The sequence below is a fragment of the Argentina anserina genome, chromosome 6 (genome assembly GCF_933775445.1).
Source record: "Argentina anserina chromosome 6, drPotAnse1.1, whole genome shotgun sequence".
Lineage (NCBI taxonomy): Eukaryota > Viridiplantae > Streptophyta > Magnoliopsida > Rosales > Rosaceae > Argentina > Argentina anserina.
The window spans coordinates 23827563-23899651 of record NC_065877.1 but is presented as its reverse complement, the minus strand read 5'-3'; the positions used below and the strand labels follow the sequence as shown (position 1 = coordinate 23899651).

The 72089-nt window shown below is 37.7% G+C and overlaps 4 protein-coding genes across 6 annotated transcripts; 2 read left to right on the top strand and 2 right to left on the bottom strand.

Annotated features, from left to right (window-relative positions):
- Window positions 1-15268: 15268 nt before the first annotated feature.
- On the top strand, window positions 15269-16552 carry LOC126801274 (auxin-responsive protein IAA17-like). The gene is made up of 4 exons (XM_050528783.1): window positions 15269-15520; window positions 15643-15824; window positions 15919-16030; window positions 16236-16552. The coding sequence occupies exons 1-4, from the start codon at window positions 15327-15329 to the stop codon at window positions 16333-16335; spliced, it is 588 nt and encodes a 195-aa protein (XP_050384740.1). The 5' UTR covers window positions 15269-15326; the 3' UTR covers window positions 16336-16552.
- A 1471-nt stretch (window positions 16553-18023) lies between these two features.
- Window positions 18024-22076, bottom strand: LOC126801263 (D-glycerate 3-kinase, chloroplastic). Of its 3 annotated transcripts, none has more exons than XM_050528768.1 (12): window positions 21779-22076; window positions 20025-20410; window positions 19815-19894; window positions 19674-19725; window positions 19549-19590; window positions 19362-19440; window positions 19254-19285; window positions 19047-19115; window positions 18795-18869; window positions 18560-18676; window positions 18406-18456; window positions 18024-18322 (listed from the first exon to the last, which is right to left on the bottom strand). In XM_050528768.1, exons 1-12 carry the CDS (start codon window positions 22005-22007, stop codon window positions 18179-18181), a joined length of 1356 nt encoding a protein of 451 aa, XP_050384725.1. In that variant the 5' UTR covers window positions 22008-22076; the 3' UTR covers window positions 18024-18178. The 3 variants fall into 3 exon arrangements, with proteins under 3 accessions (XP_050384725.1, XP_050384723.1, XP_050384724.1); XM_050528766.1 differs by having other exon boundaries at window positions 20025-20461; window positions 21779-22075; XM_050528767.1 differs by having other exon boundaries at window positions 20025-20425; window positions 21779-22075.
- Window positions 22077-32049: 9973 nt separating this feature from the next.
- LOC126801261 (cyclin-A2-4-like) lies at window positions 32050-38844 on the bottom strand. Its single transcript, XM_050528765.1, is given in 13 exon segments — window positions 32050-32430; window positions 32432-32469; window positions 32571-32705; window positions 32794-32943; window positions 33049-33082; window positions 33167-33243; window positions 33618-33693; window positions 34423-34556; window positions 35125-35217; window positions 35738-35874; window positions 36618-36879; window positions 37174-37540; window positions 38728-38844. Coding segments are annotated over 12 exon segments (1494 nt in total). The 5' UTR covers window positions 37483-37540; window positions 38728-38844; the 3' UTR covers window positions 32050-32381.
- Window positions 38845-58937: 20093 nt separating this feature from the next.
- On the top strand, window positions 58938-63753 carry LOC126801265 (aromatic aminotransferase ISS1). The gene is made up of 9 exons (XM_050528772.1): window positions 58938-59328; window positions 59468-59515; window positions 59963-60091; window positions 60690-60749; window positions 61148-61304; window positions 61761-61867; window positions 62133-62191; window positions 62703-62811; window positions 63068-63753. Exons 1-9 carry the CDS (start codon window positions 59266-59268, stop codon window positions 63518-63520), a joined length of 1185 nt encoding a protein of 394 aa, XP_050384729.1. The 5' UTR covers window positions 58938-59265; the 3' UTR covers window positions 63521-63753.
- Window positions 63754-72089: the final 8336 nt, after the last annotated feature.

The window sequence follows — 72089 nt, the reverse complement described above, 5'->3', positions numbered from 1 at the left end:
ATGGGTGAGATTATTATCCCATTGTGAAGGTATCCTTCCATACTAAAAACCCTCCAAAAGATTTAACCAAAATCGTTGTGTGCTAAGAGAATCGAAGAAAAGAATTCATATGTTTTAAATTAGAGCTTTTTGGTTTTTGTTAAATTGAAGTGTTTAGGTTCAGAATTAGACTTTGTGGTAAACTAGAAAGTTGTTCGGAATGTTATTTATATTGTGGTGGTGAAATTTGGTGGTTATTGGTGATGGTTGGGAAACAGTGGCGCCGCATAAACAGTTTTGTGAACAGTGTTCATGAATAGTGTTTAGTAAACAGCAACACATGAACAATGTTATGTGAACAGTGTTTTATGAACATCATTTAGCTGTACTGAAATCGTCACTTGATATTTTACGTATCGTTTTCTAAGCTTTTTATCATGCTATTAGGTGACCGACGAAACGAGTGAGGGAATCGCTTTCGGTGTCGTGGAAGTTGCTTGCAAAAAATAAGGTGAGTAAATCTCAAAATGATTATCATGATCGAAGTAGTGTTATAATTATTGAATTTAGTTTGAGTTCTTACCATAGTCGTTGCATCACTAGTTATAAATATTATTTAAAAAAAATATATATGTTTTGGTTTAAATTCGTGAACTTGATCGTTTACGGTTCATGGGTAAGTGAAACGCTATTTTAATAAATGATTTTGAAAAAGTTTTTGTAATTATGGACTATGATGAATGTGAGTAAATCTCACCATGAAGAGTCTACCATTAGTGGTGACTCATAGTTACGTTTTTTGTTAAAATATCGAATTAGGACATGTATATGATATAGTGAGTTGTGTATGTGTATAAAATGGTAAATACGATACATATATATAGGTTGCTATATTATATACTATCACATTCTTATTTCCAAATGAATTATATTGTGGCAACTATATTTATTTTATTTGAGCAAGAGTCGCTTTGTTATAATACAATAACATGGGTGGATTGTTATTGTACGTAGTTTTAACATTGAGTCTTGTTAAAATATTTTATGTATTCGGATGTGTTTTTTCTGTCTTCGGACGTGTTGGCAGTATCGGAACCAAGCCTTAGCCGGGTGACAGTTACGATTCAGTTAGAGCTCTAGTTTGTCTGCCGGTGTACTGCATGAGGGGAAACATATGGGTTACCTAGGTCTCATGAGTACCCATATTTTTTAGTGACATTGGATACAGATGGGCTGCCAGTGTCTGTCAGTGTACTGCCTGAGGGATAACAGATGAGTACTTGGGTCTCATGAGTACTCATATTTTACATGATTTTTGGTAACCAGATGGGTTGCCCAGTGACTGTCGGTGTACTGCATGAGGGGTAACAGATGGGTTGCCTGAGTTTTATGAGTACCCATGTTTTTAAATGATTTTGGGTAACAGATGGGTTGTCCAATGTCACATGAGCACGTTTGTCTTTAAATGTTATTTGACATATTTCCTTTGTATGCGATGTATGTTTACTGTTGGTTTACTCATACAAGCTGAAAAGCTTACCGGGTTTGTGTTTACAATCCCGGTGCACCAATTCGATGGTGTATGAGATAGTTATACAGGTGAGGATTAGCAGATTCAGATGGTTTACTCTGAAGATTTGTTTCTTCTGTTTGTGGTGAGGATTGAGTGAATTTTACATTTCCATTAGTTATAATACTGATGCATAAACTGGTTATGTATTATTCAGGTCGACTGAGTCATGTTGTGGACTCAATTTCGATACACTGTTATGATAAGATGATTTCAATATATTTGAGATTGTTTTAGAGTTTTCATGGCTTCGAATTTGAATTTTTATCATTCGAATTTCGGGGCTGTGACAGAAGCGAACCGCATACTGAATGCCGCGGCAAAGCTTGCGATGACGAGGTTGAGCTCTTCGGATTGGGTTGGCAGACCCCCTACCCCACTTGTTCATGTTCTCAAAAGTGATGGTGTCACAAGGCGTCCATTATTCTCGACTTTTATTCTTGTTATCTTCTTTTCCTTAGTCTCATTATTTATTTGTTGTTTTTTTTATTGGCTTGTCCAGGTTTTAATAAAATTTATCCATTGACAAAAAAAAAGAGGTTTATAGGTACGTCATCGCTTAGATCATTATGTTAGAACTCATGAGTAACTGTACGTCATCGCCAATGCTTTTCTCTAATGAACTGAATGATCGAGAGACCGAAGATGTCGCTAGGAAAAAAAAACGTTAATAGTGATTTAGAACAAAGAATCCAATTTTTCAAAGATATCAATAAAGGATTTGTACGACATTTGGTTACCCAAATCAGGAGACTTGTTATCTAATTCCCAGACACATGACAAATATCAAAATTTCTTGAAGTTCATTATAAAATAGTTTGAAGTTCTGGAAAGAAATCCCATGTTCCCATATTCTTTGTGCCTATATACATTAATTGTATGTTCCTATGCACATGATTAGTGCATGCATATATAGCATTTAGCTCGAGCTTATTTTCCAGAGCAGAATCATATCTTTAATTTGGTACGGTTTAATCTGCATCACATACATAGCTATATACATATTGTAGATTTTTATTAAATAAGAGAGTGATGAGGAATGATTCATTTTATCATTTTTACCCTGCTCTCTTGCGGCTTTTGGAGGTGGGCCTGGCTCCTATGGGCCTGGGTAGGGTTAGATTAAGTGAGCTTGGGCCTCATAGGCCATCTCCAACCCATATAGTTATTTGTAGCTCATGTGCTACATTGTGGCACACTGAATCAATATTATTCATTGATTTGACATTAATTGTCTCCAACTCAAGTTTATTACAATGTAACCCTTTATTTTTTTTAATGTGTTTTAATTTATATATTATCATTTAATTAGAACTTTACTTTTATAAATGATCAATTTAATAAATGTATCATGAAAAATATTAAAACTTAATTTTATTTCATAAAATTAAAATTACATGAAATTTAACTAATTTAAGTTACATAAATAATAGTTACAAAATATTAGTAATCATCATCATTTGGTGTATCGATCGGCATTTCCGAATAATAGACATCATCAGATGGTGGGAATAACTCTCGTTGCTTCTATTTTTGCATAGTCGGAAACTATTCGTTCTATTTTAAATGATTGGTATATTTTTCGCTTTTATTTGTAATTTAGTTAAAAATTATTAGTTTTAATAAGTGATTATTGTTTTTTTCATTCATTACTAATAATTAGTATTATATCAGTAGTGTTATTGTATATTTAAAGAGTTATTACACTATAGATAATACAAATTTAATTCAAGTTTAATGTGTTAGTATATTATTTCAACAAAGAAAAATATAATTTTCTTTTTCAAAATGAAATATATATATTCACTAAACAATATAGTTATAAAATTATTCACCAAAACAACATTCAAAATAAGTTTTGAGGTGGGACCAACGTTTGTTAGTGTGACAGAAGTAGCCTGAAATGGTTATTTTTGACCATTTCAGACTACTTCTGGCATACTTTTTGGGACACTAATACACTAGCCCATTGGTTGAAAACAAAGGAATTGTGGCACAATAGCCCATAGGTTGGAGATGTCCTTAATGTAATATCCCGAAAATTTATAATTATTTTCTAATTATTATTCTGAGATATTTTGAATTAGTGGTGATCCGATTATATAGTACGAGGGAGAAAACGAAAGCATTCGAGCATTTCATACTCAGAAACGTTACCGTGAGAGATCAAGAGTTGACTTTGTATCCGTTAGGAATCTGAGAAAAACTTCATTCATGAAAGTTGTAGAGTTTGTCAATACGAATTCGTAGACACGTGGGCACGCCTAAATCGGAGTTCGTATGAAGAAGTTACAAATGAAAAGATATTCGTACATTTTTGGATAATAGTATAAATAGGGGAATTAAAGAGGAAAAAGCAGGAGAAAAATCAGAAATTCGGATCGAGTACTGTTCACCAGGAAACCCAGATTTTTCATCCCGAGCGGCGACTTTGGGCCGCCGGATCTCCGCTGTTCGGCTACAATAGACCGGCGCACCAGTCCCGTTTGAAAGGTTGCTGCGTCCTCTGTCGATTAGTGGCAGTGCCATCCGCCATCTCACCGCTGTTTGGGAGCGGTGAAGCCCGGAAGTTCCCCCAAAAGTGCACAGTTCGCCGAACTTCACCTCGCCGGATCTCCCTTCTCCGACCACCAATCGGTGAGATTCTTGTCCCATTTTGAAGGTCTCATTCCATATTACAAACCCTCCAAAATATTTAACCTAAATCGTTTTGTGCTAGGAGAATCGAAGAAAATAAATCCTAGGTTTTAAATTGGAGATTTTTGGTTTTTATTAAATTGAAGTGTTTATGTTCGGAATTGGACTTTGTAGTGAACTAGAAAGTTGTGAGGAATGTCATTTAGATTGTAGTGGTGAAATTTGGTGGTTATTGGCGGTGGTCGGAAAACGGGCGATGCATGATTTGGTGAATAGTAAATCATGAACATTGTTCTGTGAACATTGTTTTATGAACAGTGTTTAGCTGTAATGAATCGTCACCTGAGATTTTATGTATCATTTTCTAAACACTTTATCATGCTATTAGGTGACCGACGAAACGAGTGAGGGAATCGTTGTAGGTGTAGTGGAAGTTGCACGCAGGAAATAAGGTGAGTAAACTTCACAATGATCATCATGATCGAAGTAGTGTTATAATTATTGAATTTAGTTTGAGTTGTTAATATAGTCGTTGCATCACTAGCTTATAAATTTTTTTCTAAAAATATGTTTTGATTTAAATTACGTGAACTTGATCATCTACGGTTAATGGCTAAGTGAAACGCTATTTTAATAAATGATTTTAAAAAGGTTTTAGTGATAAGGAATTATGGTAATTGTGAGTACATCTCACTATGACAAGTCTACCATTGGTGGTGAGTGGTGACTTATATGTTTGAATTCTTAAAAAGACTGAACCGTGACGTTTATATATATCATAGTAGGCTGTGTATGTGTACGAAAATAGTAAATATGATACATATATATGGGTTGCTATATTATATAATATTTCAGTTTTATTTCAAATGTGAGATTATAATATTGTGACTATATTTATATTGTTGTGTAAGAGTCGCTTGGTTATAGTACAATAACATGTGTTTATTGTTATTGTACGTGGTTTTAACATTGAGTCTTGTTAAAACGTTTTCTGGTTTTCGGACGTTGTTGATAGTAATCGGAACCAAGCTTTGGCCGAGTGTCGGTTACGATTCAGTTAGAGCTCTAGTATGTCTGTCGGTGTACTACATGATAGGTAATAGATGGGTTGCCTGGGTCTCATGGGTACCCATGTTTTTGAGTGATATTAGGTAACATATGGACTGTCCAGTGTCTGTTGGTGTACTGCATGAGGGGTAACAGATGGGTACCTGGGTCTCATGAGTACCCATGTTTTAAATGATTTTGTGTAACTAGATGGGTTGCCTAGTGCCTTTCGGTGTACTGTATGAGGTGTAACAGATGGGTTGTCTCGGTCTCATGAGTACAGATGTTCTTTAGTGATATTAGATAACAAATGTGTTGCCCAGTGTCTGTCGATATACTGCATGATGGGTAACATATGGGTACCTGGGTCTCATGAGTACCTATGTTTTTAAATGATTTTGGGTAACAGATGGGTTGCCCAGTGTGACATGAGTACGTTTGTCTTTAAATGTTATCTGTCATATTTCCTTTGTATGCGATGTATGTTATACTGTTGGTTTACTAATACGGGCTGAAAAATTTACCGGGTTTGTGTTTACAATCCCGGTGCACCAATTCAATGGTGTAAGAGAGATTGTCTCTGCACATATGCTGGAGGTTTGGTATGTATTGCTATTGGAGCGGTTCTCTTCTTAAGATTGGCGGCGAGTAATTTATCGACTATTTTTAGAATCAGATTTGATTGGTTTATGATTGGGCCTTCTTGACTCATGTTTATTGCTTATTGCGATAATCCTGTGACTATCAATATTGATCGGGCATGTGGGAAACCTAGTTCTACCACCGAGTGTTCCTTTTTTGTAATATTATTTTTGTGATATATATATATATATATATAGTTTTTTCTCAAAATTTTTTTTTTGAATAGCCACCTAGATGTGGTTTTACTATGTTAACTAGAATTTTTTTTTTGTTTCACTTGTCTTAAAGGTGTTAGTATTAATGCTAGTGTCATATAGTTAGAGAGCTTGGTCAGACAGAAGGCGGGAGATTGTATCATAGCTTTCGGTTAACTTGCACCTCAATGTAAAATACTTTTCAATTGTTCATCATATATAAATACATGCGCGCATGCAAGACCTCCTACTAATTAATAATCATATAAGTATGTGTGACATATTAGAATTAGAAGTACGTAACGCAGTTTTGTTTTTGGTAATCTGTTGTCGGGACGAGATAATTAATTAATTTTTATTAAGATTAGCATGTTGATGAGATCCGTTACAATGGCCTGGGTCAAGAATTAGAGCCTCTAGATGCATGCACGCAGCTGATTAGCAGATTCTGTAGACGTGCATGAATGTTATTGATCGGGACTTCCCCCGCTTCACAAATATGCAGATCGATATGTACAGGAGGAGTTAAAAAAGGTGAAGCTAGAAGAAGACCTGAAAATGATAAAGCTGATAACTTCATTAAGAAGGAGTTAACAGAGTTTTTTAATACCAACAAATGAATAGAAGATCATTCTAACAAAAAACATCATCTCACCAGAGAACCCATCATTGAAAGGATTAACCCTTTCATAGAACTGCTGACTGAAGGAAGAGAGGAAGAACACGTCAAGCAAGTTCAGACTATCAAATTCAGCAACTACATCACTATAAGATTGAATTTTCAAAAATACAATAAATACCAGTTGCATGCGTTCGTAGACAGCGGCTCAGGATATACACTTGCCAAACGATATGTCATCCCATACGAATATTGGAAAAAGGCTCCAAAAGCAGTAACTGGAGTAGCTATGTGAGAACATGAGATCATCATGAACACTATGGCGCGAAATGTTAACATTTCCCTAGGTTGAGGAAACTTTATATGCAAGATTATCTGGCAATGTGAAAGCCAAGGAGCTGATGTGTTGATTGAAAATGATTTCCTTCTCTAGCAAACTGTGATTCAAAATCCACAAATGATCGGTTTTGAGAAGAACCGCAAGTTCTTATGGGAATCTCGCGCAGAAGCAGTAAGTGTCACCGGAAAATGATTTATGGATCAATATCAGAGGTCTTCAGCGAAGAGTGGTGATTGCAAACCCGTTTTGGAACCCGTTTTGTTGCTAAAGGATCATTTCAAATATCACAGTGAGATAGTGTCAAACATGGAATCAGAAGATTCTGAGTCTGGAGAAGAGTTCAATTTTACTTAAAATTGATCCGATTCGGATTCACAAGAACTAGAAATCTCAGATGGAGAAGAGGAATATATTAGAGAGCATAACATGAAAGTGTATGCTAATAGAGTTGAGCAGAAGAAGGTGCCAACTATTGTCGAAATAGAGAATTTGTTGAAACCTGTAATCAGGGAAGATCCTCAACTATACTGGGACAAGGATTCAGTATATTGCCAGCTTAAAATGCATGATGCCAACGCAATCTTCCATGTCAAAGCCATCCCTCATTATAGGGAAGAAAATAGGAAAAAGATAGAAAGTCAGATTCAAGAACTACTTGAGAAAAGGTTAATCAGACATTCAAATAGTCTGCATCATGCTCCAGCTTTCCTATTAAGAAATCATGCGGAACAGGTAAGAGAAAAAGCTAGGATGGTCATTGATTACATAGACGTTAACAAAAAGACCGTCAAATATGGTTATCAGATAGCTCAAGTAAGGATCCTCATAAATCGTCTCAAAGGAGGTAAAATATTTTTCAAGTTTGATGCTAAATCAGGATTTTGGCAAGTGAAAATGCACCCAGATTCCATAGTCTTAACGGCTTTTAGAACACCGCAAGGGCATTACGAATGGTTGGTTATGTCATTTGGTCTCAAGCAGGCTCCATCTATTTTCCAAAAGAAGATGGACAACATTTTTAAGCCTTATTCAGATTTCTACATAGTTTATATAGAAGATATCTTAGTCTTCTCAAGAACTATGATTGAACATCTGAAGCACATGGCCAGGTCTGTAAGCTTATTGTCCAGAAAAGAATCATTTTGGGACAAAAGAAGATACATTTGGTCAAAAGAGATATCGAGTTTTTGGGTATTCATGTTAAAGATGGAGAGTTTCGTCTCCAAGAACACATTGTTAAGAAGATCAACCAATTCCCAGATCAAAGTTGTGATGCAAAATCCTTGCAAAGATTTTTAGGAGTTGTCAACTTTGCTAGAGACTTTATCCCTCAAGTAAGTGGTCTTACTGCTTTACTCTCACCAAAAACCAGTTGCAAAAAGAAATGGTGTTTTACAGAATACGACAATAATACTGTCAAAAAAATCAAGAAGTTAACTCAAAGTCTACCCCCCCCCCTTACAGGCTACAGCTGCCTGAAGAATGAGATTTAATCATCTTGCAGATAGATGCAAATGATTATTACTCGACAGGAGTAGTTTTGGTCATGACCCCAGATCCCAATCAAGAAAAGATTTGCAAGTTCATATCAGGAAAGTTTAATGCGACAGAATTAAACTATTTCACTGGGGATAAAGAGGTGTTAGCTCTGATCAAGAGAATCAATGGTGCCGAAGTATTCCTAGGAAATAAATTTGTAGTTAGAACTGACAACAAAAGAGTTAAAAAATTTAAAAACTACAAATTAACTGATGCAGCAGATATAGAGAGAGTATTGAGGTGGCAAATGTTTTTATCCCAGTATGAATATGATGTGGAAATGATTGTAGGTAACAAGAACTTCTTACCAGACGCACTTACAAGAGAAATGACAACATTCATAAGAGAAGAAGGAGATGAAGATGACAAACGAAATCCCAAGAGCAGGAGATCGGAACCTCAGAGTCTTTGGAACATATATAAAAAATGAGACAAGACTGTTGGACCTCTACTTGACAGACCAGGTTAACAATTCATTGTGTCTTATGAAGCAGCCACATCCACTCCGGCTAAGACTGAAGACATGATTCAACCAGGGGGTTGGGATCAAAAGTCTGAGAAAGGTACTGAAGATTCTGATGAAGAAGAAAAACTCAGAAAATAATATTTGTTGTGTCTCAAGGATACAACCTTAACTGATCAGCCTCAGGGTAAAAGACCGGCTAGCTCGTCTCAAATGGCAAATGGTAAAGGCTTATCAAGTCTATTAAAGGCTGCTGCTTTGCCAAAAAGCAGAATAGCCCCTTTTAGGGGAAAATGGTTGAAGCTACTGGAAATAAAAATGTTCATGGCTATCCTTTGAAGATATTCAAAGAGCCGGTATTCAAAACGGAGAAGCTATTGGCTTTCAAGCATAAGATCGTTATGGATAATGTTCTACAAGTTTTCTATGAGAAAGACGAAGAAAATCTGTTGAAAAGTCTCAATGTCCTGACAGAAGAATTGTATGGAATCCATGCAAAAGAAAAAGAAAATTCGAAGGAAGGTGATGCAATGATCAAGTATGTGTAAGGTCATAAAAACGCGCGAGTTCCTATTTCAGCCCTAAAAGGATTAGCTTGGTGGGAATTTCACTATATAATCAGAGATGGTAAAATGCTTCCTTCAATCTTGACAATAGTTTCTGACCCATATTATGGGAGATATCTTGTAGATGTTCAAGTCGAACACCCTCAGAAGCAGAAGCTATGGCTCATTGAGAATGGATTTGTGCACAATCTTTGGACAAGTTAACTAAAGGCTTGGAGGATTTTCCAGAAATCATAACTCAGACTGAAATTACATTCGTCTATTTGGATGCATCTTGAGACTGAAATTCATTTCTACCCCTCCGAAATGGGAAGTGTTGAATGGACGCAGAATTACATTTCTCCATATCATTGAGAATTATTCAGGGACCGATCAAGAGTTCAAAAGATTCAGAAAAAAGGTAATCCCAATAATAGCATTCCGTGGATGAAAGCCATGACCATTATGTGCATCAAAAACATGGTTCGAAGGGATTATGAGTTCAGTCTTTTAGCTAGTGGAGAAAAAATCATAGTCACATGCTACAATCATCATCCACCAGATGCATGTGATTTCTTCTCTACCATCATGAGAAGTGAAATAGATGAAACTCTAGAAACCACTACATGGCTAAAGAGAGTAGAGAAGGAGAAATGATACAAGATTCCTTATCATTTTCCCTATGACTCAGATCTGGATAAAAATAAGACATAGAGCAAGAAGTGATTATGAAGGCCAAGATTCTTTGGCAGATTATGACTGTGCAGATGAAGAATATTACAATGTCACAAACATGATGGAAAAGTAAGAGATGCCGACGCATCCAAACAAGGAACGTGAGCTGCCGGCACATCCAAACAATAAAAATGTCTCTTTTTGCTTTTGTGAAATAGTTTGCCGACGCATAATGACAACGAGCTTTAGAAAAGGAGAAGATTCTTTATCATCCATTTTCGAAAGCGAGTTCGGTTTGATGCTTAGAGTCTGAGCTCTATATAAGGAGTAAGAGCTTCTTTGGGAAGGCAAAAGTTGGAAAGGAGAAAAATCAGAAGATTGTGGCATAGTCTCAGAAAGAAAGAGTGTCATTATACTAAGTGTTCGGAGAATTAAGAGTGTATAGATAGCTTGAGTGTGAGTGTGCTTAATGAGTGTGTGAAATATCCTTCTGCTGTATAAATTTGGTGTGGAGTGCATTTTTCAAGTAAGTTTGTATTTTAATTATGAGTAGCTAAACAACTGTAGCTGTTTACCTAAAAGGAAGGCTCTGAGTTTTTATATTTGTATTTATGTTGAATAAATAAACTCTATTTAGTGCCCTAAAATTCGTCGTAAAAATATTTAGTTTTACTTGAAATTTTCTATCTTTGCATATGAGCATTTGTATTTTTTATATGTGTTTATTTTGCTTTATTAGAACCTAGTTTTTTGTTTTCTAGGACAGTAGTGATTCCGCAAAAAAAGTAACCGTTTAGACAATGAGGTCGATTAGGTGAAAATTATTGACATGTTGAAAGCTAGTTCTTAGGAAAATAAAGATAAGTTCGTAATATAACAATATTAAATTTTTACTATCTAGATTTTACATTTTATCACTATTCACCGTTATTGTCGATGAGTACTTGGGCTGGATCGCCTCCTGAACACATGAAAAATTCGTATATTTGTGTAATTATGTGTGTCATATATATATATATACAGCCCTTCTTGGCTGCGGAGGCCCGCACCAAGATTTTGGTGCGGATTTCTATCTTTTTACCACTTTTTGAACAAATTTTCTCATCTCCACCGTCTAGTATCTAGATAATATTGTGTAGATTATCTTTGCACAATTTCAGCCAATTTGGTAATCGTTAAGACCCTCAAAATTGCGTTTTTCTGTTAAAAATATGAACGGTTCATGTTCGACAGAATTCGGTCCGTCCATTTGTTATTCGATTTTGAGGGCTTTAACGATTACCAAATTGGCTGAAATTTTGCAGAGATGATCTACACAATATTAGCTAGATACTAGACGGTGGAGATGAAAGAAATTCGATGAAAAAGTGGTAAAAAGATGGAAATCCGCACCAAAATCATTGGTGCGGACCTCCGCATTTGAGAAAATCCGTATATATATATATATATCCATCTGATTTATATGCCCTACTTGCCTCTTTGGCTAACCAAATACAGAACCTATCTAGCTGTTTCAAGATGCCTCCATGTGAAGTAGATGCCTTTGTTTTGATATCATGGAGACCTAAAAAGACATTTCTATTCATACAACACTAGAAATAAGGCTGGCACTAATTCATAAATATCTGACTGCATGTCTTTGCTGCCTTCTACTTTGGAATATAATTCCAACAATTTGATCAAGCTTTCAACTTTTGTTGTACATGATTTTGTTTTTGAAACGGTTGTACATGTTTTTCTTAAGTAAATTCAAATTAATTAGGAAGAAAAATATTATTATCACTTGAATAAGTGCTTTTGAGTGGGAAACCGAAAGTTCATCAATCAAGTCTCTACAATTTCTAAGCTCATTGCGTTATAAGAGCATCTTTAACAGTTTTAGCATTTTAAAGAAAAATAGAAATTTTGAAGAATATTAGGTTTTTCCCATTCTAACAGATTATGTATCTCATTCTCCAAAATAGAGAAATAGATAAAAGAGAATGAGAAATTCTCTAAATTTAAAACAATCTTCAAATTTTTGCAGAAACAAGAGCATTAAATGTTACACTTTCTCCAATAACGCAACTTCTAATAACAACCAATCAAACAATAAAAAAATTGAATCATTTATTTCAAACTAGCAAATTAAATAGATAACATAATTTATGGTTATAAAAATAGGATTATATAATATTTTATTCACTTGTAATAAATGTAAAAATATGCAAAATGGAGAAACTATTGGAGTTTGAGCATAACATTTTTAGAGATTTTGACATTTACTTCTCTATTTTAGAGAAATTTTGCTAAAACTGTTGAAGATGCTCTAACATATTCAGTTATTAGCATATACAAGCTAGGTATAATAATGAAGATTAACCTAGAACAAATAGTTGACCTCGACTATCATTGATCCAAACATACACCTACAATTAACCGCTGACAAGCTCAATTGCTAAAAGAATAAGATTTAGTGAACTGCTGGATCCGGAGAAGAATTATTAGATTCTGTCGATCAACAGATCGAGGTAGAAGCCAAGTGATCCTAAATATATGTTGGCCCTTAACTTATAGTAATTCGTTGATCAGTTTCCAGAGCTTAAAGAATGACGATTTATTAGAGGCATATTCGATTGCATTCTAAGACTTTATCAATTTTAGACTACGTTCTAAATTTCTTGAAGTAGATGCAAAGTATGTGAGATTCTAAAAATTATCTTTACTTCTCGTAAAATCACTTGCAAATTGGAGAAAAGAAATTGTAACAAGAAATTTACATGTTCGCTTTGAACTGATGAATCGACTATTCTAGCTACATCGATGTAACTAACAGGAAAATATGAAAATATATTCTAAATAACATTATTCACTACGTCTATAAGTTTAGTTTGAGCTCGTTCTTGTAGTGAACTTCAAAGAAATCAAGAACATCACGTTCAGTGTCTTCACAAAAATAACAGTCAGACTTAATTGGGTAAGAAAAACATGGTGAGCAAGTGCATGCATTTGATTGACAGAGTGAAATCTCACGGATGATCCTCTTTTGTTGTTAAAATAAAATAAGGAAATTTTTATATCTTTTTGGCTTACGCATTTGTTAATCATTTATAGTTAATCATGCATTTTAGAGAAAAAGAAATTTTTTAGAAAATATTGGGTTTTTCTAACTCTAATAATGTATGCATTACGTTCTCTAAAATAGATAATTTTGCAAAATTATAAAGATAATATATGTAATAAATTCTCATACATTCCAACACACAATAAACACAATTCTCAAAATCTATTTAACTATAAATGAAAAATTAATGCAAAAAATAATAATAAATGCATAAAATTATGAAATTAGATATGATTCTAGAAAATAGTAATAAATTTACTTTAATTATATAATACTTTAGTGTAACAGAAAATATATATATCTGAAAAATAAGAAAATTGTTAGAGTTAATGTTAAAAAATTATAAAGATTTTGAATTTGCTTATTTGTAAATGAGAAATTATGGAGATGCTCTCACAAAACGAATCGACACATTTTAATCTGTTGGTAAATAAATAAACAAAAATAAAAATTGTTCACGTATTATTCTGGATGAGCAGGCAGGAGGCCCGGAAGTCCCGGTGAATGGCGTCAGTGTAACTGCTTAATAACGGTAAACCGTGGGCGGAGACCGGCGGAACCCGACACGTGTGTGTCAAGTTTCCCTAACCGACAAACAAACACGTCACATGGAGTGGTCTGGGGCCCCACATAAGCTTTTAAGTAAAATTGCTGGTTGGTGGGCACATGAAGAGAAATTGGAAAAGGAGAAGTATTATTTGACTTTTTGTGGTTCAAGAAGACAGGAGCCATGACTTGTGGGACTCCACCCCCACACGGCGAGGACTTTGCTGCCTTCCTTCCCCTTTCCTTTCTTTCTCGGGTCCTTCATCCATGGGCATGATCGAGTAGGGAAGCAAATTTAAACTAGTTTCCATGTCACTCGGAAGTAAATCAGTGCACGATTTTATGTTCGGTATCATGAAAGAAAAAAAAAAGGGTAATGATTGCAAGGAAAGAAGACTAGAAGAACCCAATGTAATACAATAGAAATATATTAAGCTACAAGCGGCCGGACGTTGTAAATATACTTCTGGTAATAAAAGGTTTTTAATTCCAATCTCCATCTTTGGAAAACATCAAATATGGAGGGGCTATACCTTAAATTGCTTCCGGCCTCAGAATAGTAGCTCATATTGCCACCATTAAAAAAATGTTCCGTTTAAAATTCTTTTGTGCACCGGTAATGTGAGCGATGTGGCACGTTTTAAGTGACCACATTTGTATTGTGCTATAGAATTCTATTAGCACAATTGCATGCTCCTTCTCTTTTTGCATCCAACGTGATAAGCCAAATCAGTGAGGTACAATAGAGACGAAACACAACATGGTTTAAATTAGTATTCAGATGGATGGAGAGCCTATAATGATCTCAAGTTTTCGTACCACAATAACTTCTTCATGCTCTTTGTAGTTTTCAAATTTACTTTGCATAAGGGTTTCATCTTTTGAGTTTAGCCTTCGATATAACATCACACTAAATTTAAACATCTAGGTTATTACAAGTCTTATGCTGACGAGTATATATTTATACAATTATACATTGTGAACTTCTAGACACTCTATATTCTATACACTATAGCCTTTTAGGGATTTACCTTCAGTCATTTTTTAGAGACGTGTGGCTCGTTAATGTTCCCGATCAAAAAGAGAGAAAAATGAAACCAATACTCTACAAGTGAAAAAGGAAAGAAAAAGAATGATAATGAATCATGAAATAGACAGAGTCGGATCCGGACCGACCGCATGGGCCCAAGCCATCAGTCACAAGCGTTCAGAAATCACTAAACACACGCTTCAATCGTACACCTTCGACATGGACGAATCACAGCCGCTCTTCCGACAGCACGTGTCGACAGACACTGGCTATTTTCAATTTTCCCACTAAACACTTCAACATAAATAGGCGAAACGCACACGAAGCACATCCGCGGCTATACTAGTTGTTTGGTCGATCACATTCACTTTCCTACCCAAACACATCAAAAAAAAAAATGTCACCGGAAAACGAGCAGCACATGCTGGCCGGATTGAACTACGACGACACGAAGCTGACCCTTGGCTTGCCTGGCTCAGGCTCTAAACGTGTGTTCTCCGAGACCACCAGCGTCGATCTCAACCTTGGGAGCTCATGCTCGTCATCAACAACTGTTGATGATGAGGTTAAAACTCAGAAACCTCCTGCCAAGTAAGACTTTGATCCAACCCAGATGGTTCTTCTAGATTTACGATGTGAAGCTTTGAAATGAGATTAATTTGAGGTTGTGATTACATGATTTTAATTAAGGGAAGTTGTGAATGATATTTCAGGGCACAAGTAGTGGGGTGGCCGCCGGTGAGAGGGTCTAGGAGGAACTTGATGAAGAGCTGCAAGTATGTCAAGGTTGCTGTGGATGGAGCTCCATATTTGCGCAAAATGGATCTTGAGACGTGCAAAAGCTATCACCAGCTTTTGGGTGCTCTTGAGGATTTGTTCTCCTTCTTGACCATCCGTATGTATCTGAATACTATTATCTCTGTGTTCTTGTTAATTTTCACAACCTTTTCAATCTCAGAGGTTCATGATTGTATTTCTCTTTTTTGCAGGTAATGACATGAATGAGAGAAAGCTTATGGACCTGGCTAATGGAGTGGAATATATGCCTACTTATGAGGACAAGGATGGGGATTGGATGCTTGTTGGAGATGTTCCATGGAAGTAAGAATTCGAATATCTAATAACATTATCGTCCGATTTGTATATGTTGTCAGATTGCGAATATAAATTGCGCATTGAAAATATTGCTTCGCCTTAATTAGTGACAATTCTAATTCACATAGATAGGGACAATTCATGTTTTTAGTTTTTACTAGATCGTGCATTTATATGTGCTCAATACGAACCCTTTTTTGGTTTTGAACAGTATGTTTGTGGAATCATGCAAGCGCCTAAGGTTGATGAAAAGCTCAGAGGCGATTGGATTAGCTCCAAGAGCACCTCCAAAATGCACAAGCACCAGCTGAAAGACAATTAAGCCTTCTAGTTATGTGATGATAGAATGATAAATATATGCATGTATAGAGACTTTTCTTCTTAATTGAAGAGTTTTGGTTAGGAAGACTAGTTGAGATGAATAAGAGTTTGGTCTGTAATTATCTTCTAGTTGCTTTTTTATGCACTACTTGATGATGTAGGCTTCTCCTTTTCTTGGTTAATCACAGTTCATGTTTTACTTGGAGACACCATACTGCACTATATATACAAGTCTTCATAATTCTTCTCCATTTCTTGTTGTCTAAGTAATTTCAGATGCCATACTATTCGATCTCAAGTTCCTCTTCCATTTTTCTCTTCAGAGAAAATTAACAATCTAAATGCAATTAAAAAGGGCGATTATACAATGGGGTCAGATGACTTATTCTATATGTTTGACGACTTAAATAATGGAGTTTGTATTTTCAGATATCTTCTAGAAAATGGACAAAAGGTAGGGACTTGACAGCCATAAACCCAAAAGAAAATTAGGGGAATTATTCCCTTCACAATCCTTTCTGTTTCCAACATCTGGCAGACCAAATGATGAATATGAAAATTAGCATTTCGTGGCTAAATTTGAAGTCTTCACGATCAAATCTGTTTCCAATGTCTTGTACACTAATGATGATTTAAAGAATTTCTGGTTTGGGAAGTAGAGATTGAGGGTGATGCCTAGGGAGTTATTCATGCATTGAGTGATGAAGTAGTTGATTTTGGAGCCTTGATGTGCTTAAATGAAATTCATAATTTTGATTTAAAAAAAACATATTTATCAAGTTTTCCTGCTCAAATTGGTTCCACAAAAGCAACAAAATCAAAATGTTTACAAAACTTCATGTTCAAGCTGTTTCTGTAAAGTCAAAAACAGCAAGATGAGTTTTCAGCATATTTTGCTTATTTCGTTACTGGACACTAATGATAAAAAGGGTTTACATTTTCATCTTATCTTGGCTTACAAAGGAAGCAATAAGTTGCTTTGATGAAATTGAATGGCTCATGCATGTCCCATGAGACTCATCACTCATCAGGCTGTGCTCTATCAACTTCTGCTAAACTTACAGATAGCCACATATTTCTGCTAAAATGATACATTTAAAGCTTCCATGTGGCAGTTGTAACAAGATGTTTCCTCATAGCTGGAATAGGGCTCTTTACCATAACACAATGTCATTGGTTATCAATGAGAGCCAAGAAGAAGACCACTGTTTGCCTAACTACCTTCATAAATGGGCAAGTGAGAAACACAGCTAAGCCAAGGATTTGTTTTAGTTCTTCTTTGCTACTCGTTACCTCTATATATACCCGACATTTCTATCATGATGTTCTTTGAGAATTGAGATTGTAGTAGTGATGATCTCATATCAGAAGGAAGCAATGGAAGGTGCAGCATCAAAACGAAAGATGTCATGTTGCGATCATGTTCGAAAACGCAAGGAGGAGAAAGGCTTCTTCTCTGCTTGGTTTGTTGCTTCAATTCTTACTAGTTGAATTTCATATGTTCCCCATTTCTTGATCTTACTATTCTGAGTGTTCTATGCTTAAGGTTGGATTATATTTCTACTGCAGTTTGTTTGCTATGTTCTGCTGCTGTTGTTGCCATGGTGGGTGCTGCTGTGGTCCTTAGATTTCTTGCCATTGAGTGGAATCAATAAATCATAGATGGTTTATGAAGTGGTTGTAAACAAATTCATCAAGTTAATAAAATCATGATTGTTGGTACTTACATTTACCTTTGTACATTTGAAACAGCGCTTATCTAATACTGATCACCCATGCAATTGACATGTCAAGAAATCAAAATTGGGGATCTTAAATCTCAAAATAATGTAACTAGTTACCAAGGATGGGGTTCCTTTCCTCATCAATTTCTACAAAGATGAGGTGCTTTGGATCTGACCCTTTTGGTCCTTCAGAATAAAGGGTAGGTAGGTAAGCATTGTATGCTGGCAAGTAACGTGAAACGAAATCCTTTACCTGAAAAATTAAATCCCCCCAAAAGCATCATCAGTTTTAGGTTCAGTAGACAACTTATAAGACATTGGTATACAGAATACAACCTCATCATCGGACATTCCAGAGTTTCCTGCCTCTCTCATGGCAATCTCTGCCTGCAAGTTTGGAGCACAAGCACTCATTACGCTTTACAACAAATAATACATAAACAATGGAAGACAGTAATTGTTGCAGGAAGGATGTAACACAAAAGCCAACCTGCAGACGCCACTGGTAGACACAGCTGGGATCTTTGATCTTGATTACAATCCATGCTTTAATGAACTTGTCCCATGCATCATAATATGCTTCCAAATTTTTATTTACCATCTCTAGCTGGGAAATGAAGAGGCACACTTGAGCTGTGGTTGTCTTTAGGAGATACTAACAATTTATGGAGTTTGTATAGGCACAACATCAACAAGTCCCCAAAATGAATTTTCTGTTCTCTAACCTGTGGATCAACTGCTTTGACAACTTCCGTAGGAACAGGTTTGAAGCCAAGCATCCAACCTTCAAATAGAACAACCTACATAACCAGCCAAAGGCACATATAGACTGCAAGGTGAAATATGTTTTTGTGATACCAAAAGCACCTAGCTGGTTTACCTTTTGGTTCGGAACAAGAATTTATAACCCAAAAACTACTCGAACAAAGTATACAAATAATCTCCAGATATAACTGAAAGTCCTATTACAGACTTACAGTAAGTGGCCCTTCCACCTCAGGCCATGTCGAAGGATCAGCTCTGTCCCCCTTTCCACTGTAAGCAGACTGCAACAGGAATGAAGTTCAAAGGAGCCATTGATCTAATGAAGCTAGTGTTTAAATGAAAAAAAATATAATAAAAATAAATAAAAAAGAGAAGAAGAAGAAGAATAAGCAGATATACCGCTTAATTGGAACAGTTACCTTGTCATATCGAGGAAGCTTCATCTTCATACCTGAACATTTTAGGGTGTGAATTAACTATGAAACAGACATCACTTCTTGCAGTGAAAAATTTTAAGTGAGAATCACCTTCTTTGCTCAAATTGCTTAGAGCAGTCATTGTCTCGACAGAAAATGAAAGATCATGGCTGCCAGCATTTCCACGTAACTAGAAGTGACATGGAATACAAGAGCAGGCAATGTTATTCAACTTGTCAACTCTTTTTTTTTTTTTTTGAGTCGACAATCACTTAAATAAAGGTAAACTGATTACTACCTCTAGAAGTGCATTTCCCGGATGCGCTTCTCTTAGTTTAGCCTACCATTTGAACATCCCCATTTCAGAAGTTAATTAAAAAATAATGTACCACAAAAATCACTATAACTTCTGTAAAACAATACCTGATTCTCTGCTGTCAAATAAAAGTCATCAATGGATATTGTGGCAGACTTCCTGGGATTTGAAAAGACATAATTAACATTGATTTTTAAAAAAAAAATTTAATCATCTAGATTCTAGAATATCTATTGATCTTAGCTTACCTGCCACCAATTTTGAAAAGATAATCGAGAGCAAAAACAAGTGTAGTTTTCCCACAACCTTGTGGTGCACTAAACCCAATCTGCATCAGACCAAATATCAGCACCAGAACTAGATTCTAAAACATGTCAGCAATGGCTCTTCGCAAATGCCATCACTGATTTGAAAACTGTGTACGTTAACGCTATAATATAGCATGTATTATGATATACCACTAGAGGAGGTATATCTTCTCCATCTTTGTACAAGGATCTGTGCTGAGATATCTGATCTTCACACCAAAAAAAGACCGGCAGATAGTAGTGATATATCCTAACTTTCTGAGGAACTGAGAGGTCCAACTCATTGAGCTGAAACAGCCGACACAGGTATGACCCATATGCTAACCACTTGTCAATTGACTCAGCCACACCTTCTGGGGCTAGACCCAGTTTGCTCATCAATGGACCTGAGCTTATAAACTCATAAAGGTCCTTCACGGAAGAAACCTCAGCAGCCTTTGTTGGAAACACAGAATGCAATGGGCCCTCGCCACATTCAGCGTCAGTAGAATCATTGTGACGCATAAAATTATCTTTCATCCAGGAACATCCACTGCCTGCAGTAAGAGTCCCTGAGAAACAAAGGGAGGAAAATATATACCACGAATCTGTCCACATCATTAGGTTATACTATGGAAGAGATGGGGTTGTGAGCAAGAGGGCTAACTTTCAATCATGAAACATATAAATTTGTTAAAAATAAGAGCTTGTCTTTAGAAAATAAAGAGGAGTAAGAACAGTGACAAGATAGAGAAGCTCGCCAATGCTTAGGATTCACAAAGCGAAAGCAAGGATATAAGCTCACTATTTTTGAAGAATCCATACAACACATACAAAGCAAGAGCACCTGAGAAACTGTCTTAAGCAGTTAAGGGTGAAAGTTCAAGGAATCTATTCCATAAGGTTCAGGCTTCCACATATCTCGTACTATGGCTGAAACCTCTAATTGTAACTGTTCACTTTACTGTGTTGAGAACTAGACAATGAGCTTCGTGTTAATAGTTTTCATTCCAATAGCACCATAAATAAGTGGATGTTAACATTACAAGAGTTCATTCATTTGCACCCAGAATGTTGCTTCCTTATCATATATGTAGAATGCTCTTAGTTGCTTCCCTGTCAACTCTGTTGAGTAACCTATCTCTCATATAGCAGGAAACATCCAATATTGAATTGAAACAGCAATATGCATGCCAAAAGAATGATGAACAAACTCCCATCAGAGATGTTCTATATCACTCCTATGTATTCACATGATATTGAACAACCTCTAAAACTTGCAAAAATTACAAGGCAGAACATACATAGAAGTGTTTTCAGGATGAATCTGAGGGTATCCTATATTGAGATCTTAATTTCAGAAATGCCAGCAAAGGAACATCCACTATTCAACTTCAAATCTCACAATTACTGTCCTTCAATGACTAAGCAACCAAGAGGGGTCACCCCATTATCTTTTCTTTGGGCAAGTGAAGGACAAGACCCCATTATGTTTTTAGAAAGTAGAAGTGCAACAAGGACATAAAAATGTTGAATCTTTTTACTTTTCAGTACAACCATATTTCCTAATTTAGGATCATGATATCTTTTTCTGTTTTCCATTACCAGTTTCTTCAGGCACCCACAAAAAGCATAACAAATTATCATTCTCTGTTTACCTGTGAAACCTCCTAGCACAACCATCTACTCTAGCCAGACAAACCCAGTGGGACAAACCAATGATAATTCAAGACAGGAACTTTTTCAATTACGTTTCCCATATCTTTTATTATTATTATTATTTTTTTTTTTTTATGATAGAATTCTCAATCTTCCCAAAAGTGGAATGATTCTGATATATAACAAGAATCAAATTCACAGTGAGCAATTACAGACAGTAAAATCATCAAGTAAAAGGAAACAAACCCAAGAAACAGAAAAATTACCAGACTTGGAGGGGTGGGAGGGCATTGAAGAGAGCTTGGATGATGAGTTTGGTCTGTTTGTTCCATAGAGTGAAGAAAACACAGAGAAGTGATAAGAATGAGACAAAGAAAGTAATTTAGTATTGCGAATACATTTGTTTACATAAAAAATATTATTATTACTAATATTATTGGAAAAAGAGAGAGGTGGCCATGGCTGAGATAGGATATTCAAGGCCGCCATTGTCATCTCTCTTGTGAGGAAGCAGCAGCTGGAGATTTTAGATTATAAACAAATGGCAATGGTGGTGTGCAAGGACAACCGAGACCAAGGAAAACCAGGAAATCTTCTTTGTGAAACGAAAGTACTAAAATACCCCACAGTTATCAACTGTCTTTGTCTCTTTCTTAATGTGGCTGTGGTGGCCGGTAGACAGCCGTCGTATTCTGATTAACGTACGGTGATGCTAGCACCAACGTCCAACGGAGTCTGAAGTCAACATGTCACAACTATTTCTTTTTCTCGTTCAAAAGTAAACGTCGGATTTGAAGCTTTTTAGCCAGAAAAAAAGGCTGTTGATAAGTACCATCGTGGTTATCCTACCCAATGAAGAGGTACGTTGTAACTAGACGATTAAAGGATGATGCTAACTTGCTGACCTAGCAATTTTCATCTAGGCAAACTCTGATCGTCATTTGGTTTATGTCACTCATGGATAAAGTTTTATAGGAAGAAAGAGATAGAAGAACCGTAAAACTATGGTAGACCATATTTTTGTAAAGGTCTCTCCTAGCTCTAAGAGGAATCATCAGCTACAGGGGAAATGCAATGTTTCATTTAATTGTGCACATGTCTGGCACGTGTTAATTATTTATGTTAATCAGTTAGTTATTTCAGTTAAGCTTAATTATCTATGTATTAGGTTGTGTGGCACGTGTTGTGTCCTCATCGGTCCAATCGGACTATAAATATCTATGAAATCAAGTTTGTCTTTTCAATTTTTTTCTATTCTTAGCTTTAGATCTACGTCCCATCACATCTGGTACCAGAGCCTTGGTCTCTGCGGCCATGGCACGCAACAAGCCACCAACAGTGAGTGGCTCTCAATCCCAGACTACTTATATATCACATCTTGAGGGCGAGTTTTTGGCTCACAAGGTTGAAACCTCTGCATGTATCGACGCGCTGCAGCAAACTCTCAACGTTTGCCAGGATACTCTGTCCATTTCTCGTCGAGAATTCATGGAGGAACTTCGATCTACTCGCCGTCCACCGGATCCACCAGTTTTCGGCGACAATACTCTATTGTTTGGATCGTTTACACCTACTCATCCGCCCAGATCTGGTCCTCTTCCTGCTTCTCCGAGTGGTCATCCACCCTCCTCCAGTCACGAGCAAGGTCTCATATAGAGATCTAGCTCACAATGAAGTCATCCTCGGTCTGCAAAACACTCAGACCACTGAGGCACCACTGAGCGCTACTACTATGCTGGAAGTGACCACTGCCTTGGTTCCACATGGGGCGGGGACCTCTTCTCTGTTTAGCTCGGCCCCAAGCGTGCAAATCGAGGGTTCCAGTGGCTCTAAACCGGTGATAGAGAACTGTGGCACGCAACCGCAATACTATCAGTATACCAATCTCGGTCCTAACCCTATCAATCACATGTTTGGCCCTTATCACCCTTCTTCCTCCACACATCCCACTGTTCCTTTCACCTTACCTCCCCAGCCTTATCTCTACCCTCCCTATGGCCCTGCACACTCCACTTATGCTACCACTGTTACCCCCACACCCCAATACATACCACCGACACATCAAACTTTACAGCCTGGCCCTCCTCAGCCTCAATATATTCCCCTGCCTCAACACCATTTTCAGGCCACCCCCGTCGATCCAAATTTACCAACTATACATCAAATGAAGTTGGAACTACCCACTTTTGGCAGTGGAGATCATGTTGAATGGCTCAACAAGGTAGAACAATACTTTGCTTTCTTTCAAATTCCTGAGGATAGAAAACTCGTCATTGCAAGCATGCACCTGACAGACAAAGCGGCAGATCGATGGTTTATCTTCCAGCATGAGTTTCCTCCCTTATGGTATGGTCTCGCTGGCCTGCTTATGCGTGAGTTCGGCGGTCGTAATGTGCTTGAACAGCAGGCTGCACTTGCTCGCATGTCCCAGACTGGCTCAGTTGAGAGCTATATGGATCAGTTCACGAAGCTTTCACGCCGTGCTTACGGCGTCTCACATCAGTTGTTGTTGCACTATTTTTTTAGTAGGTTGCGGGAAAGCCTTCGTGCGGATGTGAAGGCCTTGAAGCCTGCAACACTCTATGATGCATGCGAACTAGCCAAACTCTTTGAGGCATGGGGACACAATCTCCGAACTGCAGTGCGTTTTCAAAATGTTGCTCTGCGTCCTCAACACCAACAAGCTCCTCGCGTGGTGGCACCACCAAATCCCCAACCAATTGTACCTCAGGCACCTGCAGCTGCAGGTAATGGTGGCCAAGACAATGAGATTCGCCGGCTCACTCATGCGGAGTACTTGGACCGCCGAGCAAGAAACCAATGTTTGTTTTGTGATGCGGAATTCAGGCCATGACATAATTGCCGGCGCCATAGGAGGCAAGATAATCGGCCTCAGTTGAGAATGATGTTGGAAATTGTCCAAGAGGAGCAAGACTTGAGAGGCCCGGAGCCACATGAAGAAGGTGAAGAAGGTTTGGTTATTGGTGACGATGGTGAGGCAGAACTACATCTGCATGTCATGGGAGAAGGCAAAAGCTCAAACACTATGTAATTGAAGGGTTCATACAATACCAAATCAGTCCATGTTTTAATTGATTCTGGAGCTAGCCACAATTTTATCTACTCCTCAGTTTTGAAGAATAGCAAGGGTGTGGTGACTGCCATCGAGCCATTACGAGTTCGACTTGCTAGTGGAGATATTATGCATACTCATAGCAAGATTGAGGTACCAATTACTTTGCAACAATATTCCTTTGTGGTCAATTATTACATTCTACCTGTTTCAGGATGTGAGTTAGTTTTGGGCACTTCTTGGTTGAAAACTCTTGGTGATATCATTTGAAATTTTGAGTCTATGGTTATGAAATTCAAAATCAATGGTGTATGGTATAGCTTGCAGGGTGAGAAGAACCCACATTCCCCAGTCATTAGTTGTAAATCTATGACTCGTTTGTTGAGAAGGGAAATAGAAGCAGTCGTGGTTCAACTTAATTTGTTACCCACCACCAACAATTCCACCATTTCACATCCAGATATTAATGAGTTGTTACACAAATATGCCATTGTCTTTGAGGAACCTACTCAACTACCTCCTGCACGAGGTCAAGACCACAAGATTGTTCTTGCTCCACACACTTCCCCTGTTAGTGTAAGGCCATATCGCTACCTTCACTACCAAAAGAATGAAATAGAGAAGATAATTCAAGAGTTGCTTGCAAACGGAGTCATCCGGCCTAGTCCCAGTCCCTTCTCTTCTCCAGTCTTTTTGGTCAAGAAGAAGGATGGAACTTGGCGTTTATGCATTGACTATAGGGCTCTCAATGCAGTGACCATAAAGGATAAATATCCAATTCATGTCGTAGATGAACTACTGGATGAAGTCAAGGGCGCAGTGGTCTTCACAAAACTAGATCTTCGTTCTGGCTATCATCAGATTCGGATGGCTGAGAGTGACATCGAGAAGACAGCGTTTCAAACTCATTCTGGACATTACGAATTTCTTGTACTTCCATTTGGCCTCACAAATGCTCCCTCTACTTTTCAGGCAGTAATGAATGATGCTCTACGTGATATGTTGCGCAAATGTGTCTTAGTATTCTTTGATGACATATTGATCTATAGCATGTCCTTGGAACAACATTTCTATCATTTGGAATTGGTTCTTCAACGTTTATGTGACCAGAAGCTCAAGGTAAAGAGGAGTAAATGTACCTTTGCAGCTCCGCAAGTGGAATACCTAGGCCACATCATTTCAGCTGAAGGAGTGGCTGTTCATCCAACTAAAATTGCTAGCATCAAAGCATGGCCTCACCCTAAAACCATTAAGCAGCTTAGGAGATTTTTGGGATTGTCTGGTTATTATAGGAAGTTTGTGCGTGGCTTTGGAATCATTGCCAAACCCCTAACTGACTTACTCAAAAAGGATGCGTTTCAGTGGAATGAGGCAGCTCAAAAGGCATTTGAGGAGTTAAAACTTGCTTTAGTCACAGCTCCAGTGCTAGCAGCTCCAGATTTTACAAAAGAATTCATGGTTAAGTGTGACGCTTCTGATCATGGACTTGGTGCCATCCTGTCACAAACTGGACATCCCATTGCCTTTATGAGCAAGGCACTTGCCCCACACTTAGCGCTCTCAGTTTACGATAAAGAGATTATGGCAATTGTGGCAGCAGTTCAACTATGACGCCCATACTATTGTGTACAAGACATGCAAAACGAATTCAGCTCTGGACGCGTTATCTCGCAGTCCAACTCTTGCGGCCATGATGGGAACTTCTAAACCGGTTTATGATTACGTGATAGAACTACAAGAGGCTTGCTTCTTGATGCAGAAGCTACTACAATTTTGAAGTTGTTACAATCAGGAGGTGCCAAAAAGAACTTTAGCATGGTGAATGGCAAGCTGTACCACAAAGATAGACTATTTGTGCCTCAAAGTGGGAATTGACGGGCTCTCATACTTGAGGAACTTCATGGGGGTTTAACAGGGGGGCATGCTGGTAGAACTCGCATGTATCAACGTGTGAAAAGAAATTTCAGTTGGCATGGATTACATAAGGCTGTGAAATTGTTTGTTGCAAGTTGTGCCATTTGCCAGCAAAATCACCATGAAACTCTCAAACCGCCTGGCCTCATTCAACCAATTGCAATACCAGAGAGAGCTTGGAGTGTCATTTCCATGGACTTCATCGAAGCCCTGCCTCGGTCTGAAGGTAAGACTGTCATTTGGGTTATTATTGACAAGCTTACAAAGTACACTCACTTCATTCCCTTATCTCATCTCTTTTTTGCGGCATCCTTGGCTAAGATCTTCGTTCACGAAGTTTATATGCTACATGGGGCTCCTGATGACATTATCTCAGACCGTGACCCTATTTTTATGAGTTTCTTTTGGGAGGAGTTCTTCAAGATGCAAGGTACTAAGTTTAGCAAGTCCTTGGCCTACCATCCTCAGTCGGACGGCCAAACTGAGAATCTAAACAAGACATTGGAGCACTATTTGCATTGTGCAGCATGTCATAGGCCACATACTTGGGTTGAAGCTCTCCCATGGGTTGAGTGGTGGTATAATACCTCCCATAACACTGCCATTGATATGTCTCCCTTCCAAGCATTGTATGGTTATCAACCATATGAGGTTAAAGCTTATCTTCTGGGATCTACTTCAGTGGTTGAGGTTGATAAAGACTTGCAATCAAGAGATGACATCTTGGCTTTGCTTAAGAAGAACTTGGAACGAGCTCAATCGAGAATGAAACGATACTATGACATGGGACACACTGAACAAACTTTTCAAGTGGGAGATTGGTGTACCTTAAACTGCAGCCATACCGGCAGAGCACTGCAAGAAATCAAAAAGCTTTCCACAAGCTAGCTGCCAAGTACTATGGTCCTTTTGTAGTATTGGAGAGAATTGGGGAAGTAGCCTATCGTTTGCAACTACCACCAACTGCTCGCATACACAATGTTTTCCATGTGTCTTTGCTCAAGAAGTGTGTTGGTGATTCAATTCCTGTGGAGACTTAGTTACCACGGATTCAAGACACTGAGGAGAAGCAGTGGGTACCTGCAGCACTATTGGATGTGAGATTGATTAAGCAGAAGGGAGAAGCTACAGCTGAGTGGTTAATTCAATGGAAGGGGACTGGCAAGTCTGAAGCTACTTGGGAATTGGGTGCCAACATTTCTCAACTCTACCCTGAGTTCTATCAGAATGCAGTGCTGCAGCGTGACAGTGATGCCACTTGAGGTCAAGTTTGTTCTGCAGCAGACTGGGATGTAAAGGTCTCTCCTAGCTCTAAGAGGAATCATCAGCTACAGGGGAAATGCAGTGTTTCATTTGATCGTGCACATATCTAGTACGTGTTAATTATTTCTGTTAATCAGTTAGTTATTTCAGTTAATTATCTATGTATTAGGTTGTGTGGCACGTGTTGTGTCCTCATCGGTCCAATCGGACTATAAATATCTAAGGTTGTAACCCTAGCTGTTATCTATGAAATCAAGCTTCTCTTTTCAATTTCTTTCTATTCTTAGCTTTAGATCTACGTCCCATCACAATTTTCAATAGACCATTCTATCTTCTATCCCTACAGTTACACAAATCAATAGATAGTTCGTTATATGTATGGCTGCCATCACATCTCTTCCTTGTTTGCTAATTGGAATGACAAATTACCCAAACAGTTTCGCAAAAAAGTGATATAAGACTCAAAGCTTCCATGAACGGTTCAGATTTTTACTGTCATAATCTCGAAATTTCGAATGATAAAAACTTGAATTCGAAGCCATGAAAACTCTAAAACAATCTCAAATATATTGAAATCATCTTATAATAACAGTGTATCGAAACTGAGTCTACAGTACGACTCAGTCGACTTGAATAATACATAACCAGTTTATATCTCAGTATTATAAACAATAGAAATGTAGAATTCACTCAATCCTCACCACAAACAGAAGAAAAAAATCTTCATAAATCTTCAGAGTAAGCCCTCTGAATCTGTTAATCCCCACTTGCAGAACTATCTCATACACCATTGAATTGGTGTACCGGGATTGTAAAGACAAACCCGATAAGCTTTTTAGTCTGTATGAGTAAACTAACAGTATAACATACATCACATAAAAAAGAAATATGGCAGATAACATTTAAAGACAAGCGTACTCATGAGACACTGGACGGCCTATCTGGTTGTCAAATATTATTTAAAATATGTGTTCTCATGAGACATTGAGCAACCCATCTCTTACCCAATATCATTTAAAAACATGGGTACTCATGAGACCTAGGTACTCATCTGTTTCCCCTCATGGAATACACCGACAGACACTGGGCAACCCATATGTTACCCAATATCACTCAAAACATGGGTACTCATGAGACTGAGGTACCCATATGTTACCCTTCATGCAGTACACCGATAGATACTGAGCAACCCATATGTTACCCAATATCATTCAAAACATGGGTACTGATGAGACCCAGGCAACTCATTTGTTACCCCTCATGCAGTACACCGGCAAACAGACTAGAGCTCTAACTGATCGTAACCGACACACGGCCAAGGCTTGGTTCCGATTACTGCCAACAACGTTCGAAGACCAGAAAATGTTTTAACAAGACTCAATGTTAAAACCACGTATAATATAACAATCCACACATGTTATTGTACTACAACCAAGCGACTCTTGCACAACAATATATATATATATATAATCACTCCAATAATCCATTAGACCAGAAGGTACGTTATCTCCCTTTCGGTCTCATCTGCCACAATTAATCGAACACAATACAACCTCATAATTTAAATAAACACTGTAACATTATATAATATAGCAACTCATATGTATGTATCGTATTTACCATTTTCGTACACATACAAAACCCACTATATTATATAGATTTCACAGTTCAGTCTTTTTAAGAAATCATAAATATGAGTCACCGCCAAGGTTACACTCGTCATAGTGAGATTTACTCACATTCACCATAGTCCATAATCACTAAAACCTTTTAAAATCATTTATTAAAATAGCGTTTCACTTACTCATGAACCGTAGATGTCCAAAACAAATTTTTAGAACAATTTTTATAAGCTAGTGATGCAATGACTATGTTAACAACTCAAACTAAATTCAATAATTATAACACTACTTCGATCATGATGATCATTGTGAGGTTTACTCACCTTAGCTCCTGCTGCGTCTTCTACTCAAAATAAGGAAGGTACTAGCTACCACAATCACTCCATAACCAAGCAACAAGTACCTAATTCATATCAAGGTTGCAAGTTATTAACACTTGAGACACGACAACAACAATTCAACCTAGAATCGCCAAACCTTTAACAACAACTAACTTACTCAAGAATTAACCTAACACATGCAAATGACCTATGTAAATGTTCGTATCGACGAGCACATCACAATGGAGTAAACCATTACTCCGACACATGAACCAACACACCGCCACCCGCCACCAATAGTGGCGGCACTACCACTGTTCCGGTGACCACCAATGATCACCAAAATTTACCACCACAATCTAAACAACATTTCCAACAACTTTATAGTTGACAACAAAGTCTAAATCCAAGCCTAAACGGTCCAATCGACGAAGAACATAAAATCGGCACTATTCACAGACCCTAGAAAAAGAAATCGTCGATTCTCCTTGTGTGTTTCAAAATAGATAAAACTGTTTTAGAGGGTTGATATACATCCTACAAGCTTCAAAATACAAGAATAATCACTTTTATTGGTTGTCGAAGGAGGGAGTTCTCCTCACTTTTTCAAACGGAACAACCGTATTGTTTCATTATTTTTGGGCTTCAAACAGCTCGAATCTCTCCCAAACACTAACCCATATTGGTAGGGGACCTTCGGTTCCAACGCCACCGGTCTCACTCAATTCCGTCGCCAGACGACGGACATGTAGTCGGAGAAAGATTCGGCAACAAAGAGGGAAAAATCGCTTGAACAATACCTAAGCTCGGGTGAACAGTAACCTGAGCTGATTTTGGAAAAAAAAAACTGATTTTCTGATTTTTAATCTCATCTCTTTTCTTTTATACTTTTTCCAAAATCGGAAACCAAACTTCCGTTGCTAACAACTTTCACATACGATATCTGATTAAAGCATGTCGTGCGTCTACGAACTCGTATTGACGAACTCTACGACTTTCATGAATGAAGTTTTCTGAGATTCCTAACAGATAAAAGTCAACTCTTGACCCCTCACGGTAACGTTGCTGAGTATAAATCGCTCGAACACTTTCGTTTTCTCCCTTGTACTATATAATTGGATCACCACCAATTTAAATATCTTTGAAAAATAATTATAAAATAATTATAAATTTTCGGGATATTACATTTACTTTGTTAGTTTCCTCCAATGTTTCACACAAACCGTATCACAAGTTGTTTTATTAGTGAAAACTGATAAGCTATAATCTCACCAAATTGTTGTGTACACAACAGCATCATGAGAAATACATTTAGATTCAGGGGCAGATGAAATAATCTTTCATGTATAATCGCATTTTACAATTGATCTTCATGAACAGTGTTTTATGATAATGCATTTTTCATGAGTTACGCTCATAGTTGAAGTATATTGATGTAAAAGTAGTTTGCGGATGACAATCATGTAAAAAAAAAAAGACAATCATGTTAATAATATCCTAGTAGATCTCAAAGAGTCATGCTGTTCGTTGTAACCAAAAAAAAAAAGTCATGCCGTTCGCCAAGCCAGATACAAAAGGAAATTTCTGCTGGCAAAGGATACACATACTGAAGTATGAACATCATGACCATTCTTATCATCTCTTCAGGAATCATGTTGATGATTCAACCAGGCAACACCGTATAACACTCAATTGATACATGGAGGTCAACCAACACTTTATTTCCTAGATGCTGCTCTTCTTTGGGTGATCTAAACAGTCCTTTGCCAACAGTGAAGTTCTATATCCTATGCCAGTACCCTCAAAACCAAGATTACATTTCCTTCAAAGATTTACAGAACCTATATCCTATGGGGATTTATCTTATGTAAAGCAATTGTAACCGAAACAGAACCACGAGCAAGTTACAGCAATTGAGTGGTAGGGAAATTCTACTTAAGCAGGGTAATTTATCAATCAGATTTAGAGCTGGACACTAGTAGATTCAAAATACAATGTTAGTTTTGGCCATATGGGGGAGTTTGAAAACAGACCAGCAGCAAAGAAGGAATGTCAGGGGATATGCTGCAATGAAACAATTCCCCTATTCTTCATAGACTGACCACCATACTTTTAATCTGATCCTACATATCCCCCATTTGGTAGATAATCCCAAGTCTTCATACAAATTTTACCATTTTACAACTCTCCGTTCCTTCCCATTAAATTGGTTTTGGGAAGTCACCCCAAAACAAAATGGAGCATTTCAACATTCATGTGAATTGAAACTAGAAGCATCCCTGTAACCAACAGTAAGTTCTTACGATGCAGTAAAAAAGAATTTATAGAATGTCAGGAGACTTGAGTACAAATAAGATTTGGTTAAGCTAGATTAAAGGCTAGGCGGCACAACTTACACTAGGTAATTATGGCCATGAACACTTTACAACTCAATTAAACCGTGGTCACATCTCAATTACGTGCTAAACTTATTAACAAATTATATATCCAAGTTCATTACCTAGTGGCCATACATCCCTAGTTGAGACAGATTGGATGAAGCACAAACCCAGGTCGGAAACTCTATAAACAAGAATTCAACAAAACTGAGTGAAAAAAATGAATATAAATGGAAAGGAGATATCAGGTACAACATCATGGAGTCATTGACATACAACTTCCGGAAAGTACATTAATCTCAGTAGCCGTTAGTTGTCCCTTGAAACTCGTCTTCAAAATAGTGTTTCAAGAAGCTTTGGGGATGATAAAGCCGCAACGGATTTAAACTGCTACAAGAATAACCACCTCATTAGAAAATATATCCCGCAAGTCTGGAATTATTATGTGATATGGTACTACAAATAAAAGTAGTACAACAAATAACCACCTTTGGTTGCTTGTACTTCATCCGTACAGCACTCAGAGGACAGCCACTTGTGTTCAATTGCAAATCTTGCAAAGCAAGAACTGAAATCTTCAAATCTGATGGCTTGTAAGAGGTATAGTGTTCTAGGATTGGATTCTGCCAGAGTTATGATCAGAGTTATTACACTAGTACATCTTCAAAATGTACAAGAACAAAAATGAACTAGAAGGAAGAGAAGGCAGACCCATGGGTGACTAGACTGGTCTACAGTCCATTTGGAAAGAAATACAGCTGATGCAGCAATCATAGAAGGTAGGAACTTCAAAAGGCCATAGTCAACCAATGCTAGTTCAGCAAGATAATTAGCCAAGTACTCCAGCTCAAGGCTAGGGCTCTGAAATATATGAGATAGATATGTAAGTCATTCTTCAAACGAAGAGAGCACGGCATTTCCAAACAAGCCTAAAAGCATCTTTAAGACGTCAACAAATCGTGTTACCTTATAAGAAGCTTGTGCTGCTAAAAGAAATCTCCTGAAAATAAATATGCGTTAGGAATATTCAACTGTACATTGAAATTAGTAACATTGATGATTAACATCTTATACACCAAAGTACCTGAGAAAACTTTTTGCTGTTGGTGCAAATAGCTGAAAGCCCAAGTACTTCAAGACTTGATTCTCCATTTGCAATACCTGCCACTTTCTTTATTAATGAAGGAAATATATGACAGTGAAAGAACAAATGGAAACCTTAAGAACATAATAAATGCATAAAAATACAAGAGTTCTACCACAGATTTAAAATAAATATATAAAAAGGTGTGGGCATCAATAAAAGGCTTCTCTTGCTTCTTCACACTCCTAACAGGATCACAATGGTAACAAAAACTGATTGCATTAAAGTTGCATGTATCAACCAGAGTTCCCTCATCTCCTCTAGTTGTGTACAGAGGCTAGACTTTATATTGATTAATTACTCAGTATCACTTGGCTTTAAGAATTGTTTGGACTATTATTTGAATTCATAAAATTTTATTTACAAAGAAAGATAAGGGGGAATGGCATACATCCTCTTTCGTGTAAGTGTTGTCTGTCATCAAACAAAATTCATCCAAACGCGGTGCACAAATTTCTTCATATTTCCTTCAAAACACAGGGAACCACATCAGTCATCCTGCAAGCAACTAGTAAGAAATTTTAGCTAGAAAATGTAATTAAGTGAAGCCTTGAAATTTAATTTTGTGAACTCTTGGAAAAGACTAATCACTTGATTGAACTGATCATATTATTCTTTAATATTATTAATATGTTGTGTTTGGGAATTATTTATAGAAATGCAGCAATGATGTCTCAAGCTCATTTGGCTAAAGTCAAGTACCGTCTATATAGACACAAGTCACAGGTCTCTTCCTTCCCTATCTAATTGGCCTTAATTCACATATAAATTGCATTAATGAACAAGATAGAGGACCACTATTCTCAAAGTAGTGGTTATTAACTTGTATCAAGATGTTGAGAAATAGGCTACCAATTTATCAAGTTAACACCATCCCTCACGTGAAGAGGCAGACAGAAGCAATAGACAGAAACAAAAGGTGCAACCTGACTATGCACTGAGGAACCAGCTAACAAATGGGAATGGGCATTGGAGGTAGCAAACTCATTTCATCCTGCTCACAGAGCTGGATACACTATGTACTAGACACTAAAGGCTAAACACTGTTAGGGAGGAGTGTTTTCATTCAGTATTATATCCACTGGAATCAACCTAATATAGTATTGATAACACCATATATAACTTCTTAATGGATCCGAATCAAATTATAATAAACAAGTAATGAAAATGAGCCAGCCATAGGTAAGAAAGCTTACGAGGCAATCAGCATGCAAGTGATGCCAAGCAGTTGAAGTCTGTGTCTTTCTATGTAGTTCTTGGAGAGAAACCAATCAATGATATATACTGTCAGGTAAAGGGTATCTGGCACCAACTTATATTCCTCCGACACCTGAAAACAAGACTATTTTGTCAGAAACTAAATTCCTTGGTATGCATACATTTGCCGTAATTATATAGTGGAATAGCAGAGTAAAAACCACAAATGTGTATAGCTATTCCCTGCAGAAGTAATATCTTCATAGAAGACTTGTTGCAAGCTGTGTATAGCTAACTGAACATGTTTGAGCAATATGAAGAATAATTACACTACAAAATGAAATATTATACTAGGTAGAACTGTTTTAGAAGCAGGTTGACAATATTAGGCAGTTCAGTTTAAACATGTAATCCCATTTGATGCTAACTTGGCTTTAAAAGACTAAGCACAGTTAATTAGGGAGGATTGCAACTTTGCAGTAAGGACAAGAACAAGACATAAAGCCACATTAACTTCCAGCACCACATACAACAAAAGCTGAATCAGGAATTTAACATTAAAAGAAAAAAAAAAGGACTATCCTCAGTAATACAACTTAAATTTTGAAGGAAAACAGCATATAAATGGTTCATAAATTGCAGACACTTAAACAGATACATGAGCTTTATATAACCAATATTAGATAAAGAAAGAAGCCAACCTCTACTAGCCAGTCTATTAATATACCCCGCATACTTGTGGTGATATCGTGTTGTGTTGTTTCCATAAAAGTAGGAACTGGCCTTCGGGAAAGCTGTCAAGACAAAGAAAAAAAAAGAATCTAATCAATTGTCACATGGAGCAGTAGATAAAAGATGAGAGATCCTAGCATGGGACCCCTTAGCAGGAGCAAGCATTTTGGAACAGAATAAAAACTAGGTTTCTAATTTTAATTCAACAGGAAATTACACACAATCAATGTACCAAGGTAGAAAGGATAAGCATACTACTATCATGTTCCATTAAGGGAATGAGATACATTCATAATTCAATATTGAACTCGTGACAAAGTAGTAGGCAAATCAAACAGAATAGTGTACATATGCATCTTAGGTTGCACTATATCGTTTAGGATTGAGATAGTTATGCTTGGTGAACTAGCAATCAGATGGTACATCGTTGATATTCACAATTGAGTAGCATTGATGACTTGTGGACTTATCATTCACTGCAAGTAATTTACTGTAAACTAGTAACCAATAATTGAATATATAGTTGTGGCACCTACAACATGGAACTGCTATTACAAGCGAAAGAACATGAAAAGCACAAACCTCGGCAACTCGTAAGTTGTTATAGATATCAGGGGCATAGAGGCTACACAACTGAGGATCCCTGTAACCAGCATCAATGTCAACTATATCTGGGTAACTTGATGTAATCTTGTTCATCAAATGGTTACCAGTATCTGCTGGAACAATGTAATAATAAAGGTCAGACACTGTTGCATATGATGGACATATAACAAGAATAAAGGAAAATCAGCATTTGGCATCTGGTACTCAGAGTAACACAGAATGCATTCTATTGCAGTGACATGGATCAAGGTCTCAATATTGGAATGAGAAATGTAAATTCATCTTTCGTAGATGCAATAGAAGAGAAAAGATTTTGCAAAATGCTAACTTTTAGATAATATAGAATCAACTTCTTTTTGTTTGATGATTAATTTAAGACGATTGTCCGTGAATAATTACAGCTCTGCAATTCTTATTTCAAACTGGTAAACCGTAAACAGCAAGAACTATCCTGACAAATAGTACAGTAGGGAAGGTTCTAGTCATATCTACTCTTTATGCTTGTACAGCTAGACTTGAGCTGCCAAGGTATGTCCTACAAGAGTGTACCACAGGCGATTGCTAGTGCTAGATTGCTCAAAGGAGAAACAACCAATATTTGATGGTAAAACCTGCTCACACTAGGCCTCCAAGCTCATTGGGAACTCCACTATTACAGAATACAGACATTTAGAAATTTCACCCACGCTAGGTCAGTTTATTATCCTATTAAAGTATGAGTAGGTGTGATCAAAATAATGTGAACTCAACCCAAAGTAAATCTTGGTAAGGAAATCAATTAATTCACAATTTAAATCTGCCATTGACTTTTACTCAAACGTGTATTATAAACTTTGGAGAGAAATTAAAAGCAAACCTTTATTAGAGTGACTTTGGACTTTTAAACCCACTTCAGAACTCTGATGTTCCAACTGATGGTTAACAATATCATCCCTGCTTAAGGTAGCTGTATGCAAAAGTTTGTCGCCATCTTCCAAATCCGTGGAATGCATCAATCTGTCTGCTGTATGTTCTTTCACTGTATCAGGCACAACCACTGAATTCAAATCTACAGCAATGGAAGGGGTACTCTTTGTGACTCTTTCCTGACATCTTTTAGCTGGCTTTCTTTTCTTAGCCTGCGTTCAGCAAAATTAGAGGCAGAGTTTACATTCTTGAAAGAGGAAAATAAAAGATAAAAGGTGTTGGAACACATATGTCTACTTACTAAACCTTTTAAAAAAAAGAGATTAAGATAAATGGACATTAGCTCCTGACAAAAATCCTTCACGTATACATACTAGATTCTGATGAACCAAAGAACTGCAAACAGATATTGACTCTGAATTTGCTTAACATTTAGGCAACCAAAATTAGCAGTATAGTTGCACAATTAAGTGTGTAGCATTATCCTATATTAATAGCATAATGACCTGAACTTTAGTTGCATTGAAGCAGTCCCCATATGATGGTTTACAGAAAGTATTGGTTACATCCAGAAGAATTGTCCTCCTCCTTTTATGCTGGATGCATGCATTACCACCCTCATCCTTGTTGTTCTCGTCCACAGAAGCTCTCTTTGGATTCTGCCGCAAAACCGGCTTCCCACTCTGCTGCGGGGGCTGTGTGCATGCTTTTAATGGGGGAAACTGTCTGGATGCATCTAATGAAGCAGATCGAGCACGTGTTATTCGGCCAGGAAAGCCTTCAACATTTGCGGTAGCCAGATTCTGTCTCTTCATATTTGCAGGACTGAGAGACGAGCAGTCCGCTACATTATATGGAACCAGTCAACGAAACCTGAAACAAAACAAAGGGGGCCAAATGAATTCAAGAACAATCCAAATACACTGGTAAACTACAGAAATACTGACGGGGATATCAGGAAGCATGACATTTCTAAACAGATATCCAGGTGTGTTGTAATGCAGCTGCAAAGTCGAACCTATGTGATTAAGAAGTCATGATATGTATGTAATCATGCAATATAGTAAAGCCTGCTTTTTGTGCATTCAAATGGTATGAACAAAGATAAAAAGTTCATTCAAAACAACAGAAATTTGAAATCTCATATGGCCTTCAAAAAAAGCTCCAAAAGAGCCAAATTACATGGAGAGCTAGTAAGTTGCGAATTATGATCACAATACAATAGATCAACTGAACATATATGCTTCTAATTTCACTACACCCAAAGCTATTCATGTTATAGACACATCGATAATAGTTTGGGCATCATTTCAGGTATTCATTTCAACATGTTTCTAGAACACCCAAGATTTTCATTGTCAAGGACACAATAATGAGGGATGTAAACGTTCATAACATCCTTAAATCTTAAACCAACTTCTTAGATAATACATTCCACTCTACTCTTTCCACACCAGTCAAGCTGTGAATTGGAATCAACATTCAGGAAAAGTAAAATTAGCTTGCTGAGGGAAAAGTATTCCAATTTGAATAATTGAATTTCAGCTACTCAGATCAGATGGAAATGGGAACTAAATTAAAATGACCCATAAGCTTAGTTAAATAAAATCCTCAGCATCAAGCTAGCTTAGTCAACATTGGTTCAAAAACCCCACTTTGATCAAAAACTCATTTCAGAAACAACTTCATGGTTCTCCAAAATTGACTCCCAGAACATGAATTACCATAATGGGAAACAAAACCCACTTTGAAAAGTCTTCACTTTTCACATAAAACCAAAAAAAAAAAAACTACTTCAGTGAAGTGGGTTCATCTCAAAATAAGAAAGATTGGTTCTTGAAGCATTCATTCATTTCCTTTTGACCCAGGAACAAAAGGGTACACAGAGAACCACATCAGGGACCCAAAACCATGAAGAATTTGGAAAAATAGCAACATATCCAGTAAACCCTAATCGATTTGCCCCAAGAACTAAAATGACCAGAACCCATTAGTAAAAAACACAAATTGAGAAATGCATATGAGTAAAGGCAATGTCTTTATGGGTCCAAGAGGTTGACCTGAATCTGTGCTCTGAGAGAGAATGGAGTGTGATCTGAGAGAAAGATGAGAAGATGAAAGTGTGAGCGGGATGGGGTAAGAATTTGAAAACTGTGAGGTTCCTGTGAGAAGAGTAAAGAAGGGAAATTAAAAATGAGAAAACGAAAACCGATTGAATAAATTATGAGTATAAATTCGAGTGTTTCTGCCATTGTGGTGTTGACTGTTTTGACCGGGAAAAAAGGTGTAATTGACAGTTCACTCATGGTGGTGGTGGGATTAAATTTTGTTTGTTTTAGGTATTAATCTCTGGTTGAAATTATATACGGTTTGATCATCTCAGCCTTCTTGGGCGTAAGATCTGGAGGGGGGTTTGTCATTTTTTGAACGGGTTGACTATTCATGGAGATGAAGTTTTACAGTGGGAGAAATGGTGAGGACAAACAAAATCAAGCTAAAAAATGGGGATAGAAAATGAAAGTTTACTTTGTTAATTTGTATTTGGGATGTGATAGAATGAGTAAGTTTCTAATACTCATTCAGTAATCGTTAAAGATTGTGTAAACTACAAAAATTTGGCAACATTGATTTTTTTTCCATATGGGGTTGGAGTTATTAGATTGTAAGATCTATGATTTTGAATTAGGAAATAATTGAGAATGAATGTTCGTTGAATCGTTGTTATTTAGTTAAACGACTTTATATGGACTCTTATTTCTTGAAGAATAGATGATCGAGGCTGTTTTGGTGGTTTCTGGTTTGTAGGCCTAAGTCCATCTTGTTTGATTAAACGTAAATCAAGTGGCTAGTTAGCACATTTCCTAGAACTGTACGTGGAAGATATTGATTTGCCAAAATGCTGAAATGGTCATTTTAAATGAGACCAACAAATATGGATCGAATTCTACATAAATTTTCGTTCGTAACAGGATGCTATTTAAATTTAAAATGTTCAACTTTAATCGCTTGATCATGTCAAAGACTCAAAATGCATTAGAATAGGAAATCCCATATTTGAGCTAATTACTGTTCAGTGTCTCATGGCTAATGTATTCAAAGTAATATTGTTCAAGAAAATTTATATGGTCTTATATATCGTACTTTAAATGTTTTTTTACCAAGTATTGAAAATGCATGTATATATCTTAATTTCCGGACATAGATTGACATAATAAATAGTACTTCATCTCTACTCTATAAACCTTTTTTTCATTATTGCATGCTTTACCGAAATTGTACGTGATTGCACATTCTTTGAGTAGTATAGTTTCGAACTTTAGATCAATCATGTACTAAATTATTCTGGATGGCTTGGAATCCCACCCTTGATTAAGTAATGGCACTTAGTTTGGATGATCTTAATTAGTTGTCACCAAAGTGAAATCGAACATCTTTCAAACAAAACAAAGTAATATCGAACAGCAATAAAGTCGACAAAGTAGGCTTTTACCTGCCATATTATTTGCAGATTGATCATCCGATAGCCTACATGGAATGGCAATAATATGTATCCAAAATAACATTCCCTTCTTCCTTTTTCCTTTAGTCTTTCATTATACTAATTCAAATACCATACCATAAATGCGCTCTAGATTCCTATGATTAAGAATTAAGACACCCAGCTGCTTTGTGATCCAAAAGTCTTTGGTCATCTATATGCACATTTCTTTAATGAGTTTTTTTCACCAACAGTCCCTCAATTATGGTGTACCTACCAATGTGATACCTCAACTCTTAATCGTACCAATGTGATACCCAGACTCTAATATTGCTATCATTGAAGTACTTCCGTCAGTTTTTTTCAACTTCTCCGTCATCTTGGTGACGTGGCAAGTACGTGAGGCCCACAAAGAGGGTTAAAAGACAAAATTAACCCCATCTGAGAGGAGCAATGTTTTTCCCGCCCTTTACCTTGAGAAAGACACCCAATAATTCCAATTTTGGCGCAAATTTTCCCTCCCTACTCCTTAATTTGTGTCTCTTATCTAAACTAAAGAACTACCGCCAATTAGTCGACCACAATCTGATAAAACCTAGATCAATCTCATTTTCTATTTTTACCCTAGCACTTGTTAAACTAACATAATAAATATAGAAATTTATATGGAACATCTCATTTCCACAATCTCATAAGAATATAGAAACACATAACTTAACGAAATTCAAATACATGTGTTAAGTACCATTAGTTGCCACCTTTTATGTTGATCTGCCATGATTTTTGCTTGTAAGAACTAATGGTACTTAAACATGTAGTTGAATTTCGTTAAGTTATGTGTTTCTATATTCTTATGAGATTGTGGAAATGAGATGTTCCATATAAAATTCTATATTTATTCTGTTAGTTTAACAAGTGCTAGGGTAAAAATAGAAAATGAGATTGATCTAGGTTTTATCAGATTGTGGTCGACTGGTTGGCGGTAGTTTTTTAGTTTAGATAAGAGACATAAATTAAGGAGTAAGGAGGGAAAATTTGCGCCAAAATTGGAATTGTTGGGTGTCTTTCTCAAGGTAAAGGACGAGAAAAACATTGTTTCTCTCAGATGGGGTTAATTTTGTCTTTTAACCCTCTTTGTGGGCCTCACGTACTTGCCACGTCACCAAGATGACGGAGAAGTTGAAAAAAAATGACGGAAGTACTTCAATGATAGCAATACTAGAGTCTGGGTATCACATTGGTACGATTAAGAGTTGAGGTATCACATTGATAAGTACACCAGAATTGAGGGACTGTTGGTGAAAAAAACTCTTCTTTAATCAAACCATGTCTATGGAGTAGTAGTTGATCAGTAATGGAGAGGAGAAAGCTCTTAGCTTTTGAATTTTGAAACGAAATCAGAAGTTTTTGAAACACAAAGCTCCAACAAGTCGCTGGATGTGGGATTCATTACCAATTAACACGTGACCTCTCTCAGCTTTATTATTACTTTTGGTTTCCATAGACTATGGGGATATGAAGCCGACCCCTCACATGAAGGGGAATTATTTTAACCTCTCACCTACGCATGATATCCTAATAATTGGAGGAATTAGTTTCCTCTGAAATCCCATGATTCAATTCCAATCACACTTTCAATGCTTGAAGCTTCAAGAACGTGATCTCTCAGATTGGCTTTTCTGTGATTTGTTGTAGTGATTAGTATATGTGTGTCTTAGAATTACTACTAATCACGCACCTTATCCAAATCCAATATATTCCTCCAAATTAGGAGCTAGCCAGCTAGGTTGCTTCAGGTTTGAAACCATGTAGTTTGCTTTGTTTTAATATGCAAAGGCTACATCAAGAGTTCGAGGCTTAGAAGCAACAAACTCATGGAACCAAGTCAACCAACCCAAGGTTAAATGGTTAATTGAAGCTCTAAGATGCTACACTATATAACATATTGGACTCAACAGTGGATTCCGGTCCTGAATTCGACCAAGATTACCCGAGTTCCATTCAAAAGTAAAATATATGCTAATAATCTGGCTAGCATGATACTGGCATGGCCATACAATTCGAACGATCAGAAAGTATCGTTGTCTACGTTTTTATATAGCTTTGTACTAACAAGTAAGACCATCTCTAACTCACCCAAGTTAAAGATTAAAAAACTCTCATTTAACACTATTTGTTCACGTTTGATATGCGGGAGTAGTGTGTACCTCTCTAATTGTAATAATGTCCTACCCTCGTGATAGTAGGCTTAGAGTACACTAATTGGTGTTCTCAGGTATAAAACTCTAACAAGTAGGGAAGAAATAAATTATAATTCTTTGTTTGAGCTAAAAACCCTTGGATGATACTATCTTCATGTAACTGAAGTTCCCATTATCTTGTGTCAAAAAAAAAAGTTCCCATTATCATTTCATACACTATATATGTTTCGAACTTGACTTCATACGCTCACTATTTTCTTTTGAAGCAATGACTAAAATATCGAGGAGATTGGAAATTTCGATCTTCCAATTTAACCAAAATTGTACAAATATCGATATAACTAAAATTTTGAATTAAAAAATGTGAATTATTTGGGATTTATGTATTAAAACCAAAAGTTGGGCCATCATGGATGGTTGAGTTTCTAATTTAGTACATGGGCAATCCAAGGTTCGAATCTCCTCAAGATAGATGTGAATTTATTCAACTTATCCTTAGCCAGATATCACGGAAATTTTCAAAATATCGGACGAAACTACTAATGTAGGCAAAAATAATTTCAATTTGTCAAAAATAATGATAATTTAGGCGAAATTTCACATAAATTATCGATTTTTTAGTCCTTACTCTGAAGTCCATATGCTCACTATTTCTCATCTTCAAATACTGATATTAACGAGTGATCAAAGACAAAGATTCAATCAGGAACCGCAACCAATAAAAAAAACCACCAAACTATCTACACCTAGGACATCAGTCATAACATAAATTAGGCACATAAAGAGCTTCATAGCTAGATACTTGAAAATTCTTGTTTCACATCAAAGAAGTATCAAGTATGCTCTGCCTCAGCGGCTGCATTTCAGGATTGTCCATGCTTGGACAGGTAATTAACTCGCATACTAGGAGCAGAGAAACCGTGTTTTGTCAATTTGCCATGCATGTGAACCCAATTAGCTAAAGTGCTAAACAATTTACACTAAGGCCTCGTTTGGTTTGCCAAAAGGAAAGTAATTCCTTGGTATTTCTCATGGGAAGGGAAAGAGAAGGGAAATGAAATTTCCCCAACACTTTACATTGTGGTGTTTGGTGACACAAGGAAAATCATCAAAAAAATTGTAAAATAATGTAATAAAATAATTGATTGTGAGTAATAAATTCAAGGAAAATGATGGGAAAGTAATTCCAATTGGATTTTCCCTCTTTTTTTTCTTCCGTCAGGAAAGTAATTTTTTTCCTGTTACATCCCAAATATAGGAATGTAATCGTTTTCCTTTTCCAAATGCAGGAACGAAACTGTTTTCCTTTCCCCTAGGTTACTTTCTAGTGAAACAAACGAGGCCTAGCATAAACACTCACTAGGACAAGGAAAGATGTAAATTTGAAGCTGATATCACTGTAACATGGAGGTGTAAATGAGCCGAGCCGAATAATAAGTTGTTCATGTTTGGCTTGTTTTCATTCAATTGAGCTCGAACTGGGCCAAAATTTGATTTTTGTACTTCATGTTCAAGCTTGACTCGGCTTAAAAAAGCTCGAGCTGGGCTCAGACCGGCTCATTTTATTAGATGAGGGCTCATTTTATTAGATGAGGCCGAACTTAAATTGAGCCGTCTTGAATCATATAAAATTAAAATTTTAAAATTTAGAAATAAAAAAAAAATCTAATGCCACAGCATCACACAAAATTTCTTTTATTTGTAATAAAATAAAAATAACAAATCAAATTTGTTATTGAACTTAAAAATTTTAACTAATTAATCTAGAAATAAGTCTTTCAGCTATTTCGAACTAATATTATATTTTTAATATTATTTCTTATATAAAAATTATGCTTTATATATACTGTAAAAATTAGTAAGTCAAGTTTAATTAATAAACGAGCCGAGTTAGCTCGCGAGCTAAATGAGTCGAATGAGCCAAATATTTATTGTTCAAGCTCAGTTCATTTTTAAGGTCAAGCTTAATATTGAGCTCAAACTCTGCTCATTTAACTTCAAGAACTCGAGCCAAACGGGTTAAAAACGAGCCGAACACGAGTCAAACACGAACGGTTCGAGGCTACTTACAATCCTATGGTAGCATTCTTCTATCTCCACGGTACATAATAGATTTGGTATCAGTGTACTTAATTATAGATATAATAGAAGCATAAAGGGTATATATGCCTAGATGTAACAGAAAAGGCATGCATATATAGATGTATAATTGAAAACTGTAAATGAAACAATGGTTATTGTCCGGGGCCACGATTTCAACATCTTTGGACTCTAAAAGTGTAATTTAGGACATGCATAAATGGCTCTACTGTAATAATTATGGTCATACACATACTATCTGCCCTTAAGTTTCACCAAACTACATACCATTTGGGCATTCTCGTAGTGTTAAAATCACAGTTTGCAAGTGGCAGATGTAATTAACTTAGGAAGCAAAAGGGTAACAACAATTCAAAGAACTATATATAAGTAGTAACGGGGCGAAGACCCAGTCATCATCATCATTGGCATGGGCATCTGGCTTATGGTGACACTTGCAGACAATCATATAGTCAAATCCAAGCTTTGTATGTCTAGGGTCTGGGATAGAGTCCAACAATGGGCAATCATGTGTCCAGTGTTCCTTATCCTTCATACAAACCCGACAAACAGGTAGTTCTTCGTCGTCATCGTCATCGTCATCGTCCTCGTCCATAAACAATTCACTTGTCTGAGTTGACAGTTTGATCCACTAAATTTTCATCTGATTCCACCTTTTTAGGGGACAGTATGAGTTCAGTAAACTTTGAATCCACTGGGGGAAGAATGGTCTCCCAGGTCTCATATGTGTGTTTGTGGGTGTCCATCGTCAAACAAAACAGTATATATAATTAGAACAAGAACAGGGAAGAAAAACCACTCAGAATAGGTTGATTTTGAATTCTTAGTTTCATTGCCTAACAATCTGAACAACATTAGTTGAAATCACGAAGTAGGAGACATAAGAAGATAGAAACATGGAATTCTACACATTACAGCTTGGTTAGAACAAAATGTAAGAACAATATTGGACTTAATATTATCTGTTAGGAATATATTAACTGACCTGCATTTCATTAATTCAATTAACTTAAAATAGATGAGTTTAACTAGGATTGTAGTAGCTTGTGGAGATTATATCTCTCTACAAGATCAGAGGACTTTAACCAATTAATTATCTGATTAATATACATGTATAATGATAAGATTATATCTCATATTCTGTTAAGATTACAGCTGATCTAGGACTCCTTATGGGGTGAGTCTCTAGTTCAGAATAGGCCAATATATAAGGAGATAAAGTCCCTGTACTCAACATCTCTTATTCCGAGCATTAAGTCACAGTTCCATTCTGTTGCATGGTGTTGAGGTACAGAAGACCTTCTCTCTATTACTAATCATTCTACTTAGTGTGCAGTTGTTCTATTTCAACATGTTTGGATCTGTTGAAGAAGGTGAAAGGAGAGGGATGGAGTTAGGTATGTTTCTTAGTTCTTCTAAGAATACATTTCTTCGGTACTCATATATATATATGTGTTTATGATTCTTGTGGAATGATCTTTATTCAGTATTGTTTGATGCATATAGACTCTGCATCATACCTTTCAATTGGTATCAGAGCAATAGGGCTTTCACAAAATCATGAATCGTATATTTGCAGTTCATTTTCATACTGGAAATGATTTTTTCATTTTCCTGTTAATTAAATTAAAAGGGCTTACAGTTTAATCCGCATTCATTAAAAGCCATAATCCATCTGTTTTTAAGTTAAACCAAGCCTAAATCCGATATCATCATTTATATGATAAAACAAAAAAAAAGGAAAGGATGAAACTTTCAGCGTTTTTTCTTTTTGGTTTTGACGCACACAAGCTCTTGCATCTTCATATGCATCTTCTTTTCTCTTGTTTTGGGTGCAATGAGATTAAAAATTTCAGTAAGGATTCAAGACCCATTTAGGCACTCAATTCCTTGGGAGAATTTTAGTTTTCATTTGGGTTTTGTGTGCATCATCCTCTTCTTTTGTACTTCTGTGTTTTTGGGGCTGGGTGATTGCAAATTGAGATGAATTCTCAGTTCAAGGGATTCAAGACCCCTGCTACAGAAGATGGTTTTTCATTATGGGACGATTTTGGTATGTGATTTATTTTCATGCTTAGTTTTTTTAAAATTTTGGTGTTGTTGTTAGCAGAGGCAAAGGTATGTTTTCTCTGTAATCTAGATCTTGTCAAAAACTTAAATTATGCATTGTGAGTTTGGTCATATGAAGAAGTGTTGGCATGTAGATATTGTATTCGTTGTGGTTGACGTATGCTATGCATATATGTATGATCTTTGATGCATGAATTGGTTTGATCTGGAGGCTGGGAGTGGCATATATGAATATTGTAGCTTTTGTGTTATACTATGATTATTTGATTCTCCCAAATTTAATTTCAATTCAGATTTATAGTATGCAGTATTGGTAAATTCTATACAGTTGATGGTTTTCACAAATTAAAGTGAATTTGCCATTACAGTTGTCTTTATAATCACATTGATACAGAAATTTAACTATTTTGCACAAAGCAAGTTTTAAGGGACTGTTTTAATGAATATGCAGTAATGAAAGACATAATATTGTGCTATGTTTTAAAAGTGAACTCCTTGTGTCTTCTAAAGAAGTTTTGAGTTTCAACTCTAAAATATATGCAGTGGTATAAGCATGAACAAGAACACTTAAAATCTTTTGAAACTTTTCTAATCCAAAGACTAGACTGTTTTAAAAAATAAAAATAAAAGGTTTTTGTTCATGTTGTATATTAATACATAAATTACAGAACATGAGGATTTTATGTCACAAAGGCATTATGTTTGTGTTGCTCCAGTTATAGATTTATGGAATAACTACAGTGATATTATAATGTATATATAAATATATGATTTTGATTTTTTGCTTGTTTTGGACATGCTTGAATTTTCTGTATGTTTTTGCTTGCAGTAGCATAACACATAGGGAAAAACACTTACACTTACACATGTTCTTTCATTTTCCTTTTAGGCCTCACGACTCACTAAATCTGTGAGAAGTATAAAACATTTAGAACTCATTCACACTGACATTTGTGGTCCTTTTAAGCATAAAACTTTATGTGTAAATACATACTTTATCACATTCATTGATGATTATTCAAGATACTGTTACATTTATCTACTTTCAGAAAAATCTCAAGCTTTGCAAGCCTTTAAGATATACAAAACTGAAGTGGAATTGCAACTTGGTATGAAGATAAAAACAGTAAGATCAGATAGAAGAGGTGAATTTTATGGGAGATTTACTAGTGCATGCTAGCAAAAGGGACCATTTTGCAATGTTTTTACAAGAACACGACATTAAGGCACATTACACTACCCCATATAATCCAACTCAGAATGGAGTTGCAGAAAGAAAGAATAGAACCTTATTGACTATGGTTAGATCAATGATGTGTACTTTAGGCTTACCAATTTATTTGTGGGGTGAGGTTCTTAAAACTGCAAATTATATTTGCAATAGATCACCCTCACAATCAGTTGAAACAACACCATTTGAGCTATAGTGTGGTAGGCAGCCTAGCCTACATCACTGCCATGTATGGGGGTGCAAGGCTGAGGCTAAATTCCAGATCAGTTAAGAGATAAATTAGGCACAAATTCATTGAGTTGTCATTTTTTAGGTTATTGTAATAAATCTAAAGGGTATAGATTTTATACACCTCAAAACAAAACCAAAATTTATGAAACCAGTAATGCAAAATTTCTAGATGAAGATTGTTTCAATTCAAGCTTCGAGGATTTAACCTTAGAACTTGAGAAACTGGTTGATAATGAGGCTTTAGTTAATGTCTTACCCTTAGCTACAACACACAAATGACACCATATTTTAGCCAAAATTCAAACACAGCTGCAGTTGTAGTTCTTGAACCTCATGAAGATAACATAGTTCCAGAACAAGAACAAGCTAAAAACTTAGTTGAGGAAAATTTAGCAATACAACAAGAAGAAATTCATAGCCCTGGGAACCTAGAAAACCCTCAAATCATGGAAAATGCAGAAAACCTTTGAGCCTAGAAGATCCACTAGGGTAAGGAAACCAGTTTATGGGGCAGACAGTCAGTATCATGTTTATCTGCAAGAAACTGAAGATGTTCTAGCTGAAGAAAGTGATCCATTGAGTTACAAACAAGCACAAGAAAGTGAAGAGAGCTATGAGTGGTTTAAGGCCATGGAAGAGGAAATAGGATCTATGTCCAAGAATAAAGTATGGAAACTTGTCAAACCAGTTGAAAAACAAAAGGCAATAGGATGTAAATGGGTGTTTAAGACCAAAAGAGATGGTAGCGGTAATATAGAGAGGCATAAAGCTAGGCTAGTAGCTAAGGGATTTACTCAAAAAGAAGACGTAGATTATAATGAAACTTTTTCTCCTGTCTCAACTAAAGATTCATTTAGAATTATAATGGCACTAATTGCCCATTATAATATGGAATTACACCAAATGGATGTAAAAACTACATTTTTGAATGGAGAATTAGATGAAGTAATTTATATGAAACAACCTGAGGGTTTTGTAGAACCAGGGAAAGAAAATTATGTTTGCAAACTTAAGAAATCAATATATGGTTTGAAACAGGCCTCCTCTAGACAATGGTACAAAAAATTTGATTCAGTGGTATCATCTTTTGGTTTTGAGGAAAACATTGTTGATGAATGTGTTTATATTAAGACTGCAAAAGATGATTTTATTTTTCTGATTTTATATGTAGATGACATTCTCTTAGCAAGTACTAGTGTTAAGTTGCTTAAAGAAACTAAGTCTTTTCTATCAAATAATTTTGACATGAAAGATTTAAGAGAGGCTTCTTATGTTTTGGGAATTGAAATTAAGAGGGATAGGAAACTAGGACTTCTTGGATTATCTCAACAAACCTACATTCAGAAAGTACTTAAGAGGTTTGGCATGGAAACATGTACTGCATGGGAAGATCCTATGTCTAAAGGTTCTAAGTGGATTAGTTTCACATGCTGTGAAAATATTATGTGACAATGAAGCTGCAGTATGCTTTAGTAAAAACAGTAAGAGGTCTACAAATTCCAAACACATTGATTTGAAATATTATGATGTGAGAAAGAGGGTTAAGAAGGGTGAAGTGATAGTTTTGGACATAGACACTGATTCTCAATTAGCAGACCCATTCACCAAAGCATTAGCCATATCTTGTTTCCAGAGGCATGTGAAGAACATGGGTGTGTTGGAAGATTTATATGCATGAGCTTAGTGGGAGCTTATATCAATTTAGCTTTGTGGGAGCTTCCAGCAGTTTTTCATTTCAATTCATTTAGTGTAATAGGTTGTTTTTCCAAGTTGTAATTTTTGATTCAATAAACACTTGCTTATTGCAAGATGCTTAATAAAATCTTGAGGTATTTCAGTTCAGACTCTATTTTATATCCTTGAATCTTAAATTTACAGTTATGTGTTATAATCAAATCATTTTTATATAGTTACATATATATATATATATATATATATATATACCAATGTAGTACATAATATCATTCAATAAATCATTTACCATACACTTCAGTTTCAGTTTCACTACAGGTAAATTGTTTTTTGCAAGTTTTGATTGAATTCAAATATTTGCAGGACTGTGAGTTTTTGGTGCATCAGATAGATATAATTACCAAATACATGCTCACCTTATCATTTGGCTTATGTGATATTAGTGTTTGACATTAGTGGTCTCTAATCATCTTGGTTTGTAATCAAACATGGTTCTTGGTTCTATGTTAGATGCTATGTATTGACCAAGCTGTTTTTAAAGTCTATTCGTTACATTTGCTTCAGCGCGCATTTCAGTTGTTAATTGTTCAGTATTGCAGTTTCCTAGCATAAATAGATTATATGAGTCCAGTGGGAGATTGTAAGAACAATATTGGACTTAATATTATCTGTTAGGAATATATTAACTCAGCTGCATTTCATTAATCCAATTAACTTGACGTAGATGAGTTTAACTAGGATTGTAGTAGCTTGTGGAAATTATATCTCTCTACAAGATCAGAGGACTTTAACCAATTAATTATCTGATTAATATACATGTATAATGATAAGATTATATCTCCTATTCTGTTAAGATTACAGCTGATCTAGGACTCCTTATGGGGTGAGTCTCTAGTTCAGAATAGGCCAATATATAAAGAGATAAAGTCCATGTACTCAACATCTCTTATTCCGAGCATTAAGTCGCAGTCCCATTCTGTTGCTTAGTGTTGAGGTACAGAAGACCTTCTCTCTATTACTAATCATTATACTTAGTGTGCAGTTGTTCTATTTCAACATGTTTGGATCTGTTGAAGAAGGTGAAAGGAGAGGGATGGAGTTAGGTATGTTTCTTAGTTCTTCTAAGAATACATTTCTTCTGTACTCATATATATATGTGTTTATGATTCTTGTGGAATGATCTTTATTCAGTATTGTTTGATGCATATAGACTCTGCATCATACCTTTCACAAAACCAACATACAACATGACCCATACAAAACCAAGCCTACTCTTATCTTCCTAGGTCATATTCCTTTTATTACATACCAGCTGCTCTTTTCTCATAAGAAGGGAAGAGCCTATGTTCAGTTCTATACTCCCATTCAAAATAATAATGTAAATTTAAAAAGCATCTAAAGAATTACCTTCAATCATATTTGTTATACTTTGATCTGTTTTTGTTTTGCCTACAGTTTCATAGTGGTATCCATGAATTATTTATCAAACGCGAACAAGAACGGGAACATAAAATGAATTCAATGATAATTAGAGAGAAGAATTATACCAATCGCCTGGGTGATGAGATTCTCAATTCCGACCCGCTGGTAACGGTTACCAGATTTGACTGGTTTGCCTTCGTCATCTGGTTTCGCCACGGCCTTTCCTGAGGACGCAGACACGAACATATTGGGCGAATCAGGCATGGAGTCAGGTAAAGGAGATTCGACAAGATCATGTCGAGAAGCGTCGCGATCGGATGTTAGGGACTTAGCCCTAACTTTGGGACAGAGAGATTGAGATAAGGGAAAGTTGCACAAAATTGGAAACTAATATATATTGATAATTCGTTGCGGCGAAAAGCTTAGCAAACGATATAAATAGCAAGGCACTCCAGTTGTCCCACTACTACTTACAAGATTAGATAACCCTAAGTACAATGATTAACTCAAGATTAACTAAACAACTGAATAAAGAAGCTAACAACTGTCCCAATAGACATCTGGCAAAAGCATGAGCCCAATCAGAGAAGATGGCTAATTCCAACATGTGAATCCACAACATCCCTACCCTCTCCAAAGACAACTTGACCTCAAGTTGTAAAAGGGTGGAGCTTGTAGTTGAAGTTGGGATAACGCTCGATGATGTCATCAGCAGATTCCCAGGTAGCATCCTCAACATTAGTACCCTGCCATTGGATCAACCACTCAGTTGCAGCCCTCTGACCCTTTTTTATCATTCGAGCCTTAAGTACTTGGGTAGGGAACCACTTCTTAGCAATGGTATCAACTATATCCGGCAAGTATGTTTCCACCACAACATTATCCCCAATCTTCTTCTTAAGTAGAGAAACGTGGAACACATTGTGAATACGAGCAGTGGAAGGGAGTTGCAGCTTGTAAGCTACCTCACCAATGCGTGCAAGTACAAGGAAGGGACCATAGTACCTTGTAGCAAGCTTGTGAAAAACAGTGGAGGAGAGTGACTGTTGCTTGTAAGGTTGAAGTCGAAGAAAGACCATATCTTCAACCTCAAAGCTTCTCTCAGTATGCTTGGAGTCATAGTACTTCTTCATTCTTGCCTGGGCTCTGATTAAGTTACTCCGAACTAAAGCCAAAGTCTCATCCCTATCCCTGAGTTGGTCATCAACATCAGCTACTGCAGTGGACCCTGGCACATATGGCTTAACAGTAGGGGGATCATAACCATATAAGGCCTTAAAAGGAGTCACATCAATGGTTGAGTGATGAGCAGTGTTGTACCACCATTCCGCCCATGGCAGAGCTTGAGTCCACTGATGAGGTTTGCTACCAGCGAGGCAGCGACACAACGCAGATATTGCTCAAGTGTTCTGTTTAAGTTCTCAGTCTGCCCGTCAGTTTGTGGGTGATATGCTGAAGATCTGTTCAACTTAGTCCCCTGGAGTTTAAAGAAGGACTCCCAAAAGAGACTCATGAAGATTGTGTCACGATCATAGATGATTGCCTCCGGCAGGCCATGAAGTTTGAACACTTCCTTAACAAAAACCCTTGCTAAAGTTGCCGCCGTGTAGGGATGAGCTAGAGGGATGAAGTGAGCAAATTTTGTAAACTTGTCAATGACCACCCAAATCACGGTGTGACCATGGGAATTGGGAAGTGCTTCAATAAAATCCATGCTTATAACAGTCCAAGCTTGTGAAGGAATGGCAATGGGTTGAAGTAGCCCTGGCGGCTTCAGAGCTTCATAGTGATGTTGTTGGCAAGTGACACAGTTGGCTACAAAACGTTTCACATCATTTAACATCCCAGGCCAAGCAAAATTCTTCTTCAATCTCAAATAAGTGTGGGTCCGACCGGCATGTCCCCCCAACAAGCCGCTATGAAATTCCTCAATCACTTTTGTCCTCCAATTGTCACTCTTGGGAACAAACAACTTTTCCTTGTACAACAACTGAGAATTTACCCACTGATAGTGTTTATGACTAGTAGGATCTTGTTGTAAATCACTTATAATCTTTCCAGCTTCCTCATCTTGATTACAACTAACTTGAATGTCACTAACAAATTGATGTAAAGGCTGAGAAGTACCTGTGAGGACTTGAAGAGTAGGGTAACGAGATAAAGCATCAGAAGCTTGATTAGACTGCCTTGACTTGTAACATATAGAGTAATCATATCCTAATAGCTTCAAAAGCCATTTCTGTTGTGTTGGTGTGGTGATTCTTTGTTCCAAGAAGTACTCCAATGTATTGTGATAAGTGAATATGGTGAAATGATGTCCCAATAGGTAGTGTCTCCAGTGATTAACCGTGGTTACCACTGCAAGCATTTCCTTGTCATAAACGGACATGACAAGGTACCGCTGAGACAAGGCCTTACTCATGAATGCAATGGGATGACCCTCCTGCATTATAACTGCCCCTATACCCTGATCCGAGGCGTCACACTCTAGGGAAAAGTCCTTGGTAAAATCCGGAATAGCTAGCACTGGAGTGGATGTCAAAGCATCCTTGAGCTTGTTGAAAGCCACAACTGCCTTGTCATTCCAATCAAAATTGTTCTTCTTCAACAGATTGGTGAGAGGCTTAGCAATGATGCCAAAACCTTGCACATACTTGCGGTAGTACCCTGCCAATCCTAAGAACCCACGCAATTCTTTCACTGTCTTCGGCTTGGGCCACTTAGAGATGCACGCAATCTTTGATGGGTCAACAACCACTCCTTCCTTGCTCATGACATGGCCAAGATACTCCACCTGTGAAGTGCCAAATTTGCACTTGCTCTCCTTAACAAACAAAGAGTGCTGCAACAATTTCTTGAAAACCAACTCCAAATGCAACAAATGAGTGGTGAGGTCAGGACTATAGATGAGGATATCGTCAAAGAACACAATGACTCCCTTCCTCAACATATCTCGAAGAACATCATTTAACACACACTGAAATGTAGAAGGGGCGTTTGATAAACCAAATGGCATCACTAAGAATTTGTAATGTCCCGTGGCAGTTCGAAAAGCAGTTTTTGGGATATCAGCTTCAGCCATTCGGATTTGATGATATCCTGCTCGAAGATCAAGCTTCGTGAAAATAGTTGCTCCATGTACCTCATCTAGAAGTTCATCCATGATTGGAATTGGATACTTGTCTTTCACTGTAACCTTATTAAGAGCCCTGTAGTCAACACATAAGCGCCATGCACCATCTTTTTTCTTCACCAAGAGGACTGGAGAAGAATATGGACTAGTACTTGGTCGAACAACACCATTACCTAACAGGTCTTGCACAATACACTCTATCTCAGCCTTTTGGAATTGAGGGTACCTATATGGCCTAACATTAACTGGTGGCGTGTTTGGGAGAAGTTCGATGTGGTGGTCATTTGGTCTAATTGGTGGGAGTTGCGTTGGTGTGGCAAAAATGGAGCTATACTTGTGTTTCAATTGTTGGATGGCTGGGTGAGTTGTAGGACATGGAGAAATTGTGGTGGTGTTCATTGGTTTAGGGGAAGGAGTGATTTGCAACAAAATAGCCTCACTTTCTTTCTTCAAAAGCTTGGTCATCACTTTACAACTCACCACTGTGGAAAGGGTCTCAGTTTGACCTTGCAAGCTGTGTAAAACCCCTTGTTGTATGAAGCACATTCGCATGGTATCAAATTCGCAAAGGATATCTCCCAAAGTTTTAAGCCACACAACTCCTAGGACCACCTCACAGCTAGAAAGATGAAGCACATAGTAATTAGCATAAAAGGTATATTGTTGTAATTGCAATTCAACTCTTACCATCGCCTTAGTGTACAACACTTTTCCCCCAGCTAAACGCACACGCAAGGGCTTGATTGGAGTGAGAGTGTGCTTTGAAGCTTGTAACACCGCAGTGTGTATAAAATTATGTGATGCTCCCGAGTCGATAAGGACATGAACTTGTCTTCCCCCCAGGGTGCCCTTGAGCTGCATAGTGGAACTAGAATCATCCCCCATTGCCTGTAACTCAATCTCAAACTCTCTTGCCTCCTCCTCCTGATGTTCATTCTCTACCCCTTCCTGTGGTTGCAAATCCAAGAGTGGTGGTTGTACCATCTCATCTGGAACCACTTCCATGGTCATCAAACCACGCCCACGGCGACAATTATGACTTGTCATATACTGCTCATCACAAAATAGGCATTGTCCCCTTGCCCTTCGTTCATCGTACTCAGTTTGAGTGAGACGCCTATGTCCACCCCCGTTGGCAACACCGTGTTGCGACTGAGCTCGTGGGGCAGGAGGCTCGGCGGCTCGAACTGGAGCAGCCACTGGTTGTTGTGCCAGCACTCGAGCTTGGTGAAATGGTTGTTGACGAGGTTGGTAAGCTGTGCGAGCTGCAGCTCGGGTTCGCACCTCCATTCCCTCATAAATCTTGGCCAACTCACAAGCATCATAAAGTGATATTGGTCTCTGAGCTCTTACATATGCTTGGAGAGTATCCTTCAACCCCCCAATGAAGAACGACAACAAAGCTTGGGGTGTAAAGCCAGGTGCTCGACGAGCTAAACGTGTGAATTGGTCCATAAAATCCTCAACTGTTCCTGTCTGCGACAAACGAGCCAAAGTAGCCTGATAATCCACCAGTGAGTGAGCATTGAACTCACGCATTAAGAGATCAGCCAAGCCTTCCATGGTTGCAGGAAACTCATGCCTGAACAAAAACTACCTATCAGCTGCCTTGTCCACCAGATGTAGAGATGCAATAGATAGCTTTCGATCTTCGGGTATGCTGTAGAAATCGAAGTATTGGTCAACTCGATTCAACCACTCCACAAGGTCACCACCACCAAATTGGTTCAACTCCAACTTAATCTGCCTCATAGAAGGAAGAAAAAGGTCATGGATTTCAAGGTGAGGTTAGTGATATAAGTTGTAAGGCATAGATTGAGATTGAAGTGTTTGCTGTGCATTGGGATAGGTCGAGGTTGTGGTGGAGTATAGAGGAGGGGTGGGGTAGGTAGGTTGTTGTTGCACTGTATTCATTGTGTGGTATGGGTTTAGAATAGGGAACTGTTGTTGATGCTGAGAGTTCATGGGTGTGGGGTTATAAGCACCAGTGTAGTGCATGGAATAAGGGTCAGATGGTGGGTAAGAAGGCATCATGGGAACTGGACCCATGTTGAGGTTAAAAGGTTGTGGTCCGAAATTTGAGTGTTGGAAAAACTGGGTAGATGGTTGAGTCACATCTAGTGAGACCTGCTGGGTCATGGCAGGAGCCATGTTCTTCCCTGAGCTCAAGTCACCTTTCTCCATCACCTGCTTACCTAGATCCACACGAGCACATGGTGTAGCAGCTGTGAGGCCAAATGGTACTGTAGTCACGCTCGTGGGTACGTCAGAGACAAACCCTAACAACACCTCACTGTCGGCAAGGCTCCGTTGAGGTAGTGATGGTCGCTGCGAGACCCCAGAGGTGGTACCTCCAAGTCCAAAGCTGTAGACATACCATTTGTAGAACATGACGCCTCTAGGCGTGTTGCTAGGGCAGGGGTATGCAACGGAGAAGGCAAATTGCCAAAGCGCAGAGCAGAATTTTCCGTTGGAGCCACTGGCCCCTCGCGCTCCATGAGGCGACGAAAACCTTCCGCCATCTCAGCTCTCATCGACACCATCTCTTCTTGGTGTTGAACCAGAGAAGTACTCAAAGCAGTAATATGAGCAGCACTCTCGGCCAGTTTCGCCTCCATATTATCCTTGTGTACTTGAAGCTCAAACTCCAGGTCCGTGAGCTCATGAACTTGAGCTCTCTTGTTTCTGGCCATGGCGGCCCGCCGTTCGAAAAGGCTCTGATAACCACTTGTTAGGGACTTAGCCCTAATTTTGGGACAAAGAGATTGAGATGAGGGAAAGTTGCACAAAATTGGAAACTAGAATATATTGATAATTCGTTGCGGCAAAAAGCCTAGCAAACGATATAAATAGCAAGGCACTCCAATTGTCCCACTACTGCTTACAAGATTAGATAATCCTAAGTACAATGATTAACTCAAGATTAACTAAACAGCTGATTAAAGAAGCTAACAGCTATCCCAATAGACATCTGGCAAAAGCAGGACCCTAATTAGAAAAGATGGCTAAGTCCAACATGTGAATCCACAACATCGGACGGCGAATTTATCTACAAAATAGTAGTAGTCGCAGATAGGGTTCTAACTTGGGCCGGCCCTTGGTTTTATGTAGACCTTCAAAATATTATTTGTTTGCACGGTTCAGACTCGATCTAGTGCATATTCTCACCAACAACCAGTAGACCAGTATGAAAAGCATAAAACTCTTTAGAGAGTCATACTATTTTGGAGTGCATGTTTAGGTTTGTACGACGACAACTTTCAGATTCGGCGGGACTGGTGATCTTGGGATCTCGATTGGCAGGCCATCGGCTTACAGTTCCGGCTGGGAGGGATTCGATGTCGTTGAGTGGTAGCCGGCTGGCGGTTACGGTGGATCTCTTTTATGAAAAACGTCATGAACTGTGTGGAGCTTGTGGTCTGCTAGGTCTTTTTGTTTTTGGTTAAACTGTGGTCTGCTAGGTCATGGAGGAGGAATCTGCGATAATCAGATGACGGAGATGCTGGAGGCCTCAGGGCTGATGCGTCGTGTCGGGAGGAGGCCGGAGTCGATTTTCTGGGGTGGTGAACGCCGCGGTGATGCAGGTGGAGCTGGAGCTGATCCGGTTGCGGATGCTGAGTTGGTGAAAGGAGCTCCAGTGGAGGTATAGGAGGAGGTGGAGACGGAGCACGGCGGCGCGCAATGGACTCAGAACCGCCCGACTTTTTCGGCGGGAACACTTGGGTCAACTGTGGTTGTGACTAGGACTTTGACTGGGGATGATAGTCTTGATGAGCCTTATATTGGGCTTGGAATCGAGGAGGAAGATGCCGGTTAAGATAAAAATTGAAATTCAGTTGTTATATTTTACACTAGAACTATAATTTATTTTTTTAATTTATAAACATATAAACTCGACGTAAGGAATTTAGCAAAGGAAGGTCTCTGCTTCTTGTACCTCAAACCATCTTTATCATCTCAAGATTCTCCAAACTCATTAGTCAAATGGTGAACATCATCTTTAATTCATTCTTCCATTTTCATAATGCAAGTCAAATTTTGCATGGTTCAAACAATAACCTCATTCTTAGAAGTTGGAACTCTACGAGTCCGCTCAAACACCATCCATATGCATATTTGGAGGAGATAGACTCTCAACTTTCGAAGGTGATATGGTTCTGTCGGGCTTAGATCATCATATTCCAAGATTCCCCATTTCTGCTTACCTCACTTTCCTCATCTGCAATTTGCAATTTCCTGGCAACCGGGCCATCTGAAAGGTACAGAGTCAGATTCCCAGAATCCGATTTTCCGACAAAAACCAAATCCACGCTGTCATTTTGTAAGGCTCCGAGTTTGTAGCAAACTCAATGAAAGCTAGAGTCTTTATGAATCCCCTGTTTCTGAGTACCAACTGAAATAAATAAACTAATCCAACCCCAACATTGTAAGCGTAGTCCTCGGAGATTCCACATTCCCTCCAAAACTATAATGATAGTTTACTTCTTTCCTAATCCAGGTTTCTCACTTCAACCTGGGTTTCTCTGGTTTTACTCTTGTTTGAATTTAGATAAAAACAAGGAAGCTTTTGATTAATTCACCCAAAAGGACAAGACAAAACAGAAGTGAAAATAAACTTTGGTAATAATGAGACAAAAGCAAGTCAAAGATAGGAGGCACCAAAAAGAGCTGTACCTGTATTCTGAAAGTAGACAAATAAAGAGAGGAGAGAAAGGAAGAAAGGAAAAGCCTTTGCTCTTTATTTCTCTTTGCCTCATCTTTCTTCAATTCAGGAGGAGGAGGAGGGTGTACAATAATTTAATATACATAAATACAGAAAATTGGGGTTGTTGGGTTTGAGGCGTTACTCACTTCGTTAAAATTTGTTGTCAAACGTTGGAGACTTGGAGAGGTGAAGCTTTCTGGGTAGGTGGAGGTCTTATCCTTTGCAAAGCATAAAAACAAAAGGCTTTTAGTCTCTGTGTGGGGAAGTTTCAGAGTTTTGGGGTCCAATTCTGAGCTGGGTTGAAGCTTTTTTCTTTTCTGGGTGAGGTGAGAGAGATGGGTTCCTATGGAAAACTTGCAAAGAGGGCTGTGGAGACTGATATGCCGGTCATGGTTCAGGTATTACGCCAAAACTCCAACTGGGTTTTTGTCAAATGATGTGAATTTTATTCTGTTTTGAGGATCAAGTGTTGTGTGATTGTGTGGGTTGTAATAGATGGAGTTTGTGTGGTGAAACATGGGAGTTTTGGTTTTGCAGATACAACAATTGATCCGAGGTGCCAAAAATGCTGTGTCACTGGCTCAGGTGTGTCTCAATTGATTCAAGGTTCTGTTTTGTTTTATGGTTATTGTTATAAGTCATGAAGCATATAACCATTTGAGAAATGAGAAAGCTTTGTTTATTTGGGCCTTTTCTGGTAAATGTGTTATTTGGTTGTGCCATTGAGATTTGAGACAAATGCGTACACTTTAGTTGTGGGAAAATGAGATTGATCTACTTCGTTCGTTGATAGTGAGGAGCTTGAGGGTTTTTTTTGGTACTTCTGGTTTTGAAAGGGGTGGTCCTTTTTCTGATTGCTGGATTGTTTACTTCGTATGAAATGATGTTGGAATGGATAGTCTTTAACACGTTCCACAAGTTTTTCCATTCGACTGGTACTTCTAATCCCTGCTGTTACATTATATCTATTCCTTGGATCTTAGTTATATTTGGCTAACAGCTTTGTTGATCTTTGGATGCAACGTGCTTTAGGGAGTAGTTCATTGGCAACCACCCAAACGGGCATTAGATAAGGTGAAGGAACTTGTATGGGAGCCTTCAGTTAGTCGTTATGGTGCTGATGAAGGTATACCTGAACTCAGGGAGGCATTGGTAAAAAAGGTAACCTTAGAAGTCATTGTATTATTTGTCCTAATGGTGATCCAATTTTAATTTATTTGACACTTGGTAGATTGAGCACTTGAAATGCTTCGTTTTGCCGTTCAAAGTTGTATCTTTGATTGAATAATGTAGTCAAATTGCCACTTTATATGATTGAGAACGTTAAGTTAAGAACTATAAGCTGCTCAAGTTCAGATTTATCATGTTCTTTAAATGTCTTCTTCTATCTGGAATCATGATAGTGGGCTAACAAGACATTTAGAATGAAATCAGTTATTTCAATATGAGATCAGAATGCTGTGAACAGTACCCCCGCATCAACACTCATCTAAATTTTCTTATTTCAGAGTTTTCTCTGTTTGATTGGTTGAGTAGTCTCAAGAATCCTAAAGCAATGCATTCGATCTTTAGTTCATCCAATCTTGCATACAACATTTACATGGTCCTGTGCTATCTTTTGTGTCATTTGAATATTTAAATGTATGAGATTACTTAAGATTGTTGTTTTTTCAGTTTATCTGATACTCTGAGAGCAACATTTTACTTTAAGTCCATGCAAACATATTCGTTATATATTTATATTTTATCTATGTTGCAGTTGCAACAGGAAAACAAGTTGTGCAAATCTTCGGTTATGGTTACTGCAGGGGCAAATCAGGTGAGTATCAGTGCGTGAGTATTTATTTGTTTTGTATCTGTGGAAAGTACCAAAAGCCTAAAAACAGAGTGCGGCAAATGGTCTACTTTATAATTTTGAGCTACTTAGGAACAGAAATCACTAGAAAGATTGATTCCCGATACAATAAGTGATTAAAAAACTGTTGAGATAAAAATTAACTTTTTTACTAGAACAAATTAGTATGTTAACAGGGAATTTTTATTCTGTTACATGTTGCATCGATGTTATTTCTGATACAAAAAGAAATTTAATGAATCAAATGTGATATAATAAATTAGTTACTCATCCCCTTTCAGTATAATTAATAGAAGTCATACAATTTTTGAAAGTAAATCTCTCTAGTTGCAGAGCACTGAGTTTCAAAAATTTCAATGCAGGCATTTGTGAACCTTGTTCTTACATTGTGTGATGCTGGAGACTCCGTGGTCATGTTTGCACCATACTACTTCAATGCCTACATGGCCTTCCAGATGACTGGAGTTACTAATATACTAGTGGGTCCTGGTCAGCCAAATACACTTTACCCAGATGCAGGTGAGAAGCTTCATGACCTTCTAATTGCGTAACAACATAAAGAAACATTAAATTTCTGAACTTCCATTTGATAAATTTCTTCCTGAACCTAGATACAAGTATAACTTGCTATGTTAGACAGGATAGTCTGGTTTGTTAGGTCTATAAGCAGTCAAAGGCTTGTTATCTCAGTTGCTAAATAAGAATATGCCACCTTAAGCTTATAATGGGAGAATTAGTTCATTCCAACAGTTCAACTTGGACATGCTAAAGGCATATAAATGTTGTATCTTCTGTATGGGGTCCTTGGGCTCTTGTATAATATCTAATAAAGTAAAAGGGTGTTCAAGGGGAGGAAGAAATTCTCCTGCAAATAATTTGGAGAGTTTTTTTTCGAGTCTACAGACAAATGTTATTGACCTGATACCTTTTACTGAATTTTTCTTCTTGTCATTATGCTATTTACTTAACTTTCAGACTGGTTGGAGAAAACACTGTCGGAAACAAAACCAACCCCAAAACTTGTCACAGTTGTTAATCCTGGCAACCCATCTGGAACCTATATACCGGAACGTCTTCTTAAGGTCTCTCTCTCTCTCTCTATATATATATATATATATATCTCCCCACACACGCGCACACATAATATAAAATTACACACACACACAGATGTATGTATGTATGTATGTGTATAAGATGACTAATAGTATTTCTGTCTTTCTCATCACAAAAAGCTTCCGTAGTGATGGATACTAATGTATGTGCCTTTTGGTAATTGATCTCTATGAGTAAACTGTTTAGTTTCTGATAATCATTCTGAAAGTTTTTTCTTTTCCTCTTTGCGAGTAGAGGATTTCAGACATTTGCAGAGAGGCTGGATCATGGCTTGTTGTGGACAATACGTATGAGTAAGTTTTAAAGTTTTTATTTCTAATGTTGGAATATTATGTTGGTGTATGATCTGATGAGATTGATACGTTGTTAAGTTGTCGCTTCACACACAAATTATGTTGTGTATACCCTCTTAGATGGAATATATAGTTACCACTCAAAAAGCAAATTTCTCCTCATTGTTGAGGTTCAAAAATGTTTCCACCTTTTTTGAATAGTTATTATCGTAGTTGGCATTTGCTCCTGCTTAGGTCACTGTAAAAAAGAATCCTATGACCTATAGCTTGAGTGAGTGCGCTAATCTAAAGACCAATGGTGAATATGTTTTAAGGGATTCTATTATCACTTATATGCCATGTTCATCTCAAAGGGAACCTACATAACCAATCTTGAGAGCATGGCAAATAATTTTATCAGCTTGTATCTGATTTCCATCTGCTTTGATTCAAGAACATACCTCGAATGTTTGCCTCTGAGGCATTACTAGTCAAATCACTCAAATGTGATTTCTAAAGTTTGAAATTGTAGGTATTTCATGTATGATGGATTAAAACATTCTTGTGTGGAGGGAAATCACATTGTCAACATCTTTTCCTTCTCAAAAGCTTATGGGATGATGGGATGGCGAGTTGGCTATGTAAGGATTACTTTTCATTTTGTGAATCTTAATTAATAAATCTGATGCGCATGCAAATATGAAATGTTTTACTTATTAAGTAGTATAAGTTTGCATGATATACTAATAAACTGCGCCATAAAGCTTTGTTTGATTTGATCTGAAGGGACCATATATAAGTTAAGATTGTTGTCTGAACTGAATATTTCATGAATTTGATATTGAAATGGTTATGTAGCTAATAACATACATAAGTAATCATTTGAAATTTATGCAGATAGCATACCCATCCGAAGCAGATGGCTTTGGTACACAACTACTCAAAGTTCAAGATAACATTCCTATCTGTGCTTCAATACTTTCCCAACATCTTGCCCTGTACTCATTAGAAATAGGATCTGAATGGGTTGTTGAACGAGTGAAAGGTCTTGTCAAGAACAGAGAAATTGTCTTAGAAGCTCTCTCCCCACTAGGACAAGAGTATGTTAAAGGTGGAGAAGGTGCTATATATCTGTGGGCGAAGCTTCCTGACAAATATGTCAATGACTTTGAAGTTGTTCACTGGCTTGCTCACAGGCATGGGGTGGTTGTGATTCCCGGAAGCGCATGTGGGTGCCCCGGAAATGTGAGAATATCCTTCGGTGGATTGATAGAGGATGACTGCAAAGATGCTGCAGAGAGGCTGAGGAAAGGGTTGGAAGAATTAGTGAAAGATGGAATGGTCCAGTAGCTTTAATTTTTACATTGATTAAAGTTATTCAACTATACAAATTTGCAGCTACTTCACAATAATTGGGGGTTCTTTTATCTGTCAGCAAAACAAATAGGTTAATTTGGTGATGTATATCCAAAAAGGCAGTTCTTAGTCCCAAAATGTCTCTGTTTCTGTTATCATAGCCATTGATAATGAAACTACATGCTTCAGCGTTCAAATAGACATTGATAATAACAGCCAATTTGCTACCCTAGCTTTTATGTTAGTCAATTGACTACCTAAACTATTTCTGCCAATTTGCTTGCTACCCTAAGCATTGATTTTCCCAATTTGGTACCCTAGCCTAATTGATAACATCTTGACATGTCAATTTGTCAATTCACCGAAGCAAACAACTAAATTTGAAAATTTAGTTAATCAAAATGTATAATTTCAAAAACCCTAAAATAGTGATTTGATTCAAGGTTAGAAAAATAACTGACAAAAATACCCAAGGTAGCAAATTGCCCAGTTTTCGAAAGGTAAGATAGCAAATTGACATTAAGGTAAAAAGTAGTGTAATAAATTGGCAATTATGACTAGTTTTATCTCTGCTTATTTGTCTTTGAGCATATGATATTATCTGCAGCATATCTATATTGAAAATGAACTCAATTTGCCTCTAACTACATGCAAATATGAGACTTGTTGTGTAATCTTCTCTTCTGCACTCAGAAGAAATCAACGTTTGTGAATTCTCATTGGATTGATAGACTCTCACTTGTTTATAGACATCAGCCTCTTAATCATTAGACAAAAAAAATTAAATGAATTTTATAGTCACCTCGAATCAGATTGTTGCCTCTGGTTATATTTTTCCGAGTTTGATATACATTGTGATATTTGCGAATCAAGTCCCTAGAATGAGACGTTCATATATATATTTTTGTTGTTACTCACATATTATAATATCTCAGTGTTTCAGGATGAAATAATTGTGTATTATTGAATGATATGGGGGCCTATATATAGGCATTACAAAACCACAATCCCGTAGGATTCGGAGTCCTAATCTATTACGAAGATGCTAATCTATCTCCTAATAGGAAACCTATTAGTCTAAGACACACACAATGGTAGAATAGTAATTCTCCCGGAACACTCCCCCTTGTGTCGCATGCCTAGGTTGCATGGTTCACACATTGTTGCCTCGGTAAAAACCTTGTCAAGCAAAATAAAAACCTCTTGGGTAAAAACAAAAGCTTGATCAAAGGGAAAAAGAGCACAACGCACCGTCTACATTTGATAGCATCATGTGAGGTAGACTCCCCCTAAAGTCTAAGAAACAACTCCCCATGATTAGTGTCATAATCATGGAGTACAAAGAACAAAGTATACAACGTTCATTACATGCTTCTCAAACGTAGTCTTGGGCTAATGATTAATCATTAATCTAGCCACACATCCTTAGATCATACATGCTATACTTAGCCAAACTTAGATCTTAGGAAACAAGATTGCATAACAACTCAAAACAAGAGTTTGCAATGAAAATCAGATTCTCGGGTAGAATGACCTTCACTCACTTAAACAGCCATAACTTCTTCGTCAAAATAGGTATCAGCGAACCGTAAAATGTTCTAAAAGTAGACACCCGTGGCTTTCCAGTGACATAAGGTTCACAACCTAATCCGATCGGAGCAGTTCCAGTGCTCTGTCGAAGTTGACTGACTTGCAAATTTCCGGATAAAACTGTCCTACTTTGCTAAAACGGCCATAACTCACTCAATACGATAGCTATGAATAAATGATTGGTGTCCTTGGAAAATAGACACATGGGCCTTTCCAACGGTACTAATTTCACCATATTTCATCGAGCGAGCTGTCTTGTAGGTCTCGATGAAGTTGACCTACGAAACTGGATAGATTTTGATTTGCCACATTCAATGTGTCTTTCGCAAAAAGAATGGGGGAATAGACCAATGAAGGACTGATTTTGGTCCGAGATGGAACCGTACGCATCCTCTATGCTACCAGTGTCGACTACTACACCAAGGCGTACGTTGATATTGCTGGAGCTGCTGGCGGCGTTGGTGTGGATAGGATTTGTGTTGGTTCACCAAGTGTAGAACTAAACCCATGTCAATGGAGCAATGCAAGTCTAATGACGATGCATAGGCGCATAGTTAATCACATCATAATGAAAGCAATAGTGTCCCAACAACACTTACATATATGAATCTATTGCTCATTGAATCTCTTCATCATCTATACTTAGACGGAATAGAGAATCAAGAATTAGCTTTCATATGAACACATATGGGTATGAGTTCTTGCAACCGATTGTACTACGTTCTCTCGAACGTCGCAATCTGATTACATAAGCTCTTCGTGGTCTGGAGGCATTTAAAGTCCCTCAGGCACTCTCATATCTGCGTCAAGATCCCTTTACAGATATTCTATGACCACTATCATATGCTGCAAATCAGTTTTCATGGACACTACTACTGATCAAGTAGCGGAAAGCAATTATGTCCATAACGAGAGAATATAACTCATCGTAGTCAATACTAGGGTAATGAGACAATCTTTGCGCCATAAGTCCTGCATATATCGCATGACTTCATCTTTCTCATTACACTTACGAACAACGACCAACATAACAAGTCTAGTTCAGCCTGTATTGATTCTTTCAACTTCGGTCAAGTTGCTCATCGTTGATACTTAAAACGGAATAAGAGCATAAGCGAATACATCATCAATCATGGGAGATCAATCCATTAAACACATGTGCGCGCTGTATACGATCAATTTGTGAGAATTCTATTCTTCTCTAACATCAACAAAAGGAGTATGTAGAGTCCCACAGAAACTTAGTTGATACACATGTTTAGAGAATATCTCTTGATGATGGGCGAAATACTTGTGCATACGCATCTCGCTTCTTTCTGGTTTTGATTCCAGAGAATAATGGTCTCCCTCTCATCTAGGTAGGAACCAAGACCGAAGCTATGACCCTTACTAGTCCATCTTTGTGTTTGCCGCCCTTGTTTTGTGGTGCAATACCACGGGCGCCGACAACACCACATCGTACGATGGTGCCATCACCGGCTTCCTTCCCACTGTCAGGGATGGTGCCAACGGTGCTAGGACCAGGTCATATGAAATTCTCTCATATTCTGAGAGTTCCAACCTTACCAACACATCACAACATTTATGTGCGATCACGTCACTTTCACAATATCGGTAAAGTCATTGAGCATCGAATCTTTGACTTTCTGGAGGTAGATAATGCGTTGCACATTTACTCACTTTGAGTAGTGCGAGATCTTAATGAGACATAGTGCCACACCACGTCAATTCCTGGCGTTAAAACCAGAATGGGAGCATTCCATATCTCCCCCTAACGACGGGAAGTATGTCTCATCAAAGTGACTGTCTGCTAATATCGCAGGATAGAGATCAACAGTTGTAGATTGGAAATAGCGGACAAGTGTTGGTGATTCATAAATCATAACCAACCAGAATACTTAATCGTTTCAAGTAGACCCATTGAGATAACTACAATAGAGGCACATAAACAACTTTAACCAAATAGGCGTTTAATGAAAAGAACGTTGGGATTGTATCCAGTAACCATCTGGTACGCACTAAACACTTGGCAAGTTGTGGGTCTAAAATGAATAAGTGTCGCTGCACGCAACATCATTACATATCTCCATGCAAAAATCGGCAGGTTAGTACCCATAACCAAGTCCGAGCTCTGCTGGATCGTACTGTGAATGAACATGAGGAATAATATGTTCATCGATGATCCCATTAGACATGCAAAATGAAATCATCAAAGTCGTGGAGGTAAACTGTCCAACGGTATCCAATCAAATAGATTTGAGAGGATAGGAAGGGTGGTGAGCCCTTAGGATGAGGATCATAGCTAAAACTTTAGCGATTGCAGCGTTTCTTGTGGAAAGCAAAGCGACGTGTGACCAACGCGTCAATGCTCTTAACCTATACCATAAAAATACCGAAAAATGTCCACATCCGGTTGGATAGGGTCCACTAATGTCACCTTAAATACTTCGTAAAAATAGAATGTTCTCGGTTGGAGCCTTAGCAAATAAGAACTTCCTTGAAATCTAGCAAAAGAACAAGCTTTGCAAAATGAGCGATGGGCATCAGAGATTACCATGGAGGCATTAGAAAACACGGGAGGCATCACAAGCTCCTGTGAAGGAGGGGATGCCGCCACCTACGGCCTTAATGCCATGGAGCCGCCGAAATAGGCAGGCTCGGCCTCACCGTGCATGGTACGGATAGGCTAGGCCTCACCGTGTGGAGCATGGGTGAGGTGGTCCTCCAATCGCTTCGTGAACATGAAAAATAGATGATCATGTCAATTTCAAAGAACTCGAATCATCATATCTTGTTCAAAATGACTAAAAAATGATCATGACAAAACCAAGGAGACAGCAAAACCGAACCCATGATTCAAAGAATCTTGAGTTACATAAAACTACTGCTGCAGGCAAGCAAAGTTATATCCGCAGGCTAACAAAGTTACTGTCTAAGCTTGAAAAAGCTACTGTCAATGGAATCTGACAGATTTATTCCTCTCCATTCTTAACACAAATATCAAGATGAAAATCCATCATTGGCATGTATGGCCTTTAAAACTTAGCAAGGCACGGAGATATAAAACACAATCTCCGCACGAGATCCATAAAACAAATACCTGCGCCGTAGGACAGTGTGGGTTGTTACGCAATTAGCAAGACACTCGCTTTCACGGCGGGACATGCTCAAAATAAAATTAAGAGAGTCAACAACGCGATGAACTTTTCTAGACAATACGCCGTAGGATATTGTAAGAGGGGGGATTGAAATAAATGTGCAATCCCATTGAGTGTATCACATGGCAATAGAACTACATTCTTCATCTTAAGAGTTGGAAAAACATGGTATTTGAGCAGTTGAATACCAAACAATTTGGGTGGTAAAGACCATCCAATTGGTGCGGGTGGTCACCAATAATAATAAAATCGTTTGAGCTATGAAACGACTTGGAGAAAACCGGAAAACCATGTCAAAATAACTCAAAACCGGGTGAAATTTGGACTAGGAAAATGTGGCAGTAAAAATTGGTGAATTAGGCCGGAACAATGACGAGAAACGACGAAAAAATCGTCTGAAAAACTCACCGGAAACCGACGGCACCGATTGCCGGAAAACCGGCCGGCGGCGGGTGGAACTAGCCAGTATGGAGACCGGAACTTCATGTCCGACAGGGGACGGCAGTAGGAACCGGGTGGCGGTGCCGGAAATGCCGGAATATGGCCGGAAGGCGGTAAAACGCTGGAAAATGTTCCGGAAACGCCGGAACAGTAATCGGGAAAAACGACGTCAATTTTGACATTCCGATGTCCATTTTCCAAATTTGAAGGTCCAAAATCACAATGTAGTGCTATTGGGGTCCCATGTAACCCAAAAACGGCCAATTTAAAAACCACGTGAGTTGCAAACGTTGACCATGCATGCTAAGCCAAGGCAAATAAAATTCTCACGAGTCCATCTTGTAAACAAAAAATACGAGAAATTTTATTGAATATGCCAATATTTAATACAACACAAACAAGCTTCCAATTCCAATGGATGACTTAAGCTAAAGTCGAGCAATAATCATGGCAATGCCAACGTCATACTTGAAAAATAGTAAGCAGAAGACATAGTCAAAATAGATTGACTAATCAAAAATCCGTAGCAACAAAATCTTGCATATCGGATTAGGCAGAGCCTTAGCCTGAGGCTAAAAAATATGCTTACTTGAGAATGGAAGAGTGTTACGTTTCCATCTCCAAAATTCCCTCAAGAAATAGATACATGTGCCAAAAATGACATGTGTTGCTCGGATGTGGAGCATGCTTCAAGGTCAACTCTGGTAATACAACGTCATAGACGTTTATTGAATCACTTTAAGTGTGTCCCATGGAATGTGTTATTTTTGGGATCTTTTGTCAGCAAATAGTGCTGCTCTAGAGTAATGAATTTCAACTCAAATAAATGAGTACGTAGACCTTGGGATTATCGTTTATAGACATGAGTTTAAGAAAACTCAAACATTCAAATAACTTTCGCGAAGACGACGCATCCATAAGAAACGAGGGTTGTATAGGTTTCGAATAATCGAAACTATTCAAGTATGTAACCGGAATTAGAAAGAGTTGTGATGTATATGTTCACAAAATAATCGATGCATATCGGCGATTCTCATGATCGCACCCAAAACAGCGGTGTACTCAGACAACCACACGAAATCGATTTCTTCCCTTTAAATAATAACGTGACTCCCCCAGGACCGTCACACGAAAAACGTCGACCAAGAGGGGAATCATATCCCTCTTTGGTCTCATCGGCATTATAAGAAAGACCGGAAAAGAAGACATGAAAAAGGCTAATAGCGCCCGATAATTTATATATATATATATCTTCAAAAGCAGCAACTTTAAGAAAAAACATACTTGTTGGTCTGCCAAATAGACCGCATATAATTCTCTGCAAATCGATCGTCATGCATGAAGTTGCTTGATGAATTCCTTTTCCATCTTCGTCCGATGACATAAAAATCTTGGGAGGATACTATCGAAATCGTATATAGATGACAAAAGTATCGTCCATCTCGGCATGAATGTCATCACCATAGTATGACGAGCAATGATTATACCTATACGAGCACGTGAAATATCGTTAGAAATAAAAACGTGTCAATGAACATTTAAATAATGAAATAGGAAAAATGAAAAGGAAAAGGAAAGGAAAATATAGTATGAAGCCCAAAGGGCTATTGTGCTCGGTAGGCCATAAGCCCAAAAGGGTAGAGAAGACGGGAGGAGCAATTTTGAATCATTTGATGTGGAGTCTTGTGAGGGAAAAAGATGTTTTTGCGGAGCGAATGCAGAAGAGACCCTGCGGGGCTGCGTGCAGGGGCTACAGAGGCTGTGTGCAGGGGCAGCAGGGGGGGTCACAGGGGCGGCAGGGCAGAATCTGCGTGCGGGGCTGCGGGGCTGGCTGCGTGCAGGGCTGCGTGCGGGGGTGATGCAAGGGCTGTTGCAGGGGCTACGAGCAGGGCCTGCGATGCGGGGGCTGCAGGGGTAGCAGCGGGGGGACTGCAACAACAGCAAGCAGGGGCTGCGCCGACGAGGAGATGCCGGAGGCCGGAGACGACGGCGGCTGGCGATAGAGAAAATAAAAAAAAATTCTAGGGCTTTAAAAGTTCATGGTTTTAGGGGAAAGTGCGTGATAACGTGTTTCAGGATGAAATAATTGTGTATTATTGAATGATATGGGGGCCTATATATAGACATTACAAAACTACAATCCCGTAGGATTCAGAGTCCAAATCTATTACAGAGATGCTAATCTATCTCCTAATAGGAAACCTATTAGGCTAAGACACACACAAGGGTAGAATAGTAATTCTCTCGGAACACTCCGAAATTTATAATTATTTTCTAAATAATATTCGGAGATATTTAAATTGGTAGTGATCCGATTATATAGTACGAGGGAGAAAACGAAAGTGTTCGAGCGATTTATACTCAGAAACGTTACCGTGAGAGGTCAAGAGTTGACTTTTTATCCGTTAGGAATCTGACAAAACTTCATTCATGAAAGTCGTAGAGTTCGTCAATACAAATTCGTAGACACACGGCACGCCTAAATCGGAGTTCATATGAAGAAGTTATGAATCAAAAGGTATTTGGACATTATTGGAAAATAGTATAAATATGGGAATTAAAGAGAAAAAATGGAAGAAAATCAGAAATTCGGATCGGGTACTGTTTACCCGAAAATCCAGATTTTTCCTCCCGAGCGGCCGACTTTGAGCCGCCGGATCTCCGCCGTCCGGCCATCATAGACCGACGCACCGGTCCAGTTTGAAAGGTTGTTGCGTCCCATGTCGATTGGTGGCCGCGATACCCGCCATCACACCGCCGTTTGGGAGCGATGAAGCCCGGAAGTCCCCCGGAAAGTGCACAGTTTCGCCGAACTTCACCTCGTTGGATCTCCCTTCTCCGACCACCAATTGGTGAGATTCTTGTCCCATTTTGAAGGTCTCATTCCATTCTACAAACCATTCAAAATATTTAACCCAAATCGTTTTGTGCTAGGAGAATCGAAGAAAAGAAATCATAGGGCTTAAATTGAGACTTTTCGGTTTTTTTGTTAAATTGAAGTATTTAGGCTCAGATTTGGACTTTGTGGTGAACTAGAACGTTGTTAGGAATGTCATTTAGATTGTGGTGGTGAAATTTTGTGGTCATTGGTGGTGGTCGAAAAACGGCGGTGGCGCATGAACAGTGATTGTGAACAGTGTTCAGCTGTAATGAAATCGTCACCTGAGATTTTACGTATCATTTTCTTAAGCAATTTATCATGCTATTAGTTGACCGACAAAACGAGTGAGGGAATCGCTCTCGGTGTCGTGGAAGTTGGACGCAGGAAATAAGGTGAGTAAACCTCACAATGATCATCATGATCGAAGTAGTGTTATAATTATTGAATTTAGTTTGAGTTGTTAACATAGTCATTGCATCACTAGCTTATAAAA

Excerpts from the sequence above, each read along its gene's own strand:
- LOC126801274 (XM_050528783.1), top strand. The coding sequence starts at position 15,327 with ATGTCACCGGAAAACGAGCAGCACATGCTGGCCGGATTGAACTACGAC. Across the intron at positions 15,521-15,642 it reads ACTCAGAAACCTCCTGCCAA|GGCACAAGTAGTGGGGTGGC; the intron begins GTAAGACTTTGA and ends ATGATATTTCAG. Across the intron at positions 15,825-15,918 it reads GTTCTCCTTCTTGACCATCC|GTAATGACATGAATGAGAGA; the intron begins GTATGTATCTGA and ends TCTTTTTTGCAG.
- LOC126801263 (XM_050528766.1), bottom strand. The coding sequence starts at position 22,007 with ATGACAATGGCGGCCTTGAATATCCTATCTCAGCCATGGCCACCTCTC. Across the intron at positions 19,895-20,024 it reads AAGATATACCTCCTCTAGTG|ATTGGGTTTAGTGCACCACA; the intron begins GTATATCATAAT and ends GGTCTGATGCAG. Across the intron at positions 18,677-18,794 it reads TCAAAGCAGTTGATCCACAG|CTAGAGATGGTAAATAAAAA; the intron begins GTTAGAGAACAG and ends TTCATTTCCCAG.
- LOC126801265 (XM_050528772.1), top strand. The coding sequence starts at position 59,266 with ATGGGTTCCTATGGAAAACTTGCAAAGAGGGCTGTGGAGACTGATATG. Across the intron at positions 61,868-62,132 it reads TACCGGAACGTCTTCTTAAG|AGGATTTCAGACATTTGCAG; the intron begins GTCTCTCTCTCT and ends CTTTGCGAGTAG. Across the intron at positions 62,192-62,702 it reads GTTGTGGACAATACGTATGA|GTATTTCATGTATGATGGAT; the intron begins GTAAGTTTTAAA and ends TTGAAATTGTAG.